This window comes from Salmo salar, chromosome 12 (assembly GCF_965601325.2).
Source record: "Salmo salar chromosome 12, fSalSal1, whole genome shotgun sequence".
NCBI classification, from domain to species: Eukaryota; Metazoa; Chordata; class Actinopteri; order Salmoniformes; family Salmonidae; genus Salmo; species Salmo salar.
Window position 1 is genome coordinate 103964755 of NC_138302.1, and position 72089 is coordinate 104036843.

The following is a 72089-nucleotide window of genomic DNA, read 5'->3' on the forward strand; positions in this document are numbered from 1 at the left end:
AGCTTGGTGAGTCCAGTTGTATCTCTAGCAACAGTAATCACAGCTTGTTGAGCCCTGTTGTATCTGTAGCAACAGTAATCACAGCTTGTTGAGTCCTGTTGTATCTGTATCTGTAGCAACAGTAATCACAGCTTGTTGAGTCCTGCTGTATCTGTAGCAACAGTAATCACAGCTTGTTGAGCCCTGTTGTATATGTAGCAACACTAATCACAGCTTGTTGAGTCCTGTTGTATCTGTAGCAACAGTAATCACAGCTTGTTGAGTCCTGTTGTATCTGTATCTGTAGCAACAGTAATCACAGCTTGTTGAGCCCTGTTGTATCTATAGCAACAGTAATCACAGCTTGTTGAGTCCTGTTGTATCTGTATCTGTAGCAACAGTAATCACAGCTTGTTGAGTCCTGTTGTATCTGTAGCAACAGTAATCACAGCTTGTTGAGTCCTGTTGTATCTGTAGCAACAGAAATTACAGCTTGTTGAGTCCTGTTTTATCTGTATCAACAGTATTCACAGCTTGTTGAGTCCTGTTGTATCTGTAGCAACAGTAATCACAGCTTGTTGAGTCCTGTTGTATCTGTATCTGTAGCAACAGTAATCACAGCTTGTTGAGTCCTGTTGTATCTGTAGCAACAGTAATCACAGCTTGTTGAGTCCTGTTGTATCTGTAGCAACAGTAATCACAGCTTGTTGAGTCCTGTTGTATCTGTAGCAACGGTAATTACAGCTTGTTGAGTCCTGTTGTATCTGTAGCAACAGTAATCACAGCTTGGTGAGTCCTGTTGTATCTCTAGCAACAGTAATCACAGCTTGTTGAGTCCTGTTGTATCTGTAGCAACAGAAATTACAGCTTGTTGAGTCCTGTTGTATCTGTATCAACAGTAATCACAGCTTGTTGAGTCCTGTTGTATCTGTAGCAACAGTAATCACAGCTTGTTGAGTCCTGTTGTATCTGTATCTGTGGCAACAGTAATCACAGCTTGTTGAGTCCTGTTGTATCTGTAGCAACAGTAATCAAAGCTTGTTGAGTCCTGTTGTATCTGTAGCAACAGTAATCACAGCTTGTTGCGTCCTGTTCTATCTGTAGCAACAGTAATCACAGCTTGTTGAGTCCTGTTGTATCTGTATCTGTAGCAACAGTAATCACAGCTTGTTGAGTCCTGTTGTATCTGTAGCAACAGTAATCACAGCTTGTTGAGTCCTGTTGTATCTGTAGCAACAGTAATCACAGCTTGTTGAGTCCTGTTGTATCTGTATCTGTAGCAACAGTAATCACAGTTTGTTGAGTCCTGTTGTATCTGTAGCAACAGTAATCACAGCTTGTTGAGTCCTGTTGTATCTGTAGCAACAGTAATCACAGCTTGTTGAGTCCTGTTGTATCTGTATCTGTAGCAACAGTAATCACAGCTTGTTGAGCCCTGTTGTATCTGTAGCAACAGTAATCACAGCTTGTTGAGTCCTGTTGTATCTGTAGCAACAGTAATCACAGCTTGTTGAGTCCTGTTGTATCTGTAGCAACAGAAATCACTGCTTGTTGAGTCCTGTTGTATCTGTAGCAACAGTAATCACAGCTTGTTGAGTCCTGTTGTATCTATAGCAACAGTAATCACAGCTTGTTGAGTCCTGTTGTATCTGTATCTGTAGCAACAGTAATCACAGCTTGTTGAGCCCTGTTGTATCTGTAGCAACAGTATTCACAGCTTGTTGAGTCCTGTTGTAACTGTATCAGTAGCAACAGTAATCACAGCTTGTTGAGTCCTGCAGTATCTGTATCTGTAGCAACAGTAATCACAGCTTGTTGAGCCCTGTTGTATCTGTAGCAACAGTAATCACAGCTTGTTGAGTCCTGTTGTATCTGTAGCAACAGTTATCACAGCTTGTTGAGTCCTGTTGTATCTGTAGCAACAGTAATCACAGCTTGTTGAGCCCTGTTGTATCTGTAGCAACATAAATCACAGCTTGTTGAGTCCTGTTGTATCTATAGCAACAGTAATCACAGCTTGTTGAGTCCTGTTGTATCTGTATCTGTAGCAACAGTAATCACAGCTTGTTGAGCCCTGTTGTATCTGTCGCAACAGTAATCACAGCTTGTTGAGTCCTGTTGTATCTGTATCTGTAGCAACAGTAATCACAGCTTGTTGAGTCCTGCTGTATCTGTATCTGTAGCAACAGTAATCACAGCTTGTTGAGCCCTGTTGAATCTGTAGCAACACTAATCACAGCTTGTTGAGTCCTGTTGTATCTCTAGCAACAGTAATCACAGCTTGTTGAGTCCTGTTGTATCTGTAGCAGCAGTAATCACAGCTTGTTGAGTCCTGTTGTATCTGTATCTGTAGCAACAGTAATCACAGCTGGTTGAGTCCTCTTGTATCTGTAGCAGCAGTAATCACAAGTTGTTGAGTCCTGTTGTATCTGTATCTGTAGCAACAGTAATCACAGCTTGTTGAGTCCTGTTGTATCTGTAGCAACAGTAATCACAGCTTGTTGAGTCCTGTTGTATCTGTAGCAACAGTAATCACAGCTTGTTGAGTCCTGTTGTATCTGTAGCAACAGAAATCACAGCTTGTTGAGTCCTGTTGTATCTGTAGCAACAGTAATCACAGCTGGTTGAATCCTGTTGTATCTGTAGCAACAGTAATCACAGCTTGTTGAGTCCTGTTGTATCTGTAGCAACAGTAATCACAGCTTGTTGAGTCCTGTTGTATCTGTAGCAACAGTAATCACAGCTTGTTGAGTCCTGTTGTATCTGTATCTGTAGCAACAGTAATCACAGCTTGTTGAGTCCTGTTGTATCTGTAGCAACAGTAATCACAGCTTGTTGAGTCCTGTTGTATCTATAGCAACAGTAATCACAGCTTGTTGAGTCTTGTTGTATCTGTATCTGTAGCAACAGTAATCACAGCTTGTTGAGCCCTGTTGTATCTGTAGCAACAGTAATCACAGCTTGTTGAGTCCTGTTGTAACTGTATCAGTAGCAACAGTAATCACAGCTTGTTGAGTCCTGCAGTATCTGTATCTGTAGCAACAGTAATCACAGCTTGTTGAGCCCTGTTGTATCTGTAGCAACAGTAATCACAGCTTGTTGAGTCCTGTTGTATCTGTAGCAACAGTTATCACAGCTTGTTGAGTCCTGTTGTATCTGTAGCAACAGTAATCACAGCTTGTTGAGCCCTGTTGTATCTGTAGCAACAGAAATCACAGCTTGTTGAGTCCTGTTGTATCTATAGCAACAGTAATCACAGCTTGTTGAGTCCTGTTGTATCTGTATCTGTAGCAACAGTAATCACAGCTTGTTGAGCCCTGTTGTATCTGTCGCAACAGTAATCACAGCTTGTTGAGTCCTGTTGTATCTGGATCTGTAGCAACAGTAATCACAGCTTGTTGAGTCCTGCTGTATCTGTATCTGTAGCAACAGTAATCACAGCTTGTTGAGCCCTGTTGAATCTGTAGCAACACTAATCACAGCTTGTTGAGTCCTGTTGTATCTCTAGAAACAGTAATCACAGCTTGTTGAGTCCTGTTGTATCTGTAGCAGCAGTAATCACAGCTTGTTGAGTCCTGTTGTATCTGTATCTGTAGCAACAGTAATCACAGCTTGTTGAGTCCTCTTGTATCTGTAGCAGCAGTAATCACAAGTTGTTGAGTCCTGTTGTATCTGTATCTGTAGCAACAGTAATCACAGCTTGTTGAGTCCTGTTGTATCTGTAGCAACAGTAATCACAGCTTGTTGAGTCCTGTTGTATCTGTAGCAACAGTAATCACAGCTTGTTGAGTCCTGTTGTATCTGTAGCAACAGAAATCACAGCTTGTTGAGTCCTGTTGTATCTGTAGCAACAGTAATCACAGCTGGTTGAATCCTGTTGTATCTGTAGCAACAGTAATCACAGCTTGTTGAGTCCTGTTGTATCTGTAGCAACAGTAATCACAGCTTGTTGAGTCCTGTTGTATCTGTAGCAACAGTAATCACAGCTTGTTGAGTCCTGTTGTATCTGTATCTGTAGCAACAGTAATCACAGCTTGTTGAGTCCTGTTGTATCTGTAGCAACAGTAATAACAGCTTGTTGAGTCCTGTGTATCTGTAGCAACAGTAATCATAGCTTGTTGAGTCCTGTTGTATCTGTAGCAACAGTAATCACAGCTTGGTGAGTCCTGTTGTATCTCTAGCAACAGTAATCACAGCTTGTTGAGCCCTGTTGTATCTGTAGCAACAGTAATCACAGCTTGTTGAGTCCTGTTGTATCTATAGCAACAGTAATCACAGCTTGTTGAGTCCTGTTGTATCTGTATCTGTAGCAACAGTAATCACAGCTTGTTGAGCCCTGTTGTATCTGTAGCAACAGTAATCACAGCTTGTTGAGTGCTATTGTATCTGTATCTGTAGCAACAGTAATCACAGCTTGTTGAGCCCTGTTGTATATGTAGCAACACTAATCACAGCTTGTTGAGTCCTGTTGTATCTGTAGCAACAGTAATCACAGTTTGTTGAGTCCTGTTGTATCTATAGCAACAGTAATCACAGCTTGTTGAGTCCTGTTGTATCTGTATCTGTAGCAACAGTAATCACAGCTTGTTGAGCCCTGTATTATCTATAGCAACAGTAATCACAGCTTGTTGAGGCCTGTTGTATCTGTAGCAACAGAAATCACAGCTTGTTGAGTCCTGTTGTATCTGTAGCAACAGTAATCACAGCTGGTTGAGTCCTGTTGTATCTGTAGCAACAGTAATCACAGCTTGTTGAGTCCTGTTGTATCTGTAGCAACAGTAATCACAGCTTGTTGAGTCCTGTTGTATCTGTAGCAACAGTAATCACAGCTTGTTGAGTCCTGTTGTATCTGTATCTGTAGCAACAGTAATCACAGCTTGTTGAGTCCTGTTGTATCTGTAGCAACAGTAATGACAGCTTGTTGAGTCCTGTTGTATCTGTAGCAACAGTAATCACAGCTTGTTGAGTCCTGTTGTATCTGTAGCAACAGTAATCACAGCTTGGTGAGTCCTGTTGTATCTCTAGCAACAGTAATCACAGCTTGTTGAGCCCTGTTGTATCTGTAGCAACAGTAATCACAGCTTGTTGAGTCCTGTTGTATCTGTATCTGTAGCAACAGTAATCACAGCTTGTTGAGTCCTGCTGTATCTGTATCTGTAGCAACAGAAATCACAGCTTGTTGAGTCCTGTTGTATCTGTAGCAACAGTAATCACAGCTTGTTGAGTCCTGTTGTATCTGTATCTGTAGCAACAGTAATCACAGCTTGTTGAGTCCTGTTGTATCTGTAGCAACAGTAATAACAGCTTGTTGAGTCCTGTGTATCTGTAGCAACAGTAATCACAGCTGGTTGAATCCTGTTGTATCTGTAGCAACAGTAATCACAGCTTGTTGAGTCCTGTTGTATCTGTAGCAACAGTAATCACAGCTTGTTGAGTCCTGTTGTATCTGTAGCAACAGTAATCACAGCTTGTTGAGTCCTGTTGTATCTGTATCTGTAGCAACAGTAATCACAGCTTGTTGAGTCCTGTTGTATCTGTAGCAACAGTAATAACAGCTTGTTGAGTCCTGTGTATCTGTAGCAACAGTAATCATAGCTTGTTGAGTCCTGTTGTATCTGTAGCAACAGTAATCACAGCTTGGTGAGTCCTGTTGTATCTCTAGCAACAGTAATCACAGCTTGTTGAGCCCTGTTGTATCTGTAGCAACAGTAATCACAGCTTGTTGAGTCCTGTTGTATCTATAGCAACAGTAATCACAGCTTGTTGAGTCCTGTTGTATCTGTATCTGTAGCAACAGTAATCACAGCTTGTTGAGCCCTGTTGTATCTGTAGCAACAGTAATCACAGCTTGTTGAGTGCTATTGTATCTGTATCTGTAGCAACAGTAATCACAGCTTGTTGAGTCCTGCTGTATCTGTATCTGTAGCAACAGTAATCACAGCTTGTTGAGCCCTGTTGTATATGTAGCAACACTAATCACAGCTTGTTGAGTCCTGTTGTATCTGTAGCAACAGTAATCACAGTTTGTTGAGTCCTGTTGTATCTATAGCAACAGTAATCACAGCTTGTTGAGTCCTGTTGTATCTGTATCTGTAGCAACAGTAATCACAGCTTGTTGAGCCCTGTATTATCTATAGCAACAGTAATCACAGCTTGTTGAGTCCTGTTGTATCTGTAGCAACAGAAATCACAGCTTGTTGAGTCCTTTTGTATCTGTAGCAACAGTAATCACAGCTGGTTGAGTCCTGTTGTATCTGTAGCAACAGTAATCACAGCTTGTTGAGTCCTGTTGTATCTGTAGCAACAGTAATCACAGCTTGTTGAGTCCTGTTGTATCTGTAGCAACAGTAATCACAGCTTGTTGAGTCCTGTTGTATCTGTATCTGTAGCAACAGTAATCACAGCTTGTTGAGTCCTGTTGTATCTGTAGCAACAGTAATGACAGCTTGTTGAGTCCTGTTGTATCTGTAGCAACAGTAATCACAGCTTGTTGAGTCCTGTTGTATCTGTAGCAACAGTAATCACAGCTTGGTGAGTCCTGTTGTATCTCTAGCAACAGTAATCACAGCTTGTTGAGCCCTGTTGTATCTGTAGCAACAGTAATCACAGCTTGTTGAGTCCTGTTGTATCTGTATCTGTAGCAACAGTAATCACAGCTTGTTGAGTCCTGCTGTATCTGTATCTGTAGCAACAGAAATCACAGCTTGGTGAGTCCTGTTGTATCTGTAGCAACAGTAATCACAGCTTGTTGAGTCCTGTTGTATCTGTATCTGTAGCAACAGTAATCACAGCTTGTTGAGTCCTGTTGTATCTGTAGCAACAGTAATAACAGCTTGTTGAGTCCTGTGTATCTGTAGCAACAGTAATCATAGCTTGTTGAGTCCTGTTGTATCTGTAGCAACAGTAATCACAGCTTGGTGAGTCCTGTTGTATCTCAAGCAACAGTAATCACAGCTTGTTGAGCCCTGTTGTATCTGTAGCAACAGTAATCACAGCTTGTTGAGTCCTGTTGTATCTATAGCAACAGTAATCACAGCTTGTTGAGTCCTGTTGTATCTGTATCTGTAGCAACAGTAATCACAGCTTGTTGAGCCCTGTTGTATCTGTAGCAACAGTAATCACAGCTTGTTGAGTCCTATTGTATCTGTATCTGTAGCAACAGTAATCACAGCTTGTTGAGTCCTGCTGTATCTGTATCTGTAGCAACAGTAATCACAGCTTGTTGAGCCCTGTTGTATATGTAGCAACACTAATCACAGCTTGTTGAGTGCTGTTGTATCTGTAGCAACAGTAATCACAGTTTGTTGAGTCCTGTTGTATCTATAGCAACAGTAATCACAGCTTGTTGAGTCCTGTTGTATCTGTATCTGTAGCAACAGTAATCACAGCTTGTTGAGCCCTGTATTATCTATAGCAACAGTAATCACAGCTTGTTGAGTCCTGTTGTATCTGTAGCAACAGAAATCACAGCTTGTTGAGTCCTGTTGTATCTGTAGCAACAGTAATCACAGCTGGTTGAGTCCTGTTGTATCTGTAGCAACAGTAATCACAGCTTGTTGAGTCCTGTTGTATCTGTAGCAACAGTAATCACAGCTTGTTGAGTCCTGTTGTATCTGTAGCAACAGTAATCACAGCTTGTTGAGTCCTGTTGTATCTGTAGCAACAGTAATCACAGCTTGTTGAGTCCTGTTGTATCTGTAGCAACAGTAATCACAGCTTGGTGAGTCCTGTTGTATCTCTAGCAACAGTAATCACAGCTTGTTGAGCCCTGTTGTATCTGTAGCAACAGTAATCACAGCTTGTTGAGTCCTGTTGTATCTGTATCTGTAGCAACAGTAATCACAGCTTGTTGAGTCCTGCTGTATCTGTATCTGTAGCAACAGAAATCACAGCTTGTTGAGTCCTGTTGTATCTATAGCAACAGTAATCACAGCTTGTTGAGTCCTGTTGTATCTGTAGCAACAGTAATCACAGCTTGTTGAGTCCTGTTGTATCTATAGCAACAGTAATCACAGCTTGTTGAGTCCTGTTGTATCTGTATCTGTAGCAACAGTAATCACAGCTTGTTGAGCCCTGTTGTATCTGTAGCAACAGTAATCACAGCTTGTTGAGTCCTGTTGTATCTGTAGCAACAGTTATCACAGCTTGTTGAGTCCTGTTGTATCTGTAGCAACAGTAATCACAGCTTGTTGAGCCCTGTTGTATCTGTAGCAACAGAAATCACAGCTTGTTGAGTCCTGTTGTATCTATAGCAACAGTAATCACAGCTTGTTGAGTCCTGTTGTATCTGTTTCTGTAGCAACAGTAATCACAGCTTGTTGAGCCCTGTTGTATCTGTCGCAACAGTAATCACAGCTTGTTGAGTCCTGTTGTATCTGTATCTGTAGCAACAGTAATCACAGCTTGTTGAGTCCTGCTGTATCTGTATCTGTAGCAACAGTAATCACAGCTTGTTGAGCCCTGTTGAATCTGTAGCAACACTAATCACAGCTTGTTGAGTCCTGTTGTATCTGTAGCAACAGTAATCACAGCTTGTTGAGTCCTGTTGTATCTGTATCTGTAGCAACAGTAATCACAGCTTGTTGAGTCCTGTTGTATCTGTAGCAACAGTAATCACAGCTTGTTGAGTCCTGTTCTATCTGTAGCAACAGTAATCACAGCTTGTTGAGTCCTGTTGTATCTGTATCTGTAGCAACAGTAATCACAGCTTGTTGAGTCCTGTTGTATCTGTAGCAACAGTAATCACAGCTTGTTGAGTCCTGTTGTATCTGTAGCAACAGTAATCACAGCTTGTTGAGTCCTGTTGTATCTGTAGCAACGGTAATTACAGCTTGTTGAGTCCTGTTGTATCTGTAGCAACAGTAATCACAGCTTGGTGAGTCCTGTTGTATCTCTAGCAACAGTATTCACAGCTTGTTGAGTCCTGTTGTATCTGTAGCAACAGTAATCACAGCTTGTTGAGTCCTGTTGTATCTGTATCAACAGTAATCACAGCTTGTTGAGTCCTGTTGTATCTGTAGCAACAGTAATCACAGCTTGTTGAGTCCTGTTGTATCTGTATCTGTGGCAACAGTAATCACAGCTTGTTGAGTCCTGTTGTATCTGTAGCAACAGTAATCAAAGCTTGTTGAGTCCTGTTGTATCTGTAGCAACAGTAATCACAGCTTGTTGCGTCCTGTTCTATCTGTAGCAACAGTAATCACAGCTTGTTGAGTCCTGTTGTATCTGTATCTGTAGCAACAGTAATCACAGCTTGTTGAGTCCTGTTGTATCTGTAGCAACAGTAATCACAGCTTGTTGAGTCCTGTTGTATCTGTATCTGTAGCAACAGTAATCACAGCTTGTTGAGCCCTGTTGTATCTGTAGCAACAGTAATCACAGCTTGTTGAGTCCTGTTGTATCTGTAGCAACAGTAATCACAGCTTGTTGAGTCCTGTTGTATCTGTAGCAACAGAAATCACTGCTTGTTGAGTCCTGTTGTATCTGTAGCAACAGTAATCACAGCTTGTTGAGTCCTGTTGTATCTATAGCAACAGTAATCACAGCTTGTTGAGTCCTGTTGTATCTGTATCTGTAGCAACAGTAATCACAGCTTGTTGAGCCCTGTTGTATCTGTAGCAACAGTAATCACAGCTTGTTGAGTCCTGTTGTAACTGTATCAGTAGCAACAGTAATCACAGCTTGTTGAGTCCTGCAGTATCTGTATCTGTAGCAACAGTAATCACAGCTTGTTGAGCCCTGTTGTATCTGTAGCAACAGTAATCACAGCTTGTTGAGTCCTGTTGTATCTGTAGCAACAGTTATCACAGCTTGTTGAGTCCTGTTGTATCTGTAGCAACAGTAATCACAGCTTGTTGAGCCCTGTTGTATCTGTAGCAACAGAAATCACAGCTTGTTGAGTCCTGTTGTATCTATAGCAACAGTAATCACAGCTTGTTGAGTCCTGTTGTATCTGTATCTGTAGCAACAGTAATCACAGCTTGTTGAGCCCTGTTGTATCTGTCGCAACAGTAATCACAGCTTGATGAGTCCTGTTGTATCTGTATCTGTAGCAACAGTAATCACAGCTTGTTGAGTCCTGCTGTATCTGTATCTGTAGCAACAGTAATCACAGCTTGTTGAGCCCTGTTGAATCTGTAGCAACACTAATCACAGCTTGTTGAGTCCTGTTGTATCTCTAGCAACAGTAATCACAGCTTGTTGAGTCCTGTTGTATCTGTAGCAGCAGTAATCACAGCTTGTTGAGTCCTGTTGTATCTGTATCTGTAGCAACAGTAATCACAGCTTGTTGAGTCCTCTTGTATCTGTAGCAGCAGTAATCACAAGTTGTTGAGTCCTGTTGTATCTGTATCTGTAGCAACAGTAATCACAGCTTGTTGAGTCCTGTTGTATCTGTAGCAACAGTAATCACAGCTTGTTGAGTCCTGTTGTATCTGTAGCAACAGTTATCACAGCTTGTTGAGTCCTGTTGTATCTGTAGCAACAGTAATCACAGCTTGTTGAGCCCTGTTGTATCTGTAGCAACAGAAATCACAGCTTGTTGAGTCCTGTTGTATCTATAGCAACAGTAATCACAGCTTGTTGAGTCCTGTTGTATCTGTTTCTGTAGCAACAGTAATCACAGCTTGTTGAGCCCTGTTGTATCTGTCGCAACAGTAATCACAGCTTGTTGAGTCCTGTTGTATCTGTATCTGTAGCAACAGTAATCACAGCTTGTTGAGTCCTGCTGTATCTGTATCTGTAGCAACAGTAATCACAGCTTGTTGAGCCCTGTTGAATCTGTAGCAACACTAATCACAGCTTGTTGAGTCCTGTTGTATCTGTAGCAACAGTAATCACAGCTTGTTGAGTCCTGTTGTATCTGTATCTGTAGCAACAGTAATCACAGCTTGTTGAGTCCTGTTGTATCTGTAGCAACAGTAATCACAGCTTGTTGAGTCCTGTTCTATCTGTAGCAACAGTAATCACAGCTTGTTGAGTCCTGTTGTATCTGTATCTGTAGCAACAGTAATCACAGCTTGTTGAGTCCTGTTGTATCTGTAGCAACAGTAATCACAGCTTGTTGAGTCCTGTTGTATCTGTAGCAACAGTAATCACAGCTTGTTGAGTCCTGTTGTATCTGTAGCAACGGTAATTACAGCTTGTTGAGTCCTGTTGTATCTGTAGCAACAGTAATCACAGCTTGGTGAGTCCTGTTGTATCTCTAGCAACAGTATTCACAGCTTGTTGAGTCCTGTTGTATCTGTAGCAACAGTAATCACAGCTTGTTGAGTCCTGTTGTATCTGTATCAACAGTAATCACAGCTTGTTGAGTCCTGTTGTATCTGTAGCAACAGTAATCACAGCTTGTTGAGTCCTGTTGTATCTGTATCTGTGGCAACAGTAATCACAGCTTGTTGAGTCCTGTTGTATCTGTAGCAACAGTAATCAAAGCTTGTTGAGTCCTGTTGTATCTGTAGCAACAGTAATCACAGCTTGTTGCGTCCTGTTCTATCTGTAGCAACAGTAATCACAGCTTGTTGAGTCCTGTTGTATCTGTATCTGTAGCAACAGTAATCACAGCTTGTTGAGTCCTGTTGTATCTGTAGCAACAGTAATCACAGCTTGTTGAGTCCTGTTGTATCTGTATCTGTAGCAACAGTAATCACAGCTTGTTGAGCCCTGTTGTATCTGTAGCAACAGTAATCACAGCTTGTTGAGTCCTGTTGTATCTGTAGCAACAGTAATCACAGCTTGTTGAGTCCTGTTGTATCTGTAGCAACAGAAATCACTGCTTGTTGAGTCCTGTTGTATCTGTAGCAACAGTAATCACAGCTTGTTGAGTCCTGTTGTATCTATAGCAACAGTAATCACAGCTTGTTGAGTCCTGTTGTATCTGTATCTGTAGCAACAGTAATCACAGCTTGTTGAGCCCTGTTGTATCTGTAGCAACAGTAATCACAGCTTGTTGAGTCCTGTTGTAACTGTATCAGTAGCAACAGTAATCACAGCTTGTTGAGTCCTGCAGTATCTGTATCTGTAGCAACAGTAATCACAGCTTGTTGAGCCCTGTTGTATCTGTAGCAACAGTAATCACAGCTTGTTGAGTCCTGTTGTATCTGTAGCAACAGTTATCACAGCTTGTTGAGTCCTGTTGTATCTGTAGCAACAGTAATCACAGCTTGTTGAGCCCTGTTGTATCTGTAGCAACAGAAATCACAGCTTGTTGAGTCCTGTTGTATCTATAGCAACAGTAATCACAGCTTGTTGAGTCCTGTTGTATCTGTATCTGTAGCAACAGTAATCACAGCTTGTTGAGCCCTGTTGTATCTGTCGCAACAGTAATCACAGCTTGATGAGTCCTGTTGTATCTGTATCTGTAGCAACAGTAATCACAGCTTGTTGAGTCCTGCTGTATCTGTATCTGTAGCAACAGTAATCACAGCTTGTTGAGCCCTGTTGAATCTGTAGCAACACTAATCACAGCTTGTTGAGTCCTGTTGTATCTCTAGCAACAGTAATCACAGCTTGTTGAGTCCTGTTGTATCTGTAGCAGCAGTAATCACAGCTTGTTGAGTCCTGTTGTATCTGTATCTGTAGCAACAGTAATCACAGCTTGTTGAGTCCTCTTGTATCTGTAGCAGCAGTAATCACAAGTTGTTGAGTCCTGTTGTATCTGTATCTGTAGCAACAGTAATCACAGCTTGTTGAGTCCTGTTGTATCTGTAGCAACAGTAATCACAGCTTGTTGAGTCCTGTTGTATCTGTAGCAACAGTAATCACAGCTTGTTGAGTCCTGTTGTATCTGTAGCAACAGAAATCACAGCTTGTTGAGTCCTGTTGTATCTGTAGCAACAGTAATCACAGCTGGTTGAATCCTGTTGTATCTGTAGCAACAGTAATCACAGCTTGTTGAGTCCTGTTGTATCTGTAGCAACAGTAATCACAGCTTGTTGAGTCCTGTTGTATCTGTAGCAACAGTAATCACAGCTTGTTGAGTCCTGTTGTATCTGTATCTGTAGCAAAAGTAATCACAGCTTGTTGAGTCCTGTTATATCTGTAGCAACAGTAATCACAGCTTGTTGAGTCCTGTTGTATCTATAGCAACAGTAATCACAGCTTGTTGAGTCTTGTTGTATCTGTATCTGTAGCAACAGTAATCACAGCTTGTTGAGCCCTGTTGTATCTGTAGCAACAGTAATCACAGCTTGTTGAGTCCTGTTGTAACTGTATCAGTAGCAACAGTAATCACAGCTTGTTGAGTCCTGCAGTATCTGTATCTGTAGCAACAGTAATCACAGCTTGTTGAGCCCTGTTGTATCTGTAGCAACAGTAATCACAGCTTGTTGAGTCCTGTTGTATCTGTAGCAACAGTTATCACAGCTTGTTGAGTCCTGTTGTATCTGTAGCAACAGTAATCACAGCTTGTTGAGCCCTGTTGTATCTGTAGCAACAGAAATCACAGCTTGTTGAGTCCTGTTGTATCTATAGCAACAGTAATCACAGCTTGTTGAGTCCTGTTGTATCTGTATCTGTAGCAACAGTAATCACAGCTTGTTGAGCCCTGTTGTATCTGTCGCAACAGTAATCACAGCTTGTTGAGTCCTGTTGTATCTGTATCTGTAGCAACAGTAATCACAGCTTGTTGAGTCCTGCTGTATCTGTATCTGTAGCAACAGTAATCACAGCTTGTTGAGCCCTGTTGAATCTGTAGCAACACTAATCACAGCTTGTTGAGTCCTGTTGTATCTCTAGAAACAGTAATCACAGCTTGTTGAGTCCTGTTGTATCTGTAGCAGCAGTAATCACAGCTTGTTGAGTCCTGTTGTATCTGTATCTGTAGCAACAGTAATCACAGCTTGTTGAGTCCTCTTGTATCTGTAGCAGCAGTAATCACAAGTTGTTGAGTCCTGTTGTATCTGTATCTGTAGCAACAGTAATCACAGCTTGTTGAGTCCTGTTGTATCTGTAGCAACAGTAATCACAGCTTGTTGAGTCCTGTTGTATCTGTAGCAACAGTAATCACAGCTTGTTGAGTCCTGTTGTATCTGTAGCAACAGAAATCACAGCTTGTTGAGTCCTGTTGTATCTGTAGCAACAGTAATCACAGCTGGTTGAATCCTGTTGTATCTGTAGCAACAGTAATCACAGCTTGTTGAGTCCTGTTGTATCTGTAGCAACAGTAATCACAGCTTGTTGAGTCCTGTTGTATCTGTAGCAACAGTAATCACAGCTTGTTGAGTCCTGTTGTATCTGTATCTGTAGCAACAGTAATCACAGCTTGTTGAGTCCTGTTGTATCTGTAGCAACAGTAATAACAGCTTGTTGAGTCCTGTGTATCTGTAGCAACAGTAATCATAGCTTGTTGAGTCCTGTTGTATCTGTAGCAACAGTAATCACAGCTTGGTGAGTCCTGTTGTATCTCTAGCAACAGTAATCACAGCTTGTTGAGCCCTGTTGTATCTGTAGCAACAGTAATCACAGCTTGTTGAGTCCTGTTGTATCTATAGCAACAGTAATCACAGCTTGTTGAGTCCTGTTGTATCTGTATCTGTAGCAACAGTAATCACAGCTTGTTGAGCCCTGTTGTATCTGTAGCAACAGTAATCACAGCTTGTTGAGTCCTATTGTATCTGTATCTGTAGCAACAGTAATCACAGCTTGTTGAGTCCTGCTGTATCTGTATCTGTAGCAACAGTAATCACAGCTTGTTGAGCCCTGTTGTATATGTAGCAACACTAATCACAGCTTGTTGAGTCCTGTTGTATCTGTAGCAACAGTAATCACAGTTTGTTGAGTCCTGTTGTATCTATAGCAACAGTAATCACAGCTTGTTGAGTCCTGTTGTATCTGTATCTGTAGCAACAGTAATCACAGCTTGTTGAGCCCTGTATTATCTATAGCAACAGTAATCACAGCTTGTTGAGTCCTGTTGTATCTGTAGCAACAGAAATCACAGCTTGTTGAGTCCTGTTGTATCTGTAGCAACAGTAATCACAGCTGGTTGAGTCCTGTTGTATCTGTAGCAACAGTAATCACAGCTTGTTGAGTCCTGTTGTATCTGTAGCAACAGTAATCACAGCTTGTTGAGTCCTGTTGTATCTGTAGCAACAGTAATCACAGCTTGTTGAGTCCTGTTGTATCTGTATCTGTAGCAACAGTAATCACAGCTTGTTGAGTCCTGTTGTATCTGTAGCAACAGTAATCACAGCTTGTTGAGTCCTGTTGTATCTGTAGCAACAGTAATCACAGCTTGTTGAGTCCTGTTGTATCTGTAGCAACAGTAATCACAGCTTGGTGAGTCCTGTTGTATCTCTAGCAACAGTAATCACAGCTTGTTGAGCCCTGTTGTATCTGTAGCAACAGTAATCACAGCTTGTTGAGTCCTGTTGTATCTGTATCTGTAGCAACAGTATTCACAGCTTGTTGAGTCCTGCTGTATCTGTATCTGTAGCAACAGAAATCACAGCTTGTTGAGTCCTGTTGTATCTGTAGCAACAGTAATCACAGCTTGTTGAGTCCTGTTGTATCTGTATCTGTAGCAACAGTAATCACAGCTTGTTGAGTCCTGTTGTATCTGTAGCAACAGTAATAACAGCTTGTTGAGTCCTGTGTATCTGTAGCAACAGTAATCATAGCTTGTTGAGTCCTGTTGTATCTGTAGCAACAGTAATCACAGCTTGGTGAGTCCTGTTGTATCTCTAGCAACAGTAATCACAGCTTGTTGAGCCCTGTTGTATCTGTAGCAACAGTAATCACAGCTTGTTGAGTCCTGTTGTATCTATAGCAACAGTAATCACAGCTTGTTGAGTCCTGTTGTATCTGTATCTGTAGCAACAGTAATCACAGCTTGTTGAGCCCTGTTGTATCTGTAGCAACAGTAATCACAGCTTGTTGAGTCCTTTTGTATCTGTATCTGTAGCAACAGTAATCACAGCTTGTTGAGTCCTGCTGTATCTGTATCTGTAGCAACAGTAATCACAGCTTGTTGAGCCCTGTTGTATATGTAGCAACACTAATCACAGCTTGTTGAGTCCTGTTGTATCTGTAGCAACAGTAATCACAGTTTGTTGAGTCCTGTTGTATCTATAGCAACAGTAATCACAGCTTGTTGAGTCCTGTTGTATCTGTATCTGTAGCAACAGTAATCACAGCTTGTTGAGCCCTGTATTATCTATAGCAACAGTAATCACAGCTTGTTGAGTCCTGTTGTATCTGTAGCAACAGAAATCACAGCTTGTTGAGTCCTGTTGTATCTGTAGCAACAGTAATCACAGCTGGTTGAGTCCTGTTGTATCTGTAGCAACAGTAATCACAGCTTGTTGAGTCCTGTTGTATCTGTAGCAACAGTAATCACAGCTTGTTGAGTCCTGTTGTATCTGTAGCAACAGTAATCACAGCTTGTTGAGTCCTGTTGTATCTGTTTCTGTAGCAACAGTAATCACAGCTTGTTGAGTCCTGTTGTATCTGTAGCAACAGTAATCACAGCTTGTTGAGTCCTGTTGTATCTGTAGCAACAGTAATCACAGCTTGTTGAGTCCTGTTGTATCTGTAGCAACAGTAATCACAGCTTGGTGAGTCCTGTTGTATCTCTAGCAACAGTAATCACAGCTTGTTGAGCCCTGTTGTATCTGTAGCAACAGTAATCACAGCTTGTTGAGTCCTGTTGTATCTGTATCTGTAGCAACAGTAATCACAGCTTGTTGAGTCCTGCTGTATCTGTATCTGTAGCAACAGAAATCACAGCTTGTTGAGTCCTGTTGTATCTATAGCAACAGTAATCACAGCTTGTTGAGTCCTGTTGTATCTGTAGCAACAGTAATCACAGCTTGTTGAGTCCTGTTGTATCTATAGCAACAGTAATCACAGCTTGTTGAGTCCTGTTGTATCTGTATCTGTAGCAACAGTAATCACAGCTTGTTGAGCCCTGTTGTATCTGTAGCAACAGTAATCACAGCTTGTTGAGTCCTGTTGTAACTGTAACAGTAGCAACAGTAATCACAGCTTGTTGAGTCCTGCAGTATCTGTATCTGTAGCAACAGTAATCACAGCTTGTTGAGCCCTGTTGTATCTGTAGCAACAGAAATCACAGCTTGTTGAGTCCTGTTGTATCTATAGCAACAGTAATCACAGCTTGTTGAGTCCTGTTGTATCTGTTTCTGTAGCAACAGTAATCACAGCTTGTTGAGCCCTGTTGTATCTGTCGCAACAGTAATCACAGCTTGTTGAGTCCTGTTGTATCTGTATCTGTAGCAACAGTAATCACAGCTTGTTGAGTCCTGCTGTATCTGTATCTGTAGCAACAGTAATCACAGCTTGTTGAGCCCTGTTGAATCTGTAGCAACACTAATCACAGCTTGTTGAGTCCTGTTGTATCTGTAGCAACAGTAATCACAGCTTGTTGAGTCCTGTTGTATCTGTATCTGTAGCAACAGTAATCACAGCTTGTTGAGTCCTGTTGTATCTGTAGCAACAGTAATCACAGCTTGTTGAGTCCTGTTGTATCTATAGCAACAGTAATCACAGCTTGTTGAGTCTTGTTGTATCTGTATCTGTAGCAACAGTAATCACAGCTTGTTGAGCCCTGTTGTATCTGTAGCAACAGTAATCACAGCTTGTTGAGTCCTGTTGTAACTGTATCAGTAGCAACAGTAATCACAGCTTGTTGAGTCCTGCAGTATCTGTATCTGTAGCAACAGTAATCACAGCTTGTTGAGCCCTGTTGTATCTGTAGCAACAGTAATCACAGCTTGTTGAGTCCTGTTGTATCTGTAGCAACAGTTATCACAGCTTGTTGAGTCCTGTTGTATCTGTAGCAACAGTAATCACAGCTTGTTGAGCCCTGTTGTATCTGTAGCAACAGAAATCACAGCTTGTTGAGTCCTGTTGTATCTGTATCTGTAGCAACAGTAATCACAGCTTGTTGAGTCCTGTTGTATCTGTAGCAACAGTAATGACAGCTTGTTGAGTCCTGTTGTATCTGTAGCAACAGTAATCACAGCTTGTTGAGTCCTGTTGTATCTGTAGCAACAGTAATCACAGCTTGGTGAGTCCTGTTGTATCTCTAGCAACAGTAATCACAGCTTGTTGAGCCCTGTTGTATCTGTAGCAACAGTAATCACAGCTTGTTGAGCCCTGTTGTATCTGTAGCAACAGAAATCACAGCTTGTTGAGTCCTGTTGTATCTATAGCAACAGTAATCACAGCTTGTTGAGTCCTGTTGTATCTGTTTCTGTAGCAACAGTAATCACAGCTTGTTGAGCCCTGTTGTATCTGTCGCAACAGTAATCACAGCTTGTTGAGTCCTGTTGTATCTGTATCTGTAGCAACAGTAATCACAGCTTGTTGAGTCCTGCTGTATCTGTATCTGTAGCAACAGTAATCACAGCTTGTTGAGCCCTGTTGAATCTGTAGCAACACTAATCACAGCTTGTTGAGTCCTGTTGTATCTGTAGCAACAGTAATCACAGCTTGTTGAGTCCTGTTGTATCTGTATCTGTAGCAACAGTAATCACAGCTTGTTGAGTCCTGTTGTATCTGTAGCAACAGTAATCACAGCTTGTTGAGTCCTGTTGTATCTATAGCAACAGTAATCACAGCTTGTTGAGTCTTGTTGTATCTGTATCTGTAGCAACAGTAATCACAGCTTGTTGAGCCCTGTTGTATCTGTAGCAACAGTAATCACAGCTTGTTGAGTCCTGTTGTAACTGTATCAGTAGCAACAGTAATCACAGCTTGTTGAGTCCTGCAGTATCTGTATCTGTAGCAACAGTAATCACAGCTTGTTGAGCCCTGTTGTATCTGTAGCAACAGTAATCACAGCTTGTTGAGTCCTGTTGTATCTGTAGCAACAGTTATCACAGCTTGTTGAGTCCTGTTGTATCTGTAGCAACAGTAATCACAGCTTGTTGAGCCCTGTTGTATCTGTAGCAACAGAAATCACAGCTTGTTGAGTCCTGTTGTATCTATAGCAACAGTAATCACAGCTTGTTGAGTCCTGTTGTATCTGTATCTGTAGCAACAGTAATCACAGCTTGTTGAGCCCTGTTGTATCTGTCGCAACAGTAATCACAGCTTGTTGAGTCCTGTTGTATCTGTATCTGTAGCAACAGTAATCACAGCTTGTTGAGTCCTGCTGTATCTGTATCTGTAGCAACAGTAATCACAGCTTGTTGAGCCCTGTTGAATCTGTAGCAACACTAATCACAGCTTGTTGAGTCCTGTTGTATCTCTAGAAACAGTAATCACAGCTTGTTGAGTCCTGTTGTATCTGTAGCAGCAGTAATCACAGCTTGTTGAGTCCTGTTGTATCTGTATCTGTAGCAACAGTAATCACAGCTTGTTGAGTCCTCTTGTATCTGTAGCAGCAGTAATCACAAGTTGTTGAGTCCTGTTGTATCTGTATCTGTAGCAACAGTAATCACAGCTTGTTGAGTCCTGTTGTATCTGTAGCAACAGTAATCACAGCTTGTTGAGTCCTGTTGTATCTGTAGCAACAGTAATCACAGCTTGTTGAGTCCTGTTGTATCTGTAGCAACAGAAATCACAGCTTGTTGAGTCCTGTTGTATCTGTAGCAACAGTAATCACAGCTGGTTGAATCCTTTTGTATCTGTATCAACAGTAATCACAGCTTGTTGAGTCCTGTTGTATCTGTAGCAACAGTAATCACAGCTTGTTGAGTCCTGTTGTATCTGTAGCAACAGTAATCACAGCTTGTTGAGTCCTGTTGTATCTGTATCTGTAGCAACAGTAATCACAGCTTGTTGAGTCCTGTTGTATCTGTAGCAACAGTAATAACAGCTTGTTGAGTCCTGTGTATCTGTAGCAACAGTAATCATAGCTTGTTGAGTCCTGTTGTATCTGTAGCAACAGTAATCACAGCTTGGTGAGTCCTGTTGTATCTCTAGCAACAGTAATCACAGCTTGTTGAGCCCTGTTGTATCTGTAGCAACAGTAATCACAGCTTGTTGAGTCCTGTTGTATCTATAGCAACAGTAATCACAGCTTGTTGAGTCCTGTTGTATCTGTATCTGTAGCAACAGTAATCACAGCTTGTTGAGCCCTGTTGTATCTGTAGCAACAGTAATCACAGCTTGTTGAGTCCTATTGTATCTGTATCTGTAGCAACAGTAATCACAGCTTGTTGAGTCCTGCTGTATCTGTATCTGTAGCAACAGTAATCACAGCTTGTTGAGCCCTGTTGTATATGTAGCAACACTAATCACAGCTTGTTGAGTCCTGTTGTATCTGTAGCAACAGTAATCACAGTTTGTTGAGTCCTGTTGTATCTATAGCAACAGTAATCACAGCTTGTTGAGTCCTGTTGTATCTGTATCTGTAGCAACAGTAATCACAGCTTGTTGAGCCCTGTATTATCTATAGCAACAGTAATCACAGCTTGTTGAGTCCTGTTGTATCTGTAGCAACAGAAATCACAGCTTGTTGAGTCCTGTTGTATCTGTAGCAACAGTAATCACAGCTGGTTGAGTCCTGTTGTATCTGTAGCAACAGTAATCACAGCTTGTTGAGTCCTGTTGTATCTGTAGCAACAGTAATCACAGCTTGTTGAGTCCTGTTGTATCTGTAGCAACAGTAATCACAGCTTGTTGAGTCCTGTTGTATCTGTATCTGTAGCAACAGTAATCACAGCTTGTTGAGTCCTGTTGTATCTGTAGCAACAGTAATGACAGCTTGTTGAGTCCTGTTGTATCTGTAGCAACAGTAATCACAGCTTGTTGAGTCCTGTTGTATCTGTAGCAACAGTAATCACAGCTTGGTGAGTCCTGTTGTATCTCTAGCAACAGTAATCACAGCTTGTTGAGCCCTGTTGTATCTGTAGCAACAGTAATCACAGCTTGTTGAGTCCTGTTGTATCTGTATCTGTAGCAACAGTAATCACAGCTTGTTGAGTCCTGCTGTATCTGTATCTGTAGCAACAGAAATCACAGCTTGTTGAGTCCTGTTGTATCTGTAGCAACAGTAATCACAGCTTGTTGAGTCCTGTTGTATCTGTATCTGTAGCAACAGTAATCACAGCTTGTTGAGTCCTGTTGTATCTGTAGCAACAGTAATAACAGCTTGTTGAGTCCTGTGTATCTGTAGCAACAGTAATCATAGCTTGTTGAGTCCTGTTGTATCTGTAGCAACAGTAATCACAGCTTGGTGAGTCCTGTTGTATCTCTAGCAACAGTAATCACAGCTTGTTGAGCCCTGTTGTATCTGTAGCAACAGTAATCACAGCTTGTTGAGTCCTGTTGTATCTATAGCAACAGTAATCACAGCTTGTTGAGTCCTGTTGTATCTGTATCTGTAGCAACAGTAATCACAGCTTGTTGAGCCCTGTTGTATCTGTAGCAACAGTAATCACAGCTTGTTGAGTCCTATTGTATCTGTATCTGTAGCAACAGTAATCACAGCTTGTTGAGTCCTGCTGTATCTGTATCTGTAGCAACAGTAATCACAGCTTGTTGAGCCCTGTTGTATATGTAGCAACACTAATCACAGCTTGTTGAGTCCTGTTGTATCTGTAGCAACAGTAATCACAGTTTGTTGAGTCCTGTTGTATCTATAGCAACAGTAATCACAGCTTGTTGAGTCCTGTTGTATCTGTATCTGTAGCAACAGTAATCACAGCTTGTTGAGCCCTGTATTATCTATAGCAACAGTAATCACAGCTTGTTGAGTCCTGTTGTATCTGTAGCAACAGAAATCACAGCTTGTTGAGTCCTGTTGTATCTGTAGCAACAGTAATCACAGCTGGTTGAGTCCTGTTGTATCTGTAGCAACAGTAATCACAGCTTGTTGAGTCCTGTTGTATCTGTAGCAACAGTAATCACAGCTTGTTGAGTCCTGTTGTATCTGTAGCAACAGTAATCACAGCTTGTTGAGTCCTGTTGTATCTGTATCTGTAGCAACAGTAATCACAGCTTGTTGAGTCCTGTTGTATCTGTAGCAACAGTAATCACAGCTTGTTGAGTCCTGTTGTATCTGTAGCAACAGTAATCACAGCTTGTTGAGTCCTGTTGTATCTGTAGCAACAGTAATCACAGCTTGGTGAGTCCTGTTGTATCTCTAGCAACAGTAATCACAGCTTGTTGAGCCCTGTTGTATCTGTAGCAACAGTAATCACAGCTTGTTGAGTCCTGTTGTATCTGTATCTGTAGCAACAGTAATCACAGCTTGTTGAGTCCTGCTGTATCTGTATCTGTAGCAACAGAAATCACAGCTTGTTGAGTCCTGTTGTATCTATAGCAACAGTAATCACAGCTTGTTGAGTCCTGTTGTATCTGTAGCAACAGTAATCACAGCTTGTTGAGTCCTGTTGTATCTATAGCAACAGTAATCACAGCTTGTTGAGTCCTGTTGTATCTGTATCTGTAGCAACAGTAATCACAGCTTGTTGAGCCCTGTTGTATCTGTAGCAACAGTAATCACAGCTTGTTGAGTCCTGTTGTATCTGTATCTGTAGCAACAGTAATCACAGCTTGTTGAGTCCTGTTGTATCTGTAGCAACAGTAATCACAGCTTGTTGAGTCCTGTTGTATCTATAGCAACAGTAATCACAGCTTGTTGAGTCTTGTTGTATCTGTATCTGTAGCAACAGTAATCACAGCTTGTTGAGCCCTGTTGTATCTGTAGCAACAGTAATCACAGCTTGTTGAGTCCTGTTGTAACTGTATCAGTAGCAACAGTAATCACAGCTTGTTGAGTCCTGCAGTATCTGTATCTGTAGCAACAGTAATCACAGCTTGTTGAGCCCTGTTGTATCTGTAGCAACAGTAATCACAGCTTGTTGAGTCCTGTTGTATCTGTAGCAACAGTTATCACAGCTTGTTGAGTCCTGTTGTATCTGTAGCAACAGTAATCACAGCTTGTTGAGCCCTGTTGTATCTGTAGCAACAGAAATCACAGCTTGTTGAGTCCTGTTGTATCTGTATCTGTAGCAACAGTAATCACAGCTTGTTGAGTCCTGTTGTATCTGTAGCAACAGTAATGACAGCTTGTTGAGTCCTGTTGTATCTGTAGCAACAGTAATCACAGCTTGTTGAGTCCTGTTGTATCTGTAGCAACAGTAATCACAGCTTGGTGAGTCCTGTTGTATCTCTAGCAACAGTAATCACAGCTTGTTGAGCCCTGTTGTATCTGTAGCAACAGTAATCACAGCTTGTTGAGCCCTGTTGTATCTGTAGCAACAGAAATCACAGCTTGTTGAGTCCTGTTGTATCTATAGCAACAGTAATCACAGCTTGTTGAGTCCTGTTGTATCTGTTTCTGTAGCAACAGTAATCACAGCTTGTTGAGCCCTGTTGTATCTGTCGCAACAGTAATCACAGCTTGTTGAGTCCTGTTGTATCTGTATCTGTAGCAAAAGTAATCACAGCTTGTTGAGTCCTGCTGTATCTGTATCTGTAGCAACAGTAATCACAGCTTGTTGAGCCCTGTTGAATCTGTAGCAACACTAATCACAGCTTGTTGAGTCCTGTTGTATCTGTAGCAACAGTAATCACAGCTTGTTGAGTCCTGTTGTATCTGTATCTGTAGCAACAGTAATCACAGCTTGTTGAGTCCTGTTGTATCTGTAGCAACAGTAATCACAGCTTGTTGAGTCCTGTTGTATCTATAGCAACAGTAATCACAGCTTGTTGAGTCTTGTTGTATCTGTATCTGTAGCAACAGTAATCACAGCTTGTTGAGCCCTGTTGTATCTGTAGCAACAGTAATCACAGCTTGTTGAGTCCTGTTGTAACTGTATCAGTAGCAACAGTAATCACAGCTTGTTGAGTCCTGCAGTATCTGTATCTGTAGCAACAGTAATCACAGCTTGTTGAGCCCTGTTGTATCTGTAGCAACAGTAATCACAGCTTGTTGAGTCCTGTTGTATCTGTAGCAACAGTTATTACAGCTTGTTGAGTCCTGTTGTATCTGTAGCAACAGTAATCACAGCTTGTTGAGCCCTGTTGTATCTGTAGCAACAGAAATCACAGCTTGTTGAGTCCTGTTGTATCTATAGCAACAGTAATCACAGCTTGTTGAGTCCTGTTGTATCTGTATCTGTAGCAACAGTAATCACAGCTTGTTGAGCCCTGTTGTATCTGTCGCAACAGTAATCACAGCTTGTTGAGTCCTGTTGTATCTGTATCTGTAGCAACAGTAATCACAGCTTGTTGAGTCCTGCTGTATCTGTATCTGTAGCAACAGTAATCACAGCTTGTTGAGCCCTGTTGAATCTGTAGCAACACTAATCACAGCTTGTTGAGTCCTGTTGTATCTCTAGAAACAGTAATCACAGCTTGTTGAGTCCTGTTGTATCTGTAGCAGCAGTAATCACAGCTTGTTGAGTCCTGTTGTATCTGTATCTGTAGCAACAGTAATCACAGCTTGTTGAGTCCTCTTGTATCTGTAGCAGCAGTAATCACAAGTTGTTGAGTCCTGTTGTATCTGTATCTGTAGCAACAGTAATCACAGCTTGTTGAGTCCTGTTGTATCTGTAGCAACAGTAATCACAGCTTGTTGAGTCCTGTTGTATCTGTAGCAACAGTAATCACAGCTTGTTGAGTCCTGTTGTATCTGTAGCAACAGAAATCACAGCTTGTTGAGTCCTGTTGTATCTGTAGCAACAGTAATCACAGCTGGTTGAATCCTGTTGTATCTGTAGCAACAGTAATCACAGCTTGTTGAGTCCTGTTGTATCTGTAGCAACAGTAATCACAGCTTGTTGAGTCCTGTTGTATCTGTAGCAACAGTAATCACAGCTTGTTGAGTCCTGTTGTATCTGTATCTGTAGCAACAGTAATCACAGCTTGTTGAGTCCTGTTGTATCTGTAGCAACAGTAATAACAGCTTGTTGAGTCCTGTGTATCTGTAGCAACAGTAATCATAGCTTGTTGAGTCCTGTTGTATCTGTAGCAACAGTAATCACAGCTTGGTGAGTCCTGTTGTATCTCTAGCAACAGTAATCACAGCTTGTTGAGCCCTGTTGTATCTGTAGCAACAGTAATCACAGCTTGTTGAGTCCTGTTGTATCTGTATCTGTAGCAACAGTAATCACAGCTTGTTGAGCCCTGTTGTATCTGTAGCAACAGTAATCACAGCTTGTTGAGTCCTATTGTATCTGTATCTGTAGCAACAGTAATCACAGCTTGTTGAGTCCTGCTGTATCTGTATCTGTAGCAACAGTAATCACAGCTTGTTGAGCCCTGTTGTATATGTAGCAACACTAATCACAGCTTGTTGAGTCCTGTTGTATCTGTAGCAACAGTAATCACAGTTTGTTGAGTCCTGTTGTATCTATAGCAACAGTAATCACAGCTTGTTGAGTCCTGTTGTATCTGTATCTGTAGCAACAGTAATCACAGCTTGTTGAGCCCTGTATTATCTATAGCAACAGTAATCACAGCTTGTTGAGTCCTGTTGTATCTGTAGCAACAGAAATCACAGCTTGTTGAGTCCTGTTGTATCTGTAGCAACAGTAATCACAGCTGGTTGAGTCCTGTTGTATCTGTAGCAACAGTAATCACAGCTTGTTGAGTCCTGTTGTATCTGTAGCAACAGTAATCACAGCTTGTTGAGTCCTGTTGTATCTGTAGCAACAGTAATCACAGCTTGTTGAGTCCTGTTGTATCTGTATCTGTAGCAACAGTAATCACAGCTTGTTGAGTCCTGTTGTATCTGTAGCAACAGTAATGACAGCTTGTTGAGTCCTGTTGTATCTGTAGCAACAGTAATCACAGCTTGTTGAGTCCTGTTGTATCTGTAGCAACAGTAATCACAGCTTGGTGAGTCCTGTTGTATCTCTAGCAACAGTAATCACAGCTTGTTGAGCCCTGTTGTATCTGTAGCAACAGTAATCACAGCTTGTTGAGTCCTGTTGTATCTGTATCTGTAGCAACAGTAATCACAGCTTGTTGAGTCCTGCTGTATCTGTATCTGTAGCAACAGAAATCACAGCTTGTTGAGTCCTGTTGTATCTGTAGCAACAGTAATCACAGCTTGTTGAGTCCTGTTGTATCTGTAGCAACAGTAATAACAGCTTGTTGAGTCCTGTGTATCTGTAGCAACAGTAATCATAGCTTGTTGAGTCCTGTTGTATCTGTAGCAACAGTAATCACAGCTTGGTGAGTCCTGTTGTATCTCTAGCAACAGTAATCACAGCTTGTTGAGCCCTGTTGTATCTGTAGCAACAGTAATCACAGCTTGTTGAGTCCTGTTGTATCTATAGCAACAGTAATCACAGCTTGTTGAGTCCTGTTGTATCTGTATCTGTAGCAACAGTAATCACAGCTTGTTGAGCCCTGTTGTATCTGTAGCAACAGTAATCACAGCTTGTTGAGTCCTATTGTATCTGTATCTGTAGCAACAGTAATCACAGCTTGTTGAGTCCTGCTGTATCTGTATCTGTAGCAACAGTAATCACAGCTTGTTGAGCCCTGTTGTATATGTAGCAACACTAATCACAGCTTGTTGAGTCCTGTTGTATCTGTAGCAACAGTAATCACAGTTTGTTGAGTCCTGTTGTATCTATAGCAACAGTAATCACAGCTTGTTGAGTCCTGTTGTATCTGTATCTGTAGCAACAGTAATCACAGCTTGTTGAGCCCTGTATTATCTATAGCAACAGTAATCACAGCTTGTTGAGTCCTGTTGTATCTGTAGCAACAGAAATCACAGCTTGTTGAGTCCTGTTGTATCTGTAGCAACAGTAATCACAGCTGGTTGAGTCCTGTTGTATCTGTAGCAACAGTAATCACAGCTTGTTGAGTCCTGTTGTATCTGTAGCAACAGTAATCACAGCTTGTTGAGTCCTGTTGTATCTGTAGCAACAGTAATCACAGCTTGTTGAGTCCTGTTGTATCTGTATCTGTAGCAACAGTAATCACAGCTTGTTGAGTCCTGTTGTATCTGTAGCAACAGTAATCACAGCTTGTTGAGTCCTGTTGTATCTGTAGCAACAGTAATCACAGCTTGTTGAGTCCTGTTGTATCTGTAGCAACAGTAATCACAGCTTGGTGAGTCCTGTTGTATCTCTAGCAACAGTAATCACAGCTTGTTGAGCCCTGTTGTATCTGTAGCAACAGTAATCACAGCTTGTTGAGTCCTGTTGTATCTGTATCTGTAGCAACAGTAATCACAGCTTGTTGAGTCCTGCTGTATCTGTATCTGTAGCAACAGAAATCACAGCTTGTTGAGTCCTGTTGTATCTGTAGCAACAGTAATCACAGCTTGTTGAGTCCTGTTGTATCTGTAGCAACAGTAATCACAGCTTGTTGAGTCCTGTTGTATCTATAGCAACAGTAATCACAGCTTGTTGAGTCCTGTTGTATCTGTATCTGTAGCAACAGTAATCACAGCTTGTTGAGCCCTGTTGTATCTGTAGCAACAGTAATCACAGCTTGTTGAGTCCTGTTGTAACTGTATCAGTAGCAACAGTAATCACAGCTTGTTGAGTCCTGCAGTATCTGTATCTGTAGCAACAGTAATCACAGCTTGTTGAGCCCTGTTGTATCTGTAGCAACAGTAATCACAGCTTGTTGAGTCCTGTTGTATCTGTAGCAACAGTTATCACAGCTTGTTGAGTCCTGTTGTATCTGTAGCAACAGTAATCACAGCTTGTTGAGCCCTGTTGTATCTGTAGCAACAGAAATCACAGCTTGTTGAGTCCTGTTGTATCTATAGCAACAGTAATCACAGCTTGTTGAGTCCTGTTGTATCTGTTTCTGTAGCAACAGTAATCACAGCTTGTTGAGCCCTGTTGTATCTGTCGCAACAGTAATCACAGCTTGTTGAGTCCTGTTGTATCTGTATCTGTAGCAACAGTAATCACAGCTTGTTGAGTCCTGCTGTATCTGTATCTGTAGCAACAGTAATCACAGCTTGTTGAGCCCTGTTGAATCTGTAGCAACACTAATCACAGCTTGTTGAGTCCTGTTGTATCTGTAGCAACAGTAATCACAGTTTGTTGAGTCCTGTTGTATCTATAGCAACAGTAATCACAGCTTGTTGAGTCCTGTTGTATCTGTATCTGTAGCAACAGTAATCACAGCTTGTTGAGCCCTGTATTATCTATAGCAACAGTAATCACAGCTTGTTGAGTCCTGTTGTATCTGTAGCAACAGAAATCACAGCTTGTTGAGTCCTGTTGTATCTGTAGCAACAGTAATCACAGTTTGTTGAGTCCTGTTGTATCTATAGCAACAGTAATCACAGCTTGTTGAGTCCTGTTGTATCTGTATCTGTAGCAACAGTAATCACAGCTTGTTGAGCCCTGTATTATCTATAGCAACAGTAATCACAGCTTGTTGAGTCCTGTTGTATCTGTAGCAACAGAAATCACAGCTTGTTGAGTCCTGTTGTTTCTGTAGCAACAGTAATCACAGCTGGTTGAGTCCTGTTGTATCTGTAGCAACAGTAATCACAGCTTGTTGAGTCCTGTTGTATCTGTAGCAACAGTAATCACAGCTTGTTGAGTCCTGTTGTATCTGTAGCAACAGTAATCACAGCTTGTTGAGTCCTGTTGTATCTGTATCTGTAGCAACAGTAATCACAGCTTGTTGAGTCCTGTTGTATCTGTAGCAACAGTAATCACAGCTTGTTGAGTCCTGTTGTATCTGTAGCAACAGTAATCACAGCTTGTTGAGTCCTGTTGTATCTGTAGCAACAGTAATCACAGCTTGGTGAGTCCTGTTGTATCTCTAGCAACAGTAATCACAGCTTGTTGAGCCCTGTTGTATCTGTAGCAACAGTAATCACAGCTTGTTGAGTCCTGTTGTATCTGTATCTGTAGCAACAGTAATCACAGCTTGTTGAGTCCTGCTGTATCTGTATCTGTAGCAACAGAAATCACAGCTTGTTGAGTCCTGTTGTATCTATAGCAACAGTAATCACAGCTTGTTGAGTCCTGTTGTATCTGTAGCAACAGTAATCACAGCTTGTTGAGTCCTGTTGTATCTATAGCAACAGTAATCACAGCTTGTTGAGTCCTGTTGTATCTGTATCTGTAGCAACAGTAATCACAGCTTGTTGAGCCCTGTTGTATCTGTAGCAACAGTAATCACAGCTTGTTGAGTCCTGTTGTAACTGTATCAGTAGCAACAGTAATCACAGCTTGTTGAGTCCTGCAGTATCTGTATCTGTAGCAACAGTAATCACAGCTTGTTGAGCCCTGTTGTATCTGTAGCAACAGTAATCACAGCTTGTTGAGTCCTGTTGTATCTGTAGCAACAGTTATCACAGCTTGTTGAGTCCTGTTGTATCTGTAGCAACAGTAATCACAGCTTGTTGAGCCCTGTTGTATCTGTAGCAACAGAAATCACAGCTTGTTGAGTCCTGTTGTATCTATAGCAACAGTAATCACAGCTTGTTGAGTCCTGTTGTATCTGTTTCTGTAGCAACAGTAATCACAGCTTGTTGAGCCCTGTTGTATCTGTCGCAACAGTAATCACAGCTTGTTGAGTCCTGTTGTATCTGTATCTGTAGCAACAGTAATCACAGCTTGTTGAGTCCTGTTGTATCTGTATCTGTAGCAACAGTAATCACAGCTTGTTGAGCCCTGTATTATCTATAGCAACAGTAATCACAGCTTGTTGAGTCCTGTTGTATCTGTAGCAACAGAAATCACAGCTTGTTGAGTCCTGTTGTATCTGTAGCAACAGTAATCACAGCTGGTTGAGTCCTGTTGTATCTGTAGCAACAGTAATCACAGCTTGTTGAGTCCTGTTGTATCTGTAGCAACAGTAATCACAGCTTGTTGAGTGCTGTTGTATCTGTAGCAACAGTAATCACAGCTTGTTGAGTCCTGTTGTATCTGTATCTGTAGCAACAGTAATCACAGCTTGTTGAGTCCTGTTGTATCTGTAGCAACAGTAATCACAGCTTGTTGAGTCCTGTTGTATCTGTAGCAACAGTAATCACAGCTTGTTGAGTCCTGTTGTATCTGTAGCAACAGTAATCACAGCTTGGTGAGTCCTGTTGTATCTCTAGCAACAGTAATCACAGCTTGTTGAGCCCTGTTGTATCTGTAGCAACAGTAATCACAGCTTGTTGAGTCCTGTTGTATCTGTATCTGTAGCAACAGTAATCGCAGCTTGTTGAGTCCTGCTGTATCTGTATCTGTAGCAACAGAAATCACAGCTTGTTGAGTCCTGTTGTATCTGTAGCAACAGTAATCACAGCTTGTTGAGTCCTGTTGTATCTGTATCTGTAGCAACAGTAATCACAGCTTGTTGAGTCCTGTTGTATCTGTAGCAACAGTAATAACAGCTTGTTGAGTCCTGTGTATCTGTAGCAACAGTAATCATAGCTTGTTGAGTCCTGTTGTATCTGTAGCAACAGTAATCACAGCTTGGTGAGTCCTGTTGTATCTCTAGCAACAGTAATCACAGCTTGTTGAGCCCTGTTGTATCTGTAGCAACAGTAATCACAGCTTGTTGAGTCCTGTTGTATCTATAGCAACAGTAATCACAGCTTGTTGAGTCCTGTTGTATCTGTATCTGTAGCAACAGTAATCACAGCTTGTTGAGCCCTGTTGTATCTGTAGCAACAGTAATCACAGCTTGTTGAGTCCTATTGTATCTGTATCTGTAGCAACAGTAATCACAGCTTGTTGAGTCCTGCTGTATCTGTATCTGTAGCAACAGTAATCACAGCTTGTTGAGCCCTGTTGTATATGTAGCAACACTAATCACAGCTTGTTGAGTCCTGTTGTATCTGTAGCAACAGTAATCACAGTTTGTTGAGTCCTGTTGTATCTATAGCAACAGTAATCACAGCTTGTTGAGTCCTGTTGTATCTGTAGCAACAGTAATCACAGCTTGTTGAGCCCTGTATTATCTATAGCAACAGTAATCACAGCTTGTTGAGTCCTGTTGTATCTGTAGCAACAGAAATCACAGCTTGTTGAGTCCTGTTGTATCTGTAGCAACAGTAATCACAGCTGGTTGAGTCCTGTTGTATCTGTAGCAACAGTAATCACAGCTTGTTGAGTCCTGTTGTATCTGTAGCAACAGTAATCACAGCTTGTTGAGTCCTGTTGTATCTGTAGCAACAGTAATCACAGCTTGTTGAGTCCTGTTGTATCTGTATCTGTAGCAACAGTAATCACAGCTTGTTGAGTCCTGTTGTATCTGTAGCAACAGTAATCACAGCTTGTTGAGTCCTGTTGTATCTGTAGCAACAGTAATCACAGCTTGTTGAGTCCTGTTGTATCTGTAGCAACAGTAATCACAGCTTGGTGAGTCCTGTTGTATCTCTAGCAACAGTAATCACAGCTTGTTGAGCCCTGTTGTATCTGTAGCAACAGTAATCACAGCTTGTTGAGTCCTGTTGTATCTGTATCTGTAGCAACAGTAATCACAGCTTGTTGAGTCCTGCTGTATCTGTATATGTAGCAACAGAAATCACAGCTTGTTGAGTCCTGTTGTATCTATAGCAACAGTAATCACAGCTTGTTGAGTCCTGTTGTATCTGTAGCAACAGTAATCACAGCTTGTTGAGTCCTGTTGTATCTATAGCAACAGTAATCACAGCTTGTTGAGTCCTGTTGTATCTGTATCTGTAGCAACAGTAATCACAGCTTGTTGAGCCCTGTTGTATCTGTAGCAACAGTAATCACAGCTTGTTGAGTCCTGTTGTAACTGTATCAGTAGCAACAGTAATCACAGCTTGTTGAGTCCTGCAGTATCTGTATCTGTAGCAACAGTAATCACAGCTTGTTGAGCCCTGTTGTATCTGTAGCAACAGTAATCACAGCTTGTTGAGTCCTGTTGTATCTGTAGCAACAGTTATCACAGCTTGTTGAGTCCTGTTGTATCTGTAGCAACAGTAATCACAGCTTGTTGAGCCCTGTTGTATCTGTAGCAACAGAAATCACAGCTTGTTGAGTCCTGTTGTATCTATAGCAACAGTAATCACAGCTTGTTGAGTCCTGTTGTATCTGTTTCTGTAGCAACAGTAATCACAGCTTGTTGAGCCCTGTTGTATCTGTCGCAAGAGTAATCACAGCTTGTTGAGTCCTGTTGTATCTGTATCTGTAGCAACAGTAATCACAGCTTGTTGAGTCCTGCTGTATCTGTATCTGTAGCAACAGTAATCACAGCTTGTTGAGTCCTGCTGTATCTGTATCTGTAGCAACAGTAATCACAGCTTGTTGAGCCCTGTTGAATCTGTAGCAACACTAATCACAGCTTGTTGAGTCCTGTTGTATCTGTAGCAACAGTAATCACAGTTTGTTGAGTCCTGTTGTATCTATAGCAACAGTAATCACAGCTTGTTGAGTCCTGTTGTATCTGTATCTGTAGCAACAGTAATCACAGCTTGTTGAGCCCTGTATTATCTATAGCAACAGTAATCACAGCTTGTTGAGTCCTGTTGTATCTGTAGCAACAGAAATCACAGCTTGTTGAGTCCTGTTGTATCTGTAGCAACAGTAATCACAGCTGGTTGAGTCCTGTTGTATCTGTAGCAACAGTAATCACAGCTTGTTGAGTCCTGTTGTATCTGTAGCAACAGTAATCACAGCTTGTTGAGTCCTGTTGTATCTGTAGCAACAGTAATCACAGCTTGGTGAGTCCTGTTGTATCTCTAGCAACAGTAATCACAGCTTGTTGAGCCCTGTTGTATCTGTAGCAACAGTAATCACAGCTTGTTGAGTCCTGTTGTATCTGTATCTGTAGCAACAGTAATCACAGCTTGTTGAGTCCTGCTGTATCTGTATCTGTAGCAACAGTAATCACAGCTTGTTGAGCCCTGTTGAATCTGTAGCAACACTAATCACAGCTTGTTGAGTCCTGTTGTATCTCTAGCAACAGTAATCACAGCTTGTTGAGTCCTGTTGTATCTGTAGCAGCAGTAATCACAGCTGGTTGAGTCCTGTTGTATCTGTTGCAACAGTAATCACAGCTTGTTGAGTCCTGTTGTATCTGTAGCAACAGTAATCACAGCTTGTTGAGTCCTGTTGTATCTGTAGCAACAGTAATCACAGCTTGGTGAGTCCTGTTGTATCTCTAGCAACAGTAATCACAGCTTGTTGAGCCCTGTTGTATCTGTAGCAACAGTAATCACAGCTTGTTGAGTCCTGTTGTATCTGTATCTGTAGCAACAGTAATCACAGCTTGTTGAGTCCTGCTGTATCTGTATCTGTAGCAACAGTAATCACAGCTTGTTGAGCCCTGTTGAATCTGTAGCAACACTAATCACAGCTTGTTGAGTCCTGTTGTATCTCTAGCAACAGTAATCACAGCTTGTTGAGTCCTGTTGTATCTGTAGCAGCAGTAATCACAGCTTGTTGAGTCCTGTTGTATCTGTATCTGTAGCAACAGTAATCACAGCTTGTTGAGTCCTGTTTTATCTGTATCTGTAGCAACAGTAATCACAGCTTGTTGAGTCCTCTTGTATCTGTAGCAGCAGTAATCACAAGTTGTTGAGTCCTGTTGTATCTGTATCTGTAGCAACAGTAATCACAGCTTGTTGAGTCCTGTTGTATCTGTAGCAACAGTAATCACAGCTTGTTGAGTCCTGTTGTATCTGTAGCAACAGAAATCACAGCTTGTTGAGTCCTGTTGTATCTGTAGCAACAGTAATCACAGCTGGTTGAGTCCTGTTGTATCTGTAGCAACAGTAATCACAGCTTGTTGAGTCCTGTTGTATCTGTAGCAACAGTAATAACAGCTTGTTGAGTCCTGTTGTATCTGTAGCAACAGTAATCACAGCTTGTTGAGTCCTGTTGTATCTGTATCTGTAGCAACAGTAATCACAGCTTGTTGAGTCCTGTTGTATCTGTAGCAACAGTAATAACAGCTTGTTGAGTCCTGTTGTATCTGTAGCAACAGTAATCATAGCTTGTTGAGTGCTGTTGTATCTGTAGCAACAGTAATCACAGCTTGGTGAGTCCTGTTGTATCTCTAGCAACAGTAATCACAGCTTGTTGAGCCCTGTATTATCTATAGCAACAGTAATCACAGCTTGTTGAGTCCTGTTGTATCTGTAGCAACAGAAATCACAGCTTGTTGAGTCCTGTTGTATCTGTAGCAACAGTAATCACAGCTGGTTGAGTCCTGTTGTATCTGTAGCAACAGTAATAACAGCTTGTTGAGTCCTGTTGTATCTGTAGCAACAGTAATCACAGCTTGTTGAGTCCTGTTGTATCTGTAGCAACAGTAATCACAGCTTGTTGAGTCCTGTTGTATCTGTAGCAACAGAAATCACAGCTTGTTGAGTCCTGTTGTATCTGTAGCAACAGTAATCACAGCTTGTTGAGTCCTGTTGTATCTGTATCTGTAGCAACAGTAATCACAGCTTGTTGAGTCCTGCTGTATCTGTATCTGTAGCAACAGTAATCACAGCTTGTTGAGCCCTGTTGAATCTGTAGCAACACTAATCACAGCTTGTTGAGTCCTGTTGTATCTGTAGCAACAGTAATCACAGTTTGTTGAGTCCTGTTGTATCTATAGCAACAGTAATCACAGCTTGTTGAGTCCTGTTGTATCTGTATCTGTAGCAACAGTAATCACAGCTTGTTGAGCCCTGTATTATCTATAGCAACAGTAATCACAGCTTGTTGAGTCCTGTTGTATCTGTAGCAACAGAAATCACAGCTTGTTGAGTCCTGTTGTATCTGTAGCAACAGTAATCACAGCTGGTTGAGTCCTGTTGTATCTGTAGCAACAGTAATCACAGCTTGTTGAGTCCTGTTGTATCTGTAGCAACAGTAATCACAGCTTGTTGAGTCCTGTTGTATCTGTAGCAACAGTAATCACAGCTTGTTGAGTCCTGTTGTATCTGTATCTGTAGCAACAGTAATCACAGCTTGTTGAGTCCTGTTGTATCTGTAGCAACAGTAATCACAGCTTGTTGAGTCCTGTTGTATCTGTAGCAACAGTAATCACAGCTTGTTGAGTCCTGTTGTATCTGTAGCAACAGTAATCACAGCTTGGTGAGTCCTGTTGTATCTCTAGCAACAGTAATCACAGCTTGTTGAGCCCTGTTGTATCTGTAGCAACAGTAATCACAGCTTGTTGAGTCCTGTTGTATCTGTATCTGTAGCAACAGTAATCACAGCTTGTTGAGTCCTGCTGTATCTGTATCTGTAGCAACAGAAATCACAGCTTGTTGAGTCCTGTTGTATCTATAGCAACAGTAATCACAGCTTGTTGAGTCCTGTTGTATCTGTAGCAACAGTAATCACAGCTTGTTGAGTCCTGTTGTATCTATAGCAACAGTAATCACAGCTTGTTGAGTCCTGTTGTATCTGTATCTGTAGCAACAGTAATCACAGCTTGTTGAGCCCTGTTGTATCTGTAGCAACAGTAATCACAGCTTGTTGAGTCCTGTTGTAACTGTATCAGTAGCAACAGTAATCACAGCTTGTTGAGTCCTGCAGTATCTGTATCTGTAGCAACAGTAATCACAGCTTGTTGAGCCCTGTTGTTTCTGTAGCAACAGTAATCACAGCTTGTTGAGTCCTGTTGTATCTGTAGCAACAGTTATCACAGCTTGTTGAGTCCTGTTGTATCTGTAGCAACAGTAATCACAGCTTGTTGAGCCCTGTTTTATCTGTAGCAACAGAAATCACAGCTTGTTGAGTCCTGTTGTATCTATAGCAACAGTAATCACAGCTTGTTGAGTCCTGTTGTATCTGTTTCTGTAGCAACAGTAATCACAGCTTGTTGAGCCCTGTTGTATCTGTCGCAACAGTAATCACAGCTTGTTGAGTCCTGTTGTATCTGTATCTGTAGCAACAGTAATCACAGCTTGTTGAGTCCTGCTGTATCTGTATCTGTAGCAACAGTAATCACAGCTTGTTGAGCCCTGTTGAATCTGTAGCAACACTAATCACAGCTTGTTGAGTCCTGTTGTATCTGTAGCAACAGTAATCACAGTTTGTTGAGTCCTGTTGTATCTATAGCAACAGTAATCACAGCTTGTTGAGTCCTGTTGTATCTGTATCTGTAGCAACAGTAATCACAGCTTGTTGAGCCCTGTATTATCTATAGCAACAGTAATCACAGCTTGTTGAGTCCTGTTGTATCTGTAGCAACAGAAATCACAGCTTGTTGAGTCCTGTTGTATCTGTAGCAACAGTAATCACAGCTGGTTAAGTCCTGTTGTATCTGTAGCAACAGTAATCACAGCTTGTTGAGTCATGTTGTATCTATAGCAACAGTAATCACAGCTTGTTGAGTCCTGTTGTATCTGTAGCAACAGTAATCACAGCTTGTTGAGTCCTGTTGTATCTGTAGCAACAGTAATAACAGCTTGTTGAGTCCTGTTGTATCTGTAGCAACAGTAATCACAGCTTGTTGAGTCCTGTTGTATCTGTAGCAACAGTAATCACAGCTTGGTGAGTCCTGTTGTATCTCTAGCAACAGTAATCACAGCTTGTTGAGCCCTGTTGTATCTGTAGCAACAGTAATCACAGCTTGTTGAGTCCTGTTGTATCTGTATCTGTAGCAACAGTAATCACAGCTTGTTGAGTCCTGCTGTATCTGTATCTGTAGCAACAGAAATCACAGCTTGTTGAGTCCTGTTGTATCTATAGCAACAGTAATCACAGCTTGTTGAGTCCTGTTGTATCTGTAGCAACAGTAATCACAGCTTGTTGAGTCCTGTTGTATCTATAGCAACAGTAATCACAGCTTGTTGAGTCCTGTTGTATCTGTATCTGTAGCAACAGTGATCACAGCTTGTTGAGCCCTGTTGTATCTGTAGCAACAGTAATCACAGCTTGTTGAGTCCTGTTGTAACTGTATCAGTAGCAACAGTAATCACAGCTTGTTGAGTCCTGCAGTATCTGTATCTGTAGCAACAGTAATCACAGCTTGTTGAGCCCTGTTGTATCTGTAGCAACAGTAATCACAGCTTGTTGAGTCCTGTTGTATCTGTAGCAACAGTTATCACAGCTTGTTGAGTCCTGTTGTATCTGTAGCAACAGTAATCACAGCTTGTTGAGCCCTGTTGTATCTATAGCAACAGAAATCACAGCTTGTTGAGTCCTGTTGTATCTATAACAACAGTAATCACAGCTTGTTGAGTCCTGTTGTATCTGTATCTGTAGCAACAGTAATCATAGCTTGTTGAGCCCTGTTGTATCTGTCGCAACAGTAATCACAGCTTGTTGAGTCCTGTTGTATCTGTATCTGTAGCAACAGTAATCACAGCTTGTTGAGTCCTGCTGTATCTGTATCTGTAGCAACAGTAATCACAGCTTGTTGAGCCCTGTTGAATCTGCAGCAACACTAATCACAGCTTGTTGAGTCCTGTTGTATCTCTAGCAACAGTAATCACAGCTTGTTGAGTCCTGTTGTATCTGTAGCAGCAGTAATCACAGCTTGTTGAGTCCTGTTGTATCTGTATCTGTAGCAACAGTAATCACAGCTTGTTGAGTCCTGTTGTATCTGTATCTGTAGCAACAGTAATCACAGCTTGTTGAGTCCTCTTGTATCTGTAGCAGCAGTAATCACAAGTTGTTGAGTCCTGTTGTATCTGTATCTGTAGCAACAGTAATCACAGCTTGTTGAGTCCTGTTGTATCTGTAGCAACAGTAATCACAGCTTGTTGAGTCCTGTTGTATCTGTAGCAACAGAAATCACAGCTTGTTGAGTCCTGTTGTATCTGTAGCAACAGTAATCACAGCTGGTTGAGTCCTGTTGTATCTGTAGCAACAGTAATCACAGCTTGTTGAGTCCTGTTGTATCTGTAGCAACAGTAATCACAGCTTGTTGAGTCCTGTTGTATCTGTAGCAACAGTAATCACAGCTTGTTGAGTCCTGTTGTATCTGTATCTGTAGCAACAGTAATCACAGCTTGTTGAGTCCTGTTGTATCTGTAGCAACAGTAATAACAGCTTGTTGAGTCCTGTTGTATCTGTAGCAACAGTAATCATAGCTTGTTGAGTGCTGTTGTATCTGTAGCAACAGTAATCACAGCTTGGTGAGTCCTGTTGTATCTCTAGCAACAGTAATCACAGCTTGTTGAGCCCTGTATTATCTATAGCAACAGTAATCACAGCTTGTTGAGTCCTGTTGTATCTGTAGCAACAGAAATCACAGCTTGTTGAGTCCTGTTGTATCTGTAGCAACAGTAATCACAGCTTGTTGAGTCCTGTTGTATCTGTATCTGTAGCAACAGTAATCACAGCTTGTTGAGTCCTGCTGTATCTGTATCTGTAGCAACAGAAATCACAGCTTGTTGAGTCCTGTTGTATCTATAGCAACAGTAATCACAGCTTGTTGAGTCCTGTTGTATCTGTAGCAACAGTAATCACAGCTTGTTGAGTCCTGTTGTATCTATAGCAACAGTAATCACAGCTTGTTGAGTCCTGTTGTATCTGTATCTGTAGCAACAGTAATCACAGCTTGTTGAGCCCTGTTGTATCTGTAGCAACAGTAATCACAGCTTGTTGAGTCCTGTTGTAACTGTATCAGTAGCAACAGTAATCACAGCTTGTTGAGTCCTGCAGTATCTGTATCTGTAGCAACAGTAATCACAGCTTGTTGAGCCCTGTTGTTTCTGTAGCAACAGTAATCACAGCTTGTTGAGTCCTGTTGTATCTGTAGCAACAGTTATCACAGCTTGTTGAGTCCTGTTGTATCTGTAGCAACAGTAATCACAGCTTGTTGAGCCCTGTTTTATCTGTAGCAACAGAAATCACAGCTTGTTGAGTCCTGTTGTATCTATAGCAACAGTAATCACAGCTTGTTGAGTCCTGTTGTATCTGTTTCTGTAGCAACAGTAATCACAGCTTGTTGAGCCCTGTTGTATCTGTCGCAACAGTAATCACAGCTTGTTGAGTCCTGTTGTATCTGTATCTGTAGCAACAGTAATCACAGCTTGTTGAGTCCTGCTGTATCTGTATCTGTAGCAACAGTAATCACAGCTTGTTGAGCCCTGTTGAATCTGTAGCAACACTAATCACAGCTTGTTGAGTCCTGTTGTATCTGTAGCAACAGTAATCACAGTTTGTTGAGTCCTGTTGTATCTATAGCAACAGTAATCACAGCTTGTTGAGTCCTGTTGTATCTGTATCTGTAGCAACAGTAATCACAGCTTGTTGAGCCCTGTATTATCTATAGCAACAGTAATCACAGCTTGTTGAGTCCTGTTGTATCTGTAGCAACAGAAATCACAGCTTGTTGAGTCCTGTTGTATCTGTAGCAACAGTAATCACAGCTGGTTAAGTCCTGTTGTATCTGTAGCAACAGTAATCACAGCTTGTTGAGTCATGTTGTATCTATAGCAACAGTAATCACAGCTTGTTGAGTCCTGTTGTATCTGTAGCAACAGAAATCACAGCTTGTTGAGTCCTGTTGTATCTGTAGCAACAGTAATCACAGCTTGTTGAGTCCTGTTGTATCTGTATCTGTAGCAACAGTAATCACAGCTTGTTGAGTCCTGCTGTATCTGTATCTGTAGCAACAGAAATCACAGCTTGTTGAGTCCTGTTGTATCTATAGCAACAGTAATCACAGCTTGTTGAGTCCTGTTGTATCTGTAGCAACAGTAATCACAGCTTGTTGAGTCCTGTTGTATCTATAGCAACAGTAATCACAGCTTGTTGAGTCCTGTTGTATCTGTATCTGTAGCAACAGTAATCACAGCTTGTTGAGCCCTGTTGTATCTGTAGCAACAGTAATCACAGCTTGTTGAGTCCTGTTGTAACTGTATCAGTAGCAACAGTAATCACAGCTTGTTGAGTCCTGCAGTATCTGTATCTGTAGCAACAGTAATCACAGCTTGTTGAGCCCTGTTGTTTCTGTAGCAACAGTAATCACAGCTTGTTGAGTCCTGTTGTATCTGTAGCAACAGTTATCACAGCTTGTTGAGTCCTGTTGTATCTGTAGCAACAGTAATCACAGCTTGTTGAGCCCTGTTTTATCTGTAGCAACAGAAATCACAGCTTGTTGAGTCCTGTTGTATCTATAGCAACAGTAATCACAGCTTGTTGAGTCCTGTTGTATCTGTTTCTGTAGCAACAGTAATCACAGCTTGTTGAGCCCTGTTGTATCTGTCGCAACAGTAATCACAGCTTGTTGAGTCCTGTTGTATCTGTATCTGTAGCAACAGTAATCACAGCTTGTTGAGTCCTGCTGTATCTGTATCTGTAGCAACAGTAATCACAGCTTGTTGAGCCCTGTTGAATCTGTAGCAACACTAATCACAGCTTGTTGAGTCCTGTTGTATCTGTAGCAACAGTAATCACAGTTTGTTGAGTCCTGTTGTATCTATAGCAACAGTAATCACAGCTTGTTGAGTCCTGTTGTATCTGTATCTGTAGCAACAGTAATCACAGCTTGTTGAGCCCTGTATTATCTATAGCAACAGTAATCACAGCTTGTTGAGTCCTGTTGTATCTGTAGCAACAGAAATCACAGCTTGTTGAGTCCTGTTGTATCTGTAGCAACAGTAATCACAGCTGGTTAAGTCCTGTTGTATCTGTAGCAACAGTAATCACAGCTTGTTGAGTCATGTTGTATCTATAGCAACAGTAATCACAGCTTGTTGAGTCCTGTTGTATCTGTAGCAACAGTAATCACAGCTTGTTGAGTCCTGTTGTATCTGTAGCAACAGTAATAACAGCTTGTTGAGTCCTGTTGTATCTGTAGCAACAGTAATCACAGCTTGTTGAGTCCTGTTGTATCTGTAGCAACAGTAATCACAGCTTGGTGAGTCCTGTTGTATCTCTAGCAACAGTAATCACAGCTTGTTGAGCCCTGTTGTATCTGTAGCAACAGTAATCACAGCTTGTTGAGTCCTGTTGTATCTGTATCTGTAGCAACAGTAATCACAGCTTGTTGAGTCCTGCTGTATCTGTATCTGTAGCAACAGAAATCACAGCTTGTTGAGTCCTGTTGTATCTATAGCAACAGTAATCACAGCTTGTTGAGTCCTGTTGTATCTGTAGCAACAGTAATCACAGCTTGTTGAGTCCTGTTGTATCTATAGCAACAGTAATCACAGCTTGTTGAGTCCTGTTGTATCTGTATCTGTAGCAACAGTGATCACAGCTTGTTGAGCCCTGTTGTATCTGTAGCAACAGTAATCACAGCTTGTTGAGTCCTGTTGTAACTGTATCAGTAGCAACAGTAATCACAGCTTGTTGAGTCCTGCAGTATCTGTATCTGTAGCAACAGTAATCACAGCTTGTTGAGCCCTGTTGTATCTGTAGCAACAGTAATCACAGCTTGTTGAGTCCTGTTGTATCTGTAGCAACAGTTATCACAGCTTGTTGAGTCCTGTTGTATCTGTAGCAACAGTAATCACAGCTTGTTGAGCCCTGTTGTATCTATAGCAACAGAAATCACAGCTTGTTGAGTCCTGTTGTATCTATAACAACAGTAATCACAGCTTGTTGAGTCCTGTTGTATCTGTATCTGTAGCAACAGTAATCATAGCTTGTTGAGCCCTGTTGTATCTGTCGCAACAGTAATCACAGCTTGTTGAGTCCTGTTGTATCTGTATCTGTAGCAACAGTAATCACAGCTTGTTGAGTCCTGCTGTATCTGTATCTGTAGCAACAGTAATCACAGCTTGTTGAGCCCTGTTGAATCTGCAGCAACACTAATCACAGCTTGTTGAGTCCTGTTGTATCTCTAGCAACAGTAATCACAGCTTGTTGAGTCCTGTTGTATCTGTAGCAGCAGTAATCACAGCTTGTTGAGTCCTGTTGTATCTGTATCTGTAGCAACAGTAATCACAGCTTGTTGAGTCCTGTTGTATCTGTATCTGTAGCAACAGTAATCACAGCTTGTTGAGTCCTCTTGTATCTGTAGCAGCAGTAATCACAAGTTGTTGAGTCCTGTTGTATCTGTATCTGTAGCAACAGTAATCACAGCTTGTTGAGTCCTGTTGTATCTGTAGCAACAGTAATCACAGCTTGTTGAGTCCTGTTGTATCTGTAGCAACAGAAATCACAGCTTGTTGAGTCCTGTTGTATCTGTAGCAACAGTAATCACAGCTGGTTGAGTCCTGTTGTATCTGTAGCAACAGTAATCACAGCTTGTTGAGTCCTGTTGTATCTGTAGCAACAGTAATCACAGCTTGTTGAGTCCTGTTGTATCTGTAGCAACAGTAATCACAGCTTGTTGAGTCCTGTTGTATCTGTATCTGTAGCAACAGTAATCACAGCTTGTTGAGTCCTGTTGTATCTGTAGCAACAGTAATAACAGCTTGTTGAGTCCTGTTGTATCTGTAGCAACAGTAATCATAGCTTGTTGAGTGCTGTTGTATCTGTAGCAACAGTAATCACAGCTTGGTGAGTCCTGTTGTATCTCTAGCAACAGTAATCACAGCTTGTTGAGCCCTGTATTATCTATAGCAACAGTAATCACAGCTTGTTGAGTCCTGTTGTATCTGTAGCAACAGAAATCACAGCTTGTTGAGTCCTGTTGTATCTGTAGCAACAGTAATCACAGCTGGTTGAGTCCTGTTGTATCTGTAGCAACAGTAATAACATCTTGTTGAGTCCTGTTGTATCTGTAGCAACAGTAATCACAGCTTGTTGAGTCCTGTTGTATCTGTAGCAACAGTAATCACAGCTTGTTGAGTCCTGTTGTATCTGTATCTGTAGCAACAGTAATCACAGCTTGTTGAGTCCTGTTGTATCTGTAGCAACAGTAATCACAGCTTGTTGAGTCCTGTTGTATCTGTAGCAACAGTAATCACAGCTTGTTGAGTCCTGTTGTATCTGTAGCAACAGTAATCACAGCTTGGTGAGTCCTGTTGTATCTCTAGCAACAGTAATCACAGCTTGTTGAGCCCTGTTGTATCTGTAGCAACAGTAATCACAGCTTGTTGAGTCCTGTTGTATCTGTATCTGTAGCAACAGTAATCACAGCTTGTTGAGTCCTGCTGTATCTGTATCTGTAGCAACAGAAATCACAGCTTGTTGAGCCCTGTTGTATCTGTCGCAACAGTAATCACAGCTTGTTGAGTCCTGTTGTATCTGTATCTGTAGCAACAGTAATCACAGCTTGTTGAGTCCTGCTGTATCTGTATCTGTAGCAACAGTAATCACAGCTTGTTGAGCCCTGTTGAATCTGTAGCAACACTAATCACAGCTTGTTGAGTCCTGTTGTATCTCTAGCAACAGTAATCACAGCTTGTTGAGTCCTGTTGTATCTGTAGCAGCAGTAATCACAGCATGTTGAGTCCTGTTGTATCTGTATCTGTAGCAACAGTAATCACAGCTTGTTGAGTCCTGTTGTATCTGTATCTGTAGCAACAGTAATCACAGCTTGTTGAGTCCTGTTGTATCTGTAGCAGCAGTAATCACAAGTTGTTGAGTCCTGTTGTATCTGTATCTGTAGCAACAGTAATCACAGCTTGTTGAGTCCTGCTGTATCTGTATCTGTAGCAACAGTAATCACAGCTTGTTGAGCCCTGTTGAATCTGTAGCAACACTAATCACAGCTTGTTGAGTCCTGTTGTATCTCTAGCAACAGTAATCACAGCTTGTTGAGTCCTGTTGTATCTGTAGCAGCAGTAATCACAGCATGTTGAGTCCTGTTGTATCTGTATCTGTAGCAACAGTAATCACAGCTTGTTGAGTCCTGTTGTATCTGTATCTGTAGCAACAGTAATCACAGCTTGTTGAGTCCTGTTGTATCTGTAGCAGCAGTAATCACAAGTTGTTGAGTCCTGTTGTATCTGTATCTGTAGCAACAGTAATCACAGCTTGTTGAGTCCTGTTGTATCTGTAGCAACAGTAATCACAGCTTGTTGAGTCCTGTTGTATCTGTAGCAACAGAAATCACAGCTTGTTGAGTCCTGTTGTATCTCTAGCAACAGTAATCACAGCTGGTTGAGTCCTGTTGTATCTGTAGCAACAGTAATCACAGCTTGTTGAGTCCTGTTGTATCTGTAGCAACAGTAATCACAGCTTGTTGAGTCCTGTTGTATATATAGCAACAGTAATCACAGCTTGTTGAGTCCTGTTGTATCTGTATCTGTAGCAACAGTAATCACAGCTTGTTGAGTCCTGTTGTATCTGTAGCAACAGTAATCACAGCTTGTTGAGTCCTGTTGTATCTGTAGCAACAGTAATCATAGCTTGTTGAGTCCTGTTGTATCTGTAGCAACAGTAATCACAGCTTGGTGAGTCCTGTTGTATCTCTTGCAACAGTAATCACAGCTTGTTGAGCCCTGTTGTATCTGTAGCAACAGTAATCACAGCTTGTTGAGTCCTGTTGTATCTATAGCAACAGTAATCACAGCTTGTTGAGTCCTGTTGTATCTGTATCTGTAGCAACAGTAATCACAGCTTGTTGAGCCCTGTTGTATCTGTAGCAACAGTAATCACAGCTTGTTGAGTCCTGTTGTATCTGTATCTGTAGCAACAGTAATCACAGCTTGTTGAGTCCTGCTGTATCTGTATCTGTAGCAACAGTAATCACAGCTTGTTGAGCCCTGTTGTATATGTAGCAACACTAATCACAGCTTGTTGAGTCCTGTTGTATCTGTAGCAACAGTAATCACAGCTTGTTGAGTCCTGTTGTATCTATAGCATCAGTAATCACAGCTTGTTGAGTTCTGTTGTATCTGTATCTGTAGCAACAGTAATCACAGCTTGTTGAGTCCTGCTGTATCTGTATCTGTAGCAACAGTAATCACAGCTTGTTGAGCCCTGTTGTATATGTAGCAACACTAATCACAGCTTGTTGAGTCCTGTTGTATATGTAGCAACAGTAATCACAGCTTGTTGAGTCCTGTTGTATCTATAGCATCAGTAATCACAGCTTGTTGAGTTCTGTTGTATCTGTATCTGTAGCAACAGTAATCACAGCTTGTTGAGTCCTGCTGTATCTGTATCTGTAGCAACAGTAATCACAGCTTGTTGAGCCCTGTTGTATATGTAGCAACACTAATCACAGCTTGTTGAGTCCTGTTGTATCTGTAGCAACAGTAATCACAGCTTGTTGAGCCCTGTTGTATCTGTAGCAACAGTAATCACAGCTTGTTGAGTCCTGTTGTATCTGTATCTGTAGCAACAGTAATCACAGCTTGTTGAGTCCTGCTGTATCTGTATCTGTAGCAACAGTAATCACAGCTTGTTGAGCCCTGTTGTATATGTAGCAACACTAATCACAGCTTGTTGAGTCCTGTTGTATATGTAGCAACACTAATCACAGCTTGTTGAGTCCTGTTGTATCTGTAGCAACAGTAATCACAGCTTGTTGAGTCTTGTTGTATCTGCATCTGTAGCAACAGTAATCACAGCTTGTTGAGCCCTGTTGTATCTGTAGCAACAGTAATCACAGCTTGTTGAGTCCTGTTGTATCTGTATCTGTAGCAACAGTAATCACAGCTTGTTGAGTCCTGCTGTATCTGTATCTGTAGCAACAGTAATCACAGCTTGTTGAGCCCTGTTGTATATGTAGCAACACTAATCACAGCTTGTTGAGTCCTGTTGTATATGTAGCAACACTAATCACAGCTTGTTGAGTCCTGTTGTATCTGTAGCAACAGTAATCACAGCTTGTTGAGTCTTGTTGTATCTGCATCTGTAGCAACAGTAATCACAGCTTGTTGAGCCCTGTTGTATCTATAGCAACAGTAATCACAGCTTGTTGAGTCCTGTTGTATCTGTATCTGTAGCAACAGTAATCACAGCTTGTTGAGCCCTGTTGTATCTGTAGCAACAGTAATCACAGCATGTTTAGTCCTGTTGTATCTGTATCTGCAGCAACAGTAATCACAGCTTGTTGAGTCCTGTTGTATCTGTAGCAACAGTAATCACAGCTTGTTGAGTCCTGTTGTATCTGTATCTGTAGCAACAGTAATCACAGCTTGTTGAGTCCTGTTGTATCTGTAGCAACAGTAATCACAGCTTGTTGAGTCCTGTTGTATCTGTAGCAACAGTAATCACAGCTTGTTGAGTCCTGTTGTATCTGTAGCAACAGTAATCACAGCTTGGTGAGTCCTGTTGTATCTCTAGCAACAGTAATCACAGCTTGTTGAGCACTGTTGTATCTGTAGCAACAGTAATCACAGCTTGTTGAGTCCTGTTGTATCTATAGCAACAGTAATCACAGCTTGTTGAGTCCTGTTGTATCTGTATCTGTAGCAACAGTAATCACAGCTTGTTGATCCCTGTTGTATCTGTAGCAACAGTAATCACAGCTTGTTGAGTCCTGTTGTATCTGTAGCAACAGTAATCACAGCTTGTTGAGTCCTGTTGTATCTGTATCTGTAGCAACAGTAATCACAGCTTGTTGAGTCCTGTTGTATCTGTAGCAACAGTAATCACAGCTTGTTGAGTCCTGTTGTATCTGTAGCAACAGTAATCACAGCTTGTTGAGTCCTGTTGTATCTGTAGCAACAGTAATCACAGCTTGGTGAGTCCTGTTGTATCTCTAGCAACAGTAATCACAGCTTGTTGAGCCCTGTTGTATCTGTAGCAACAATAATCACAGCTTGTTGAGTCCTGTTGTATCTATAGCAACAGTAATCACAGCTTGTTGATTCCTGTTGTATCTGTATCTGTAGCAACAGTAATCACAGCTTGTTGAGCCCTGTTGTATCTGTAGCAACAGTAATCACAGCTTGTTGAGTCCTGTTGAATCTGTAGCAACAGTAATCACAGCTTGTTGAGTCCTGTTGTATCTGTATCTGTAGCAACAGTAATCACAGCTTGTTGAGTCCTGTTGTATCTGTAGCAACAGTAATCACAGCTTGTCTAGTCCTGTTGTATCTGTAGCAACAGTAATCACAGCTTGTTGAGTTCTGTTGTATCTGTATCTGTAGCAACAGTAATCACAGCTTGTTGAGCCCTGTTGTATCTGTAGCAACAGTAATCACAGCTTGTTGAGTCCTGTTGTATCTGTAGCAACAGTAATCACAGCTTGTTGAGTCCTGTTGTATCTATAGCATCAGTAATCACAGCTTGTTGAGTTCTGTTGTATCTGTATCTGTAGCAACAGTAATCACAGCTTGTTGAGTCCTGCTGTATCTGTATCTGTAGCAACAGTAATCACAGCTTGTTGAGCCCTGTTGTATATGTAGCAACACTAATCACAGCTTGTTGAGTCCTGTTGTATATGTAGCAACAGTAATCACAGCTTGTTGAGTCCTGTTGTATCTATAGCATCAGTAATCACAGCTTGTTGAGTTCTGTTGTATCTGTATCTGTAGCAACAGTAATCACAGCTTGTTGAGTCCTGCTGTATCTGTATCTGTAGCAACAGTAATCACAGCTTGTTGAGCCCTGTTGTATATGTAGCAACACTAATCACAGCTTGTTGAGTCCTGTTGTATCTGTAGCAACAGTAATCACAGCTTGTTGAGCCCTGTTGTATCTGTAGCAACAGTAATCACAGCTTGTTGAGTCCTGTTGTATCTGTATCTGTAGCAACAGTAATCACAGCTTGTTGAGTCCTGCTGTATCTGTATCTGTAGCAACAGTAATCACAGCTTGTTGAGCCCTGTTGTATATGTAGCAACACTAATCACAGCTTGTTGAGTCCTGTTGTATATGTAGCAACACTAATCACAGCTTGTTGAGTCCTGTTGTATCTGTAGCAACAGTAATCACAGCTTGTTGAGTCTTGTTGTATCTGCATCTGTAGCAACAGTAATCACAGCTTGTTGAGCCCTGTTGTATCTGTAGCAACAGTAATCACAGCTTGTTGAGTCCTGTTGTATCTGTATCTGTAGCAACAGTAATCACAGCTTGTTGAGTCCTGCTGTATCTGTATCTGTAGCAACAGTAATCACAGCTTGTTGAGCCCTGTTGTATATGTAGCAACACTAATCACAGCTTGTTGAGTCCTGTTGTATATGTAGCAACACTAATCACAGCTTGTTGAGTCCTGTTGTATCTGTAGCAACAGTAATCACAGCTTGTTGAGTCTTGTTGTATCTGCATCTGTAGCAACAGTAATCACAGCTTGTTGAGCCCTGTTGTATCTGTAGCAACAGTAATCACAGCTTGTTGAGTCCTGTTGTATCTGTAGCAACAGTAATCACAGCTTGGTGAGTCCTGTTGTATCTCTAGCAACAGTAATCACAGCTTGTTGAGCACTGTTGTATCTGTAGCAACAGTAATCACAGCTTGTTGAGTCCTGTTGTATCTATAGCAACAGTAATCACAGCTTGTTGAGTCCTGTTGTATCTGTATCTGTAGCAACAGTAATCACAGCTTGTTGATCCCTGTTGTATCTGTAGCAACAGTAATCACAGCTTGTTGAGTCCTGTTGTATCTGTAGCAACAGTAATCACAGCTTGTTGAGTCCTGTTGTATCTGTATCTGTAGCAACAGTAATCACAGCTTGTTGAGTCCTGTTGTATCTGTAGCAACAGTAATCACAGCTTGTTGAGTCCTGTTGTATCTGTAGCAACAGTAATCACAGCTTGTTGAGTCCTGTTGTATCTGTAGCAACAGTAATCACAGCTTGGTGAGTCCTGTTGTATCTCTAGCAACAGTAATCACAGCTTGTTGAGCCCTGTTGTATCTGTAGCAACAATAATCACAGCTTGTTGAGTCCTGTTGTATCTATAGCAACAGTAATCACAGCTTGTTGATTCCTGTTGTATCTGTATCTGTAGCAACAGTAATCACAGCTTGTTGAGCCCTGTTGTATCTGTAGCAACAGTAATCACAGCTTGTTGAGTCCTGTTGAATCTGTAGCAACAGTAATCACAGCTTGTTGAGTCCTGTTGTATCTGTATCTGTAGCAACAGTAATCACAGCTTGTTGAGTCCTGTTGTATCTGTAGCAACAGTAATCACAGCTTGTCTAGTCCTGTTGTATCTGTAGCAACAGTAATCACAGCTTGTTGAGTTCTGTTGTATCTGTATCTGTAGCAACAGTAATCACAGCTTGTTGAGCCCTGTTGTATCTGTAGCAACAGTAATCACAGCTTGTTGAGTCCTGTTGTATCTGTAGCAACAGTAATCACAGCTTGTTGAGTCCTGTTGTATCTATAGCATCAGTAATCACAGCTTGTTGAGTTCTGTTGTATCTGTATCTGTAGCAACAGTAATCACAGCTTGTTGAGTCCTGCTGTATCTGTATCTGTAGCAACAGTAATCACAGCTTGTTGAGCCCTGTTGTATATGTAGCAACACTAATCACAGCTTGTTGAGTCCTGTTGTATATGTAGCAACAGTAATCACAGCTTGTTGAGTCCTGTTGTATCTATAGCATCAGTAATCACAGCTTGTTGAGTTCTGTTGTATCTGTATCTGTAGCAACAGTAATCACAGCTTGTTGAGTCCTGCTGTATCTGTATCTGTAGCAACAGTAATCACAGCTTGTTGAGCCCTGTTGTATATGTAGCAACACTAATCACAGCTTGTTGAGTCCTGTTGTATCTGTAGCAACAGTAATCACAGCTTGTTGAGCCCTGTTGTATCTGTAGCAACAGTAATCACAGCTTGTTGAGTCCTGTTGTATCTGTATCTGTAGCAACAGTAATCACAGCTTGTTGAGTCCTGCTGTATCTGTATCTGTAGCAACAGTAATCACAGCTTGTTGAGCCCTGTTGTATATGTAGCAACACTAATCACAGCTTGTTGAGTCCTGTTGTATATGTAGCAACACTAATCACAGCTTGTTGAGTCCTGTTGTATCTGTAGCAACAGTAATCACAGCTTGTTGAGTCTTGTTGTATCTGCATCTGTAGCAACAGTAATCACAGCTTGTTGAGCCCTGTTGTATCTGTAGCAACAGTAATCACAGCTTGTTGAGTCCTGTTGTATCTGTATCTGTAGCAACAGTAATCACAGCTTGTTGAGTCCTGCTGTATCTGTATCTGTAGCAACAGTAATCACAGCTTGTTGAGCCCTGTTGTATATGTAGCAACACTAATCACAGCTTGTTGAGTCCTGTTGTATATGTAGCAACACTAATCACAGCTTGTTGAGTCCTGTTGTATCTGTAGCAACAGTAATCACAGCTTGTTGAGTCTTGTTGTATCTGCATCTGTAGCAACAGTAATCACAGCTTGTTGAGCCCTGTTGTATCTATAGCAACAGTAATCACAGCTTGTTGAGTCCTGTTGTATCTGTATCTGTAGCAACAGTAATCACAGCTTGTTGAGCCCTGTTGTATCTGTAGCAACAGTAATCACAGCATGTTTAGTCCTGTTGTATCTGTATCTGCAGCAACAGTAATCACAGCTTGTTGAGTCCTGTTGTATCTGTAGCAACAGTAATCACAGCTTGTTGAGTCCTGTTGTATCTGTATCTGTAGCAACAGTAATCACAGCTTGTTGAGTCCTGTTGTATCTGTAGCAACAGTAATCACAGCTTGTTGAGTCCTGTTGTATCTGTAGCAACAGTAATCACAGCTTGTTGAGTCCTGTTGTATCTGTAGCAACAGTAATCACAGCTTGGTGAGTCCTGTTGTATCTCTAGCAACAGTAATCACAGCTTGTTGAGCACTGTTGTATCTGTAGCAACAGTAATCACAGCTTGTTGAGTCCTGTTGTATCTATAGCAACAGTAATCACAGCTTGTTGAGTCCTGTTGTATCTGTATCTGTAGCAACAGTAATCACAGCTTGTTGATCCCTGTTGTATCTGTAGCAACAGTAATCACAGCTTGTTGAGTCCTGTTGTATCTGTAGCAACAGTAATCACAGCTTGTTGAGTCCTGTTGTATCTGTATCTGTAGCAACAGTAATCACAGCTTGTTGAGTCCTGTTGTATCTGTAGCAACAGTAATCACAGCTTGTTGAGTCCTGTTGTATCTGTAGCAACAGTAATCACAGCTTGTTGAGTCCTGTTGTATCTGTAGCAACAGTAATCACAGCTTGGTGAGTCCTGTTGTATCTCTAGCAACAGTAATCACAGCTTGTTGAGCCCTGTTGTATCTGTAGCAACAATAATCACAGCTTGTTGAGTCCTGTTGTATCTATAGCAACAGTAATCACAGCTTGTTGATTCCTGTTGTATCTGTATCTGTAGCAACAGTAATCACAGCTTGTTGAGCCCTGTTGTATCTGTAGCAACAGTAATCACAGCTTGTTGAGTCCTGTTGAATCTGTAGCAACAGTAATCACAGCTTGTTGAGTCCTGTTGTATCTGTATCTGTAGCAACAGTAATCACAGCTTGTTGAGTCCTGTTGTATCTGTAGCAACAGTAATCACAGCTTGTCTAGTCCTGTTGTATCTGTAGCAACAGTAATCACAGCTTGTTGAGTTCTGTTGTATCTGTATCTGTAGCAACAGTAATCACAGCTTGTTGAGCCCTGTTGTATCTGTAGCAACAGTAATCACAGCTTGTTGAGTCCTGTTGTATCTGTAGCAACAGTAATCACAGCTTGTTGAGTCCTGTTGTATCTGTAGCAACAGTAATCACAGCTTGTTGAGTCCTGTTGTATCTGTAGCAACAGTAATCACAGCTTGTTGAGTCCTGTTGTATCTATAGCAACAGTAATCACAGCTTGTTGAGTCCTGTTGTATCTGTATCTGTAGCAACAGGAATCACAGCTTGTTGAGCCCTGTTGTATCTGTAGCAACAGTAATCACAGCTTGTTGAGTCCTGTTGTAACTGTATCAGTAGCAACAGTAATCACAGCTTGTTGAGTCCTGCTGTATTTGTATCTGTAGCAACAGTAATCACAGCTTGTTGAGCCCTGTTGTATCTGTAGCAACACTAATCACAGCTTGTTGAGTCCTGTTGTATCTGTAGCAACAGTAATCACAGCTTGTTGAGTCCTGTTGTATCTGTAGCAACAGTAATCACAGCTTGTTGAGTCCTGTTGTATCTGTAGCAACAGTAATAACAGCTTGTTGAGTCCTGTGTATCTGTAGCAACAGTAATCATAGCTTGTTGAGTCCTGTTGTATCTGTAGCAACAGTAATCACAGCTTGGTGAGTCCTGTTGTATCTCTAGCAACAGTAATCACAGCTTGTTGAGCCCTGTTGTATCTGTAGCAACAGTAATCACAGCTTGTTGAGTCCTGTTGTATCTATAGCAACAGTAATCACAGCTTGTTGAGTCCTGTTGTATCTGTATCTGTAGCAACAGTAATCACAGCTTGTTGAGCCCTGTTGTATCTGTAGCAACAGTAATCACAGCTTGTTGAGTCCTATTGTATCTGTATCTGTAGCAACAGTAATCACAGCTTGTTGAGTCCTGCTGTATCTGTATCTGTAGCAACAGTAATCACAGCTTGTTGAGCCCTGTTGTATATGTAGCAACACTAATCACAGCTTGTTGAGTCCTGTTGTATCTGTAGCAACAGTAATCACAGTTTGTTGAGTCCTGTTGTATCTATAGCAACAGTAATCACAGCTTGTTGAGTCCTGTTGTATCTGTATCTGTAGCAACAGTAATCACAGCTTGTTGAGCCCTGTATTATCTATAGCAACAGTAATCACAGCTTGTTGAGTCCTGTTGTATCTGTAGCAACAGAAATCACAGCTTGTTGAGTCCTGTTGTATCTGTAGCAACAGTAATCACAGCTGGTTGAGTCCTGTTGTATCTGTAGCAACAGTAATCACAGCTTGTTGAGTCCTGTTGTATCTGTAGCAACAGTAATCACAGCTTGTTGAGTCCTGTTGTATCTGTAGCAACAGTAATCACAGCTTGTTGAGTCCTGTTGTATCTGTATCTGTAGCAACAGTAATCACAGCTTGTTGAGTCCTGTTGTATATGTAGCAACAGTAATCACAGCTTGTTGAGTCCTGTTGTATCTATAGCATCAGTAATCACAGCTTGTTGAGTTCTGTTGTATCTGTATCTGTAGCAACAGTAATCACAGCTTGTTGAGTCCTGCTGTATCTGTATCTGTAGCAACAGTAATCACAGCTTGTTGAGCCCTGTTGTATATGTAGCAACACTAATCACAGCTTGTTGAGTCCTGTTGTATCTGTAGCAACAGTAATCACAGCTTGTTGAGCCCTGTTGTATCTGTAGCAACAGTAATCACAGCTTGTTGAGTCCTGTTGTATCTGTATCTGTAGCAACAGTAATCACAGCTTGTTGAGTCCTGTTGTATCTGTATCTGTAGCAACAGTAATCACAGCTTGTTGAGCCCTGTTGTATCTGTAGCAACAGTAATCACAGCTTGTTGAGTCCTATTGTATCTGTATCTGTAGCAACAGTAATCACAGCTTGTTGAGTCCTGCTGTATCTGTATCTGTAGCAACAGTAATCACAGCTTGTTGAGCCCTGTTGTATATGTAGCAACACTAATCACAGCTTGTTGAGTCCTGTTGTATCTGTAGCAACAGTAATCACAGTTTGTTGAGTCCTGTTGTATCTATAGCAACAGTAATCACAGCTTGTTGAGTCCTGTTGTATCTGTATCTGTAGCAACAGTAATCACAGCTTGTTGAGCCCTGTATTATCTATAGCAACAGTAATCACAGCTTGTTGAGTCCTGTTGTATCTGTAGCAACAGAAATCACAGCTTGTTGAGTCCTGTTGTATCTGTAGCAACAGTAATCACAGCTGGTTGAGTCCTGTTGTATCTGTAGCAACAGTAATCACAGCTTGTTGAGTCCTGTTGTATCTGTAGCAACAGTAATCACAGCTTGTTGAGTCCTGTTGTATCTGTAGCAACAGTAATCACAGCTTGTTGAGTCCTGTTGTATCTGTATCTGTAGCAACAGTAATAACAGCTTGTTGAGTCCTGTTGTATATGTAGCAACAGTAATCACAGCTTGTTGAGTCCTGTTGTATCTATAGCATCAGTAATCACAGCTTGTTGAGTTCTGTTGTATCTGTATCTGTAGCAACAGTAATCACAGCTTGTTGAGTCCTGCTGTATCTGTATCTGTAGCAACAGTAATCACAGCTTGTTGAGCCCTGTTGTATATGTAGCAACACTAATCACAGCTTGTTGAGTCCTGTTGTATCTGTAGCAACAGTAATCACAGCTTGTTGAGCCCTGTTGTATCTGTAGCAACAGTAATCACAGCTTGTTGAGTCCTGTTGTATCTGTATCTGTAGCAACAGTAATCACAGCTTGTTGAGTCCTGCTGTATCTGTATCTGTAGCAACAGTAATCACAGCTTGTTGAGCCCTGTTGTATATGTAGCAACACTAATCACAGCTTGTTGAGTCCTGTTGTATATGTAGCAACACTAATCACAGCTTGTTGAGTCCTGTTGTATCTGTAGCAACAGTAATCACAGCTTGTTGAGTCTTGTTGTATCTGCATCTGTAGCAACAGTAATCACAGCTTGTTGAGCCCTGTTGTATCTGTAGCAACAGTAATCACAGCTTGTTGAGTCCTGTTGTATCTGTATCTGTAGCAACAGTAATCACAGCTTGTTGAGTCCTGCTGTATCTGTATCTGTAGCAACAGTAATCACAGCTTGTTGAGCCCTGTTGTATATGTAGCAACACTAATCACAGCTTGTTGAGTCCTGTTGTATATGTAGCAACACTAATCACAGCTTGTTGAGTCCTGTTGTATCTGTAGCAACAGTAATCACAGCTTGTTGAGTCTTGTTGTATCTGCATCTGTAGCAACAGTAATCACAGCTTGTTGAGCCCTGTTGTATCTATAGCAACAGTAATCACAGCTTGTTGAGTCCTGTTGTATCTGTATCTGTAGCAACAGTAATCACAGCTTGTTGAGCCCTGTTGTATCTGTAGCAACAGTAATCACAGCATGTTTAGTCCTGTTGTATCTGTATCTGCAGCAACAGTAATCACAGCTTGTTGAGTCCTGTTGTATCTGTAGCAACAGTAATCACAGCTTGTTGAGTCCTGTTGTATCTGTATCTGTAGCAACAGTAATCACAGCTTGTTGAGTCCTGTTGTATCTGTAGCAACAGTAATCACAGCTTGTTGAGTCCTGTTGTATCTGTAGCAACAGTAATCACAGCTTGTTGAGTCCTGTTGTATCTGTAGCAACAGTAATCACAGCTTGGTGAGTCCTGTTGTATCTCTAGCAACAGTAATCACAGCTTGTTGAGCACTGTTGTATCTGTAGCAACAGTAATCACAGCTTGTTGAGTCCTGTTGTATCTATAGCAACAGTAATCACAGCTTGTTGAGTCCTGTTGTATCTGTATCTGTAGCAACAGTAATCACAGCTTGTTGATCCCTGTTGTATCTGTAGCAACAGTAATCACAGCTTGTTGAGTCCTGTTGTATCTGTAGCAACAGTAATCACAGCTTGTTGAGTCCTGTTGTATCTGTATCTGTAGCAACAGTAATCACAGCTTGTTGAGTCCTGTTGTATCTGTAGCAACAGTAATCACAGCTTGTTGAGTCCTGTTGTATCTGTAGCAACAGTAATCACAGCTTGTTGAGTCCTGTTGTATCTGTAGCAACAGTAATCACAGCTTGGTGAGTCCTGTTGTATCTCTAGCAACAGTAATCACAGCTTGTTGAGCCCTGTTGTATCTGTAGCAACAATAATCACAGCTTGTTGAGTCCTGTTGTATCTATAGCAACAGTAATCACAGCTTGTTGATTCCTGTTGTATCTGTATCTGTAGCAACAGTAATCACAGCTTGTTGAGCCCTGTTGTATCTGTAGCAACAGTAATCACAGCTTGTTGAGTCCTGTTGAATCTGTAGCAACAGTAATCACAGCTTGTTGAGTCCTGTTGTATCTGTATCTGTAGCAACAGTAATCACAGCTTGTTGAGTCCTGTTGTATCTGTAGCAACAGTAATCACAGCTTGTCTAGTCCTGTTGTATCTGTAGCAACAGTAATCACAGCTTGTTGAGTTCTGTTGTATCTGTATCTGTAGCAACAGTAATCACAGCTTGTTGAGCCCTGTTGTATCTGTAGCAACAGTAATCACAGCTTGTTGAGTCCTGTTGTATCTGTAGCAACAGTAATCACAGCTTGTTGAGTCCTGTTGTATCTGTAGCAACAGTAATCACAGCTTGTTGAGTCCTGTTGTATCTGTAGCAACAGTAATCACAGCTTGTTGAGTCCTGTTGTATCTATAGCAACAGTAATCACAGCTTGTTGAGTCCTGTTGTATCTGTATCTGTAGCAACAGGAATCACAGCTTGTTGAGCCCTGTTGTATCTGTAGCAACAGTAATCACAGCTTGTTGAGTCCTGTTGTAACTGTATCAGTAGCAACAGTAATCACAGCTTGTTGAGTCCTGCTGTATTTGTATCTGTAGCAACAGTAATCACAGCTTGTTGAGCCCTGTTGTATCTGTAGCAACACTAATCACAGCTTGTTGAGTCCTGTTGTATCTGTAGCAACAGTAATCACAGCTTGTTGAGTCCTGTTGTATCTGTAGCAACAGTAATCACAGCTTGTTGAGTCCTGTTGTATCTGTAGCAACAGTAATAACAGCTTGTTGAGTCCTGTGTATCTGTAGCAACAGTAATCATAGCTTGTTGAGTCCTGTTGTATCTGTAGCAACAGTAATCACAGCTTGGTGAGTCCTGTTGTATCTCTAGCAACAGTAATCACAGCTTGTTGAGCCCTGTTGTATCTGTAGCAACAGTAATCACAGCTTGTTGAGTCCTGTTGTATCTATAGCAACAGTAATCACAGCTTGTTGAGTCCTGTTGTATCTGTATCTGTAGCAACAGTAATCACAGCTTGTTGAGCCCTGTTGTATCTGTAGCAACAGTAATCACAGCTTGTTGAGTCCTATTGTATCTGTATCTGTAGCAACAGTAATCACAGCTTGTTGAGTCCTGCTGTATCTGTATCTGTAGCAACAGTAATCACAGCTTGTTGAGCCCTGTTGTATATGTAGCAACACTAATCACAGCTTGTTGAGTCCTGTTGTATCTGTAGCAACAGTAATCACAGTTTGTTGAGTCCTGTTGTATCTATAGCAACAGTAATCACAGCTTGTTGAGTCCTGTTGTATCTGTATCTGTAGCAACAGTAATCACAGCTTGTTGAGCCCTGTATTATCTATAGCAACAGTAATCACAGCTTGTTGAGTCCTGTTGTATCTGTAGCAACAGAAATCACAGCTTGTTGAGTCCTGTTGTATCTGTAGCAACAGTAATCACAGCTGGTTGAGTCCTGTTGTATCTGTAGCAACAGTAATCACAGCTTGTTGAGTCCTGTTGTATCTGTAGCAACAGTAATCACAGCTTGTTGAGTCCTGTTGTATCTGTAGCAACAGTAATCACAGCTTGTTGAGTCCTGTTGTATCTGTATCTGTAGCAACAGTAATCACAGCTTGTTGAGTCCTGTTGTATCTGTAGCAACAGTAATCACAGCTTGTTGAGTCCTGTTGTATCTGTAGCAACAGTAATCACAGCTTGTTGAGTCCTGTTGTATCTGTAGCAACAGTAATCACAGCTTGGTGAGTCCTGTTGTATCTCTAGCAACAGTAATCACAGCTTGTTGAGCCCTGTTGTATCTGTAGCAACAGTAATCACAGCTTGTTGAGTCCTGTTGTATCTGTATCTGTAGCAACAGTAATCACAGCTTGTTGAGTCCTGCTGTATCTGTATCTGTAGCAACAGAAATCACAGCTTGTTGAGTCCTGTTGTATCTATAGCAACAGTAATCACAGCTTGTTGAGTCCTGTTGTATCTGTAGCAACAGTAATCACAGCTTGTTGAGTCCTGTTGTATCTATAGCAACAGTAATCACAGCTTGTTGAGTCCTGTTGTATCTGTATCTGTAGCAACAGTAATCACAGCTTGTTGAGCCCTGTTGTATCTGTAGCAACAGTAATCACAGCTTGTTGAGTCCTGTTGTAACTGTATCAGTAGCAACAGTAATCACAGCTTGTTGAGTCCTGCAGTATCTGTATCTGTAGCAACAGTAATCACAGCTTGTTGAGCCCTGTTGTATCTGTAGCAACAGTAATCACAGCTTGTTGAGTCCTGTTGTATCTGTAGCAACAGTTATCACAGCTTGTTGAGTCCTGTTGTATCTGTAGCAACAGTAATCACAGCTTGTTGAGCCCTGTTGTATCTGTAGCAACAGAAATCACAGCTTGTTGAGTCCTGTTGTATCTATAGCAACAGTAATCACAGCTTGTTGAGTCCTGTTGTATCTGTTTCTGTAGCAACAGTAATCACAGCTTGTTGAGCCCTGTTGTATCTGTCGCAACAGTAATCACAGCTTGTTGAGTCCTGTTGTATCTGTATCTGTAGCAACAGTAATCACAGCTTGTTGAGTCCTGCTGTATCTGTATCTGTAGCAACAGTAATCACAGCTTGTTGAGCCCTGTTGAATCTGTAGCAACACTAATCACAGCTTGTTGAGTCCTGTTGTATCTGTAGCAACAGTAATCACAGCTTGTTGAGTCCTGTTGTATCTATAGCAACAGTAATCACAGCTTGTTGAGTCCTGTTGTATCTGTATCTGTAGCAACAGTAATCACAGCTTGTTGAGCCCTGTTGTATCTGTAGCAACAGTAATCACAGCTTGTTGAGTCCTGTTGTAACTGTATCAGTAGCAACAGTAATCACAGCTTGTTGAGTCCTGCAGTATCTGTATCTGTAGCAACAGTAATCACAGCTTGTTGAGCCCTGTTGTATCTGTAGCAACAGTAATCACAGCTTGTTGAGTCCTGTTGTATCTGTAGCAACAGTTATCACAGCTTGTTGAGTCCTGTTGTATCTGTAGCAACAGTAATCACAGCTTGTTGAGCCCTGTTGTATCTGTAGCAACAGAAATCACAGCTTGTTGAGTCCTGTTGTATCTATAGCAACAGTAATCACAGCTTGTTGAGTCCTGTTGTATCTGTTTCTGTAGCAACAGTAATCACAGCTTGTTGAGCCCTGTTGTATCTGTCGCAACAGTAATCACAGCTTGTTGAGTCCTGTTGTATCTGTATCTGTAGCAACAGTAATCACAGCTTGTTGAGTCCTGCTGTATCTGTATCTGTAGCAACAGTAATCACAGCTTGTTGAGCCCTGTTGAATCTGTAGCAACACTAATCACAGCTTGTTGAGTCCTGTTGTATCTGTAGCAACAGTAATCACAGCTTGTTGAGTCCTGTTGTATCTGTATCTGTAGCAACAGTAATCACATCTTGTTGAGTCCTGTTGTATCTGTAGCAACAGTAATCACAGCTTGTTGAGTCCTGTTGTATCTATAGCAACAGTAATCACAGCTTGTTGAGTCTTGTTGTATCTGTATCTGTAGCAACAGTAATCACAGCTTGTTGAGCCCTGTTGTATCTGTAGCAACAGTAATCACAGCTTGTTGAGTCCTGTTGTAACTGTATCAGTAGCAACAGTAATCACAGCTTGTTGAGTCCTGCAGTATCTGTATCTGTAGCAACAGTAATCACAGCTTGTTGAGCCCTGTTGTATCTGTAGCAACAGTAATCACAGCTTGTTGAGTCCTGTTGTATCTGTAGCCACAGTTATCACAGCTTGTTGAGTCCTGTTGTATCTGTAGCAACAGTAATCACAGCTTGTTGAGCCCTGTTGTATCTGTAGCAACAGAAATCACAGCTTGTTGAGTCCTGTTGTATCTATAGCAACAGTAATCACAGCTTGTTGAGTCCTGTTGTATCTGTATCTGTAGCAACAGTAATCACAGCTTGTTGAGCCCTGTTGTATCTGTCGCAACAGTAATCACAGCTTGTTGAGTCCTGTTGTATCTGTATCTGTAGCAACAGTAATCACAGCTTGTTGAGTCCTGCTGTATCTGTATCTGTAGCAACAGTAATCACAGCTTGTTGAGCCCTGTTGAATCTGTAGCAACACTAATCACAGCTTGTTGAGTCCTGTTGTATCTCTAGAAACAGTAATCACAGCTTGTTGAGTCCTGTTGTATCTGTAGCAGCAGTAATCACAGCTTGTTGAGTCCTGTTGTATCTGTATCTGTAGCAACAGTAATCACAGCTTGTTGAGTCCTCTTGTGTCTGTAGCAGCAGTAATCACAAGTTGTTGAGTCCTGTTGTATCTGTATCTGTAGCAACAGTAATCACAGCTTGTTGAGTCCTGTTGTATCTGTAGCAACAGTAATCACAGCTTGTTGAGTCCTGTTGTATCTGTAGCAACAGTAATCACAGCTTGTTGAGTCCTGTTGTATCTGTAGCAACAGTAATCACAGCTTGGTGAGTCCAGTTGTATCTCTAGCAACAGTAATCACAGCTTGTTGAGCCCTGTTGTATCTGTAGCAACAGTAATCACAGCTTGTTGAGTCCTGTTGTATCTGTATCTGTAGCAACAGTAATCACAGCTTGTTGAGTCCTGCTGTATCTGTAGCAACAGTAATCACAGCTTGTTGAGCCCTGTTGTATATGTAGCAACACTAATCACAGCTTGTTGAGTCCTGTTGTATCTGTAGCAACAGTAATCACAGCTTGTTGAGCCCTGTTGTATCTGTAGCAACAGTAATCACAGCTTGTTGAGTCCTATTGTATCTGTATCTGTAGCAACAGTAATCACAGCTTGTTGAGTCCTGCTGTATCTGTATCTGTAGCAACAGTAATCACAGCTTGTTGAGCCCTGTTGTATATGTAGCAACACTAATCACAGCTTGTTGAGTCCTGTTGTATCTGTAGCAACAGTAATCACAGTTTGTTGAGTCCTGTTGTATCTATAGCAACAGTAATCACAGCTTGTTGAGTCCTGTTGTATCTGTATCTGTAGCAACAGTAATCACAGCTTGTTGAGCCCTGTATTATCTATAGCAACAGTAATCACAGCTTGTTGAGTCCTGTTGTATCTGTAGCAACAGAAATCACAGCTTGTTGAGTCCTGTTGTATCTGTAGCAACAGTAATCACAGCTGGTTGAGTCCTGTTGTATCTGTAGCAACAGTAATCACAGCTTGTTGAGTCCTGTTGTATCTGTAGCAACAGTAATCACAGCTTGTTGAGTCCTGTTGTATCTGTAGCAACAGTAATCACAGCTTGTTGAGTCCTGTTGTATCTGTATCTGTAGCAACAGTAATCACAGCTTGTTGAGTCCTGTTGTATCTGTAGCAACAGTAATCACAGCTTGTTGAGTCCTGTTGTATCTGTAGCAACAGTAATCACAGCTTGTTGAGTCCTGTTGTATCTGTAGCAACAGTAATCACAGCTTGTTGAGTCCTGTTGTATCTGTATCTGTAGCAACAGTAATCACAGCTTGTTGAGTCCTGCTGTATCTGTATCTGTAGCAACAGTAATCACAGCTTGTTGAGCCCTGTTGAATCTGTAGCAACACTAATCACAGCTTGTTGAGTCCTGTTGTATCTCTAGAAACAGTAATCACAGCTTGTTGAGTCCTGTTGTATCTGTAGCAGCAGTAATCACAGCTTGTTGAGTCCTGTTGTATCTGTATCTGTAGCAACAGTAATCACAGCTTGTTGAGTCCTCTTGTGTCTGTAGCAGCAGTAATCACAAGTTGTTGAGTCCTGTTGTATCTGTATCTGTAGCAACAGTAATCACAGCTTGTTGAGTCCTGTTGTATCTGTAGCAACAGTAATCACAGCTTGTTGAGTCCTGTTGTATCTGTAGCAACAGTAATCACAGCTTGTTGAGTCCTGTTGTATCTGTAGCAACAGTAATCACAGCTTGGTGAGTCCAGTTGTATCTCTAGCAACAGTAATCACAGCTTGTTGAGCCCTGTTGTATCTGTAGCAACAGTAATCACAGCTTGTTGAGTCCTGTTGTATCTGTATCTGTAGCAACAGTAATCACAGCTTGTTGAGTCCTGCTGTATCTGTAGCAACAGTAATCACAGCTTGTTGAGCCCTGTTGTATATGTAGCAACACTAATCACAGCTTGTTGAGTCCTGTTGTATCTGTAGCAACAGTAATCACAGCTTGTTGAGCCCTGTTGTATCTGTAGCAACAGTAATCACAGCTTGTTGAGTCCTATTGTATCTGTATCTGTAGCAACAGTAATCACAGCTTGTTGAGTCCTGCTGTATCTGTATCTGTAGCAACAGTAATCACAGCTTGTTGAGCCCTGTTGTATATGTAGCAACACTAATCACAGCTTGTTGAGTCCTGTTGTATCTGTAGCAACAGTAATCACAGTTTGTTGAGTCCTGTTGTATCTATAGCAACAGTAATCACAGCTTGTTGAGTCCTGTTGTATCTGTATCTGTAGCAACAGTAATCACAGCTTGTTGAGCCCTGTATTATCTATAGCAACAGTAATCACAGCTTGTTGAGTCCTGTTGTATCTGTAGCAACAGAAATCACAGCTTGTTGAGTCCTGTTGTATCTGTAGCAACAGTAATCACAGCTGGTTGAGTCCTGTTGTATCTGTAGCAACAGTAATCACAGCTTGTTGAGTCCTGTTGTATCTGTAGCAACAGTAATCACAGCTTGTTGAGTCCTGTTGTATCTGTAGCAACAGTAATCACAGCTTGTTGAGTCCTGTTGTATCTGTATCTGTAGCAACAGTAATCACAGCTTGTTGAGTCCTGTTGTATCTGTAGCAACAGTAATCACAGCTTGTTGAGTCCTGTTGTATCTGTAGCAACAGTAATCACAGCTTGTTGAGTCCTGTTGTATCTGTAGCAACAGTAATCACAGCTTGGTGAGTCCTGTTGTATCTCTAGCAACAGTAATCACAGCTTGTTGAGCCCTGTTGTATCTGTAGCAACAGTAATCACAGCTTGTTGAGTCCTGTTGTATCTGTATCTGTAGCAACAGTAATCACAGCTTGTTGAGTCCTGCTGTATCTGTATCTGTAGCAACAGAAATCACAGCTTGTTGAGTCCTGTTGTATCTATAGCAACAGTAATCACAGCTTGTTGAGTCCTGTTGTATCTGTAGCAACAGTAATCACAGCTTGTTGAGTCCTGTTGTATCTATAGCAACAGTAATCACAGCTTGTTGAGTCCTGTTGTATCTGTATCTGTAGCAACAGTAATCACAGCTTGTTGAGCCCTGTTGTATCTGTAGCAACAGTAATCACAGCTTGTTGAGTCCTGTTGTAACTGTATCAGTAGCAACAGTAATCACAGCTTGTTGAGTCCTGCAGTATCTGTATCTGTAGCAACAGTAATCACAGCTTGTTGAGCCCTGTTGTATCTGTAGCAACAGTAATCACAGCTTGTTGAGTCCTGTTGTATCTGTAGCAACAGTTATCACAGCTTGTTGAGTCCTGTTGTATCTGTAGCAACAGTAATCACAGCTTGTTGAGCCCTGTTGTATCTGTAGCAACAGAAATCACAGCTTGTTGAGTCCTGTTGTATCTATAGCAACAGTAATCACAGCTTGTTGAGTCCTGTTGTATCTGTTTCTGTAGCAACAGTAATCACAGCTTGTTGAGCCCTGTTGTATCTGTCGCAACAGTAATCACAGCTTGTTGAGTCCTGTTGTATCTGTATCTGTAGCAACAGTAATCACAGCTTGTTGAGTCCTGCTGTATCTGTATCTGTAGCAACAGTAATCACAGCTTGTTGAGCCCTGTTGAATCTGTAGCAACACTAATCACAGCTTGTTGAGTCCTGTTGTATCTGTAGCAACAGTAATCACAGCTTGTTGAGTCCTGTTGTATCTATAGCAACAGTAATCACAGCTTGTTGAGTCCTGTTGTATCTGTATCTGTAGCAACAGTAATCACAGCTTGTTGAGCCCTGTTGTATCTGTAGCAACAGTAATCACAGCTTGTTGAGTCCTGTTGTAACTGTATCAGTAGCAACAGTAATCACAGCTTGTTGAGTCCTGCAGTATCTGTATCTGTAGCAACAGTAATCACAGCTTGTTGAGCCCTGTTGTATCTGTAGCAACAGTAATCACAGCTTGTTGAGTCCTGTTGTATCTGTAGCAACAGTTATCACAGCTTGTTGAGTCCTGTTGTATCTGTAGCAACAGTAATCACAGCTTGTTGAGCCCTGTTGTATCTGTAGCAACAGAAATCACAGCTTGTTGAGTCCTGTTGTATCTATAGCAACAGTAATCACAGCTTGTTGAGTCCTGTTGTATCTGTTTCTGTAGCAACAGTAATCACAGCTTGTTGAGCCCTGTTGTATCTGTCGCAACAGTAATCACAGCTTGTTGAGTCCTGTTGTATCTGTATCTGTAGCAACAGTAATCACAGCTTGTTGAGTCCTGCTGTATCTGTATCTGTAGCAACAGTAATCACAGCTTGTTGAGCCCTGTTGAATCTGTAGCAACACTAATCACAGCTTGTTGAGTCCTGTTGTATCTGTAGCAACAGTAATCACAGCTTGTTGAGTCCTGTTGTATCTGTATCTGTAGCAACAGTAATCACATCTTGTTGAGTCCTGTTGTATCTGTAGCAACAGTAATCACAGCTTGTTGAGTCCTGTTGTATCTATAGCAACAGTAATCACAGCTTGTTGAGTCTTGTTGTATCTGTATCTGTAGCAACAGTAATCACAGCTTGTTGAGCCCTGTTGTATCTGTAGCAACAGTAATCACAGCTTGTTGAGTCCTGTTGTAACTGTATCAGTAGCAACAGTAATCACAGCTTGTTGAGTCCTGCAGTATCTGTATCTGTAGCAACAGTAATCACAGCTTGTTGAGCCCTGTTGTATCTGTAGCAACAGTAATCACAGCTTGTTGAGTCCTGTTGTATCTGTAGCAACAGTTATCACAGCTTGTTGAGTCCTGTTGTATCTGTAGCAACAGTAATCACAGCTTGTTGAGCCCTGTTGTATCTGTAGCAACAGAAATCACAGCTTGTTGAGTCCTGTTGTATCTATAGCAACAGTAATCACAGCTTGTTGAGTCCTGTTGTATCTGTATCTGTAGCAACAGTAATCACAGCTTGTTGAGCCCTGTTGTATCTGTCGCAACAGTAATCACAGCTTGTTGAGTCCTGTTGTATCTGTATCTGTAGCAACAGTAATCACAGCTTGTTGAGTCCTGCTGTATCTGTATCTGTAGCAACAGTAATCACAGCTTGTTGAGCCCTGTTGAATCTGTAGCAACACTAATCACAGCTTGTTGAGTCCTGTTGTATCTCTAGAAACAGTAATCACAGCTTGTTGAGTCCTGTTGTATCTGTAGCAGCAGTAATCACAGCTTGTTGAGTCCTGTTGTATCTGTATCTGTAGCAACAGTAATCACAGCTTGTTGAGTCCTCTTGTGTCTGTAGCAGCAGTAATCACAAGTTGTTGAGTCCTGTTGTATCTGTATCTGTAGCAACAGTAATCACAGCTTGTTGAGTCCTGTTGTATCTGTAGCAACAGTAATCACAGCTTGTTGAGTCCTGTTGTATCTGTAGCAACAGTAATCACAGCTTGTTGAGTCCTGTTGTATCTGTAGCAACAGTAATCACAGCTTGGTGAGTCCAGTTGTATCTCTAGCAACAGTAATCACAGCTTGTTGAGCCCTGTTGTATCTGTAGCAACAGTAATCACAGCTTGTTGAGTCCTGTTGTATCTGTATCTGTAGCAACAGTAATCACAGCTTGTTGAGTCCTGCTGTATCTGTAGCAACAGTAATCACAGCTTGTTGAGCCCTGTTGTATATGTAGCAACACTAATCACAGCTTGTTGAGTCCTGTTGTATCTGTAGCAACAGTAATCACAGCTTGTTGAGTCCTGTTGTATCTGTATCTGTAGCAACAGTAATCACAGCTTGTTGAGCCCTGTTGTATCTATAGCAACAGTAATCACAGCTTGTTGAGTCCTGTTGTATCTGTATCTGTAGCAACAGTAATCACAGCTTGTTGAGTCCTGTTGTATCTGTAGCAACAGTAATCACAGCTTGTTGAGTCCTGTTGTATCTGTAGCAACAGAAATTACAGCTTGTTGAGTCCTGTTGTATCTGTATCAACAGTATTCACAGCTTGTTGAGTCCTGTTGTATCTGTAGCAACAGTAATCACAGCTTGTTGAGTCCTGTTGTATCTGTATCTGTAGCAACAGTAATCACAGCTTGTTGAGTCCTGTTGTATCTGTAGCAACAGTAATCACAGCTTGTTGAGTCCTGTTGTATCTGTAGCAACAGTAATCACAGCTTGTTGAGTCCTCTTGTGTCTGTAGCAGCAGTAATCACAAGTTGTTGAGTCCTGTTGTATCTGTATCTGTAGCAACAGTAATCACAGCTTGTTGAGTCCTGTTGTATCTGTAGCAACAGTAATCACAGCTTGTTGAGTCCTGTTGTATCTGTAGCAACAGTAATCACAGCTTGTTGAGTCCTGTTGTATCTGTAGCAACAGTAATCACAGCTTGGTGAGTCCAGTTGTATCTCTAGCAACAGTAATCACAGCTTGTTGAGCCCTGTTGTATCTGTAGCAACAGTAATCACAGCTTGTTGAGTCCTGTTGTATCTGTATCTGTAGCAACAGTAATCACAGCTTGTTGAGTCCTGCTGTATCTGTAGCAACAGTAATCACAGCTTGTTGAGCCCTGTTGTATATGTAGCAACACTAATCACAGCTTGTTGAGTCCTGTTGTATCTGTAGCAACAGTAATCACAGCTTGTTGAGTCCTGTTGTATCTGTATCTGTAGCAACAGTAATCACAGCTTGTTGAGCCCTGTTGTATCTATAGCAACAGTAATCACAGCTTGTTGAGTCCTGTTGTATCTGTATCTGTAGCAACAGTAATCACAGCTTGTTGAGTCCTGTTGTATCTGTAGCAACAGTAATCACAGCTTGTTGAGTCCTGTTGTATCTGTAGCAACAGAAATTACAGCTTGTTGAGTCCTGTTGTATCTGTATCAACAGTATTCACAGCTTGTTGAGTCCTGTTGTATCTGTAGCAACAGTAATCACAGCTTGTTGAGTCCTGTTGTATCTGTATCTGTAGCAACAGTAATCACAGCTTGTTGAGTCCTGTTGTATCTGTAGCAACAGTAATCACAGCTTGTTGAGTCCTGTTGTATCTGTAGCAACAGTAATCACAGCTTGTTGAGTCCTGTTCTATCTGTAGCAACAGTAATCACAGCTTGTTGAGTCCTGTTGTATCTGTATCTGTAGCAACAGTAATCACAGCTTGTTGAGTCCTGTTGTATCTGTAGCAACAGTAATCACAGCTTGTTGAGTCCTGTTGTATCTGTAGCAACAGTAATCACAGCTTGTTGAGTCCTGTTGTATCTGTAGCAACGGTAATTACAGCTTGTTGAGTCCTGTTGTATCTGTAGCAACAGTAATCACAGCTTGGTGAGTCCTGTTGTATCTCTAGCAACAGTAATCACAGCTTGTTGAGTCCTGTTGTATCTGTAGCAACAGAAATTACAGCTTGTTGAGTCCTGTTGTATCTGTATCAACAGTAATCACAGCTTGTTGAGTCCTGTTGTATCTGTAGCAACAGTAATCACAGCTTGTTGAGTCCTGTTGTATCTGTATCTGCGGCAACAGTAATCACAGCTTGTTGAGTCCTGTTGTATCTGTAGCAACAGTAATCAAAGCTTGTTGAGTCCTGTTGTATCTGTAGCAACAGTAATCACAGCTTGTTGCGTCCTGTTCTATCTGTAGCAACAGTAATCACAGCTTGTTAAGTCCTGTTGTATCTGTATCTGTAGCAACAGTAATCACAGCTTGTTGAGTCCTGTTGTATCTGTAGCAACAGTAATCACAGCTTGTTGAGTCCTGTTGTATCTGTATCTGTAGCAACAGTAATCACAGCTTGTTGAGCCCTGTTGTATCTGTAGCAACAGTAATCACAGCTTGTTGAGTCCTGTTGTATCTGTAGCAACAGTAATCACAGCTTGTTGAGTCCTGTTGTATCTGTAGCAACAGAAATCACTGCTTGTTGAGTCCTGTTGTATCTGTAGCAACAGTAATCACAGCTTGTTGAGTCCTGTTGTATCTATAGCAACAGTAATCACAGCTTGTTGAGTCCTGTTGTATCTGTATCTGTAGCAACAGTAATCACAGCTTGTTGAGCCCTGTTGTATCTGTAGCAACAGTAATCACAGCTTGTTGAGTCCTGTTGTAACTGTATCAGTAGCAACAGTAATCACAGCTTGTTGAGTCCTGCAGTATCTGTATCTGTAGCAACAGTAATCACAGCTTGTTGAGCCCTGTTGTATCTGTAGCAACAGTAATCACAGCTTGTTGAGTCCTGTTGTATCTGTAGCAACAGTTACCACAGCTTGTTGAGTCCTGTTGTATCTGTAGCAACAGTAATCACAGCTTGTTGAGCCCTGTTGTATCTGTAGCAACAGAAATCACAGCTTGTTGAGTCCTGTTGTATCTATAGCAACAGTAATCACAGCTTGTTGAGTCCTGTTGTATCTGTATCTGTAGCAACAGTAATCACAGCTTGTTGAGCCCTGTTGTATCTGTCGCAACAGTAATCACAGCTTGTTGAGTCCTGTTGTATCTGTATCTGTAGCAACAGTAATCACAGCTTGTTGAGTCCTGCTGTATCTGTATCTGTAGCAACAGTAATCACAGCTTGTTGAGCCCTGTTGAATCTGTAGCAACACTAATCACAGCTTGTTGAGTCCTGTTGTATCTCTAGCAACAGTAATCACAGCTTGTTGAGTCCTGTTTTATCTGTAGCAGCAGTAATCACAGCTTGTTGAGTCCTGTTGTATCTGTATCTGTAGCAACAGTAATCACAGCTTGTTGAGTCCTCTTGTATCTGTAGCAGCAGTAATCACAAGTTGTTGAGTCCTGTTGTATCTGTATCTGTAGCAACAGTAATCACAGCTTGTTGAGTCCTGTTGTATCTGTAGCAACAGTAATCACAGCTTGTTGAGTCCTGTTGTATCTGTAGCAACAGTAATCACAGCTTGTTGAGTCCTGTTGTATCTGTAGCAACAGAAATCACAGCTTGTTGAGTCCTGTTGTATCTGTAGCAACAGTAATCACAGCTGGTTGAATCCTGTTGTATCTGTAGCAACAGTAATCACAGCTTGTTGAGTCCTGTTGTATCTGTAGCAACAGTAATCACAGCTTGTTGAGTCCTGTTGTATCTGTAGCAACAGTAATCACAGCTTGTTGAGTCCTGTTGTATCTGTATCTGTAGCAACAGTAATCACAGCTTGTTGAGTCCTGTTGTATCTGTAGTAACAGTAATCACAGCTTGTTGAGTCCTGTTGTATCTATAGCAACAGTAATCACAGCTTGTTGAGTCTTGTTGTATCTGTATCTGTAGCAACAGTAATCACAGCTTGTTGAGCCCTGTTGTATCTGTAGCAACAGTAATCACAGCTTGTTGAGTCCTGTTGTATCTGTAGCAACAGTTATCACAGCTTGTTGAGTCCTGTTGTATCTGTAGCAACAGTAATCACAGCTTGTTGAGCCCTGTTGTATCTGTAGCAACAGAAATCACAGCTTGTTGAGTCCTGTTGTATCTATAGCAACAGTAATCACAGCTTGTTGAGTCCTGTTGTATCTGTATCTGTAGCAACAGTAATCACAGCTTGTTGAGCCCTGTTGTATCTGTCGCAACAGTAATCACAGCTTGTTGAGTCCTGTTGTATCTGTATCTGTAGCAACAGTAATCACAGCTTGTTGAGTCCTGCTGTATCTGTATCTGTAGCACCAGTAATCACAGCTTGTTGAGCCCTGTTGAATCTGTAGCAACACTAATCACAGCTTGTTGAGTCCTGTTGTATCTCTAGAAACAGTAATCACAGCTTGTTGAGTCCTGTTGTATCTGTAGCAGCAGTAATCACAGCTTGTTGAGTCCTGTTGTATCTGTATCTGTAGCAACAGTAATCACAGCTTGTTGAGTCCTGTTGTATCTGTAGCAACAGTAATCACAGCTTGTTGAGTCCTGTTGTATCTGTAGCAACAGTAATCACAGCTTGTTGAGTCCTCTTGTGTCTGTAGCAGCAGTAATCACAAGTTGTTGAGTCCTGTTGTATCTGTATCTGTAGCAACAGTAATCACAGCTTGTTGAGTCCTGTTGTATCTGTAGCAACAGTAATCACAGCTTGTTGAGTCCTGTTGTATCTGTAGCAACAGTAATCACAGCTTGTTGAGTCCTGTTGTATCTGTAGCAACAGTAATCACAGCTTGGTGAGTCCAGTTGTATCTCTAGCAACAGTAATCACAGCTTGTTGAGCCCTGTTGTATCTGTAGCAACAGTAATCACAGCTTGTTGAGTCCTGTTGTATCTGTATCTGTAGCAACAGTAATCACAGCTTGTTGAGTCCTGCTGTATCTGTAGCAACAGTAATCACAGCTTGTTGAGCCCTGTTGTATATGTAGCAACACTAATCACAGCTTGTTGAGTCCTGTTGTATCTGTAGCAACAGTAATCACAGCTTGTTGAGTCCTGTTGTATCTGTATCTGTAGCAACAGTAATCACAGCTTGTTGAGCCCTGTTGTATCTATAGCAACAGTAATCACAGCTTGTTGAGTCCTGTTGTATCTGTATCTGTAGCAACAGTAATCACAGCTTGTTGAGTCCTGTTGTATCTGTAGCAACAGTAATCACAGCTTGTTGAGTCCTGTTGTATCTGTAGTAACAGAAATTACAGCTTGTTGAGTCCTGTTGTATCTGTATCAACAGTATTCACAGCTTGTTGAGTCCTGTTGTATCTGTAGCAACAGTAATCACAGCTTGTTGAGTCCTGTTGTATCTGTATCTGTAGCAACAGTAATCACAGCTTGTTGAGTCCTGTTGTATCTGTAGCAACAGTAATCACAGCTTGTTGAGTCCTGTTGTATCTGTAGCAACAGTAATCACAGCTTGTTGAGTCCTGTTCTATCTGTAGCAACAGTAATCACAGCTTGTTGAGTCCTGTTGTATCTGTATCTGTAGCAACAGTAATCACAGCTTGTTGAGTCCTGTTGTATCTGTAGCAACAGTAATCACAGCTTGTTGAGTCCTGTTGTATCTGTAGCAACAGTAATCACAGCTTGTTGAGTCCTGTTGTATCTGTAGCAACGGTAATTACAGCTTGTTGAGTCCTGTTGTATCTGTAGCAACAGTAATCACAGCTTGGTGAGTCCTGTTGTATCTCTAGCAACAGTAATCACAGCTTGTTGAGTCCTGTTGTATCTGTAGCAACAGAAATTACAGCTTGTTGAGTCCTGTTGTATCTGTATCAACAGTAATCACAGCTTGTTGAGTCCTGTTGTATCTGTAGCAACAGTAATCACAGCTTGTTGAGTCCTGTTGTATCTGTATCTGTGGCAACAGTAATCACAGCTTGTTGAGTCCTGTTGTATCTGTAGCAACAGTAATCACAGCTTGTTGAGTCCTGTTGTATCTGTAGCAACAGTAATCACAGCTTGGTGAGTCCTGTTGTATCTCTAGCAACAGTAATCACAGCTTGTTGCGTCCTGTTCTATCTGTAGCAACAGTAATCACAGCTTGTTGAGTCCTGTTGTATCTGTATCTGTAGCAACAGTAATCACAGCTTGTTGAGTCCTGTTGTATCTGTAGCAACAGTAATCACAGCTTGTTGAGTCCTGTTGTATCTGTATCTGTAGCAACAGTAATCACAGCTTGTTGAGCCCTGTTGTATCTGTAGCAACAGTAATCACAGCTTGTTGAGTCCTGTTGTATCTGTAGCAACAGTAATCACAGCTTGTTGAGTCCTGTTGTATCTGTAGCAACAGAAATCACTGCTTGTTGAGTCCTGTTGTATCTGTAGCAACAGTAATCACAGCTTGTTGAGTCCTGTTGTATCTATAGCAACAGTAATCACAGCTTGTTGAGTCCTGTTGTATCTGTATCTGTAGCAACAGTAATCACAGCTTGTTGAGCCCTGTTGTATCTGTAGCAACAGTAATCACAGCTTGTTGAGTCCTGTTGTAACTGTATCAGTAGCAACAGTAATCACAGCTTGTTGAGTCCTGCAGTATCTGTATCTGTAGCAACAGTAATCACAGCTTGTTGAGCCCTGTTGTATCTGTAGCAACAGTAATCACAGCTTGTTGAGTCCTGTTGTATCTGTAGCAACAGTTATCACAGCTTGTTGAGTCCTGTTGTATCTGTAGCAACAGTAATCACAGCTTGTTGAGCCCTGTTGTATCTGTAGCAACAGAAATCACAGCTTGTTGAGTCCTGTTGTATCTATAGCAACAGTAATCACAGCTTGTTGAGTCCTGTTGTATCTGTATCTGTAGCAACAGTAATCACAGCTTGTTGAGCCCTGTTGTATCTGTCGCAACAGTAATCACAGCTTGTTGAGTCCTGTTGTATCTGTATCTTTTGCAACAGTAATCACAGCTTGTTGAGTCCTGCTGTATCTGTATCTGTAGCAACAGTAATCACAGCTTGTTGAGCCCTGTTGAATCTGTAGCAACACTAATCACAGCTTGTTGAGTCCTGTTGTATCTCTAGCAACAGTAATCACAGCTTGTTGAGTCCTGTTGTATCTGTAGCAGCAGTAATCACAGCTTGTTGAGTCCTTTTGTATCTGTATCTGTAGCAACAGTAATCACAGCTTGTTGAGTCCTCTTGTATCTGTAGCAGCAGTAATCACAAGTTGTTGAGTCCTGTTG